The 72,089-nt window shown below is 32.3% G+C and overlaps 1 protein-coding gene across 1 annotated transcript; it reads right to left on the bottom strand.

Moving 5' to 3' along the window:
- Positions 1–14,227: 14,227 nt before the first annotated feature.
- Positions 14,228–67,809, bottom strand: LOC114124492 (zinc metalloproteinase nas-14-like). The gene is made up of 5 exons (XM_027987751.2): positions 66,846–67,809; positions 35,130–35,169; positions 24,534–24,672; positions 18,857–18,963; positions 14,228–17,535 (listed from the first exon to the last, which is right to left on the bottom strand). Exons 1-5 carry the CDS (start codon positions 66,866–66,868, stop codon positions 16,990–16,992), a joined length of 855 nt encoding a protein of 284 aa, XP_027843552.2. The 5' UTR covers positions 66,869–67,809; the 3' UTR covers positions 14,228–16,989.
- Positions 67,810–72,089: the final 4,280 nt, after the last annotated feature.

Raw genomic sequence — 72,089 nt, 5'->3', positions numbered from 1 at the left:
TACATTTGAATATTTGTTTTAACTGTAAGTATACACAATGCGAAAGATTAATGTTTAGATATTAGGTAGGTATATAACAAACAAAAGTTATAGTATATTATATTCATGGTTTCAAAATCAATATGTTTGATAATCGTAATCTATATATACATATTTAGAAATTGATAATACAACAATATATTTTCTTTTTAAACTAAATAATATAAAGTATAAAAGTATGCTTCTATAACACTTAAATGAGCTAAATTATTTTATTTAAACACTTATAATTTTATTTTTTTTTTCAATAAATTGGGACAAGTTCATAATACCGAGAACAATATTTTGAAATTAAAAAATGATAATTATAAAAAAATTAACATATTCACTGAACCGTGAAAAATACAGTATAATCCGAATTTAGTACATTTTTTCGATTGATTTTTCTTTGGCCTACCATTATTTACTTTTTACAATTATTAAATAAATTATTATAGGAAATGTATTTCTTTTACCATCAGAAAATAAATAAATAAGTAATGTTATTTATGAATAAAGATTTGAATGCTTTTGAAGAAGAAAATTAAACACATTTGTAAAATCACTGTAAGTATGAAAATACTAATAATTTTTATGTTTTATTAGTGCAGTGTCACCAAAGTCTTGTGTTTAACTTATTCTGCATTATTAATTCTATAATAATAAACTAGTGTTATAATATTATTTCTACTGTATGTACTCGTATAATAATTTGAATATCAGACGAACGGTTTTGTATTGGATTCTAAAAAATTAAATACAAATTATAAGCTATAGAGACAGATAATAATAAATTATTACATTACCATAATATTCGTATATTCGTAACGACAAAATAATATATAATATATATGTATATATAAATGCGAATCTATAAATATATTTGTGCTTAAATATTAACGCTAAAAACATGGGTTATACTATATATTAAAATATTATTATCAATATATATTATGACGATACTCTATAGGTATGCAGTCACATATTATATGACTATGTGTTTGACTTCGCCACTTCGGTGTACTAAGTTAGATAATATAATATAGTCGAACGATAAGTAACTGCAGATTATTTTTATTAGTATTGTTAATGTCACTTGCGCAGTGCGTGGCTGTATAATGTTTAGGGTAGAGTTCTCATGTAATATATGAACGCCACATGATGTGGCGCACACCAAGGGGAAAGAGAGATTATATCGAAAACGGCATTTAGTCGGTGATTATAAAACGCGGTTTACAGATAAAAAGTGAATGCTTTCTATTGGTTCTTTGGAAATAAATCGGAAAAAAAAACAATGCACGAAATATATAACTACACATGCGCATGTACGTTTTATCTCGCAGTTCAGAAGAATTTGTCTGAAGATTTGCTTATATAATTATACAATATACATTTAGGGTGGTTATTGCAGCAGGTTACGCTATTATAATTGAAACGAGACACTATACACATTTTACTAGGATAGGTATATAAACGTAAATATAATTCATCCTACGTCCGAAACGGAGGGATATCATACCCTCATCACACACGAGCTTGTATCCAGTTTCCCGTGTAAAGTATCAAATTGAAAATTATTTTTTTTTTGTAAATAATTAAATTTGTATATGTAATGAATGAACGAAAAAATGATAAAAATCGATACCTTAGCTGTGATTGTTATATAGCATTATGTTGTATTTCCGCATAGGTTCTAGGGCTATCTAGGCCGCGGATGACGTTCGCGGATCGCTTGCGCCCTCCCACTTCGGCACCACCCGAATTTGGCATGGCCGGAACGGCGTTCTACAGGTGTCCTGGTCACCGTGGTACGATATAATAATATCATATATACATGTATAGGTATTATTATTATTACGAATCACCTGCAGCAGAAAACCGACATCACGACGTATACAATCTTATGGCGATCGCGTATGCTCGACGTACAAAATAAAAATATTACGTACACCAGATATATAATAATAATATAATTGTGTAAAACGTGGAATCCATAAAAAAAAAAACTCACACACTAATAATAAAGAATATAATATTATTATATACGATAAACACGTTCGCGTCAACCCTCCTCGGCGGCGCGGCGGCGGCGGAGGGTCGTGTTTTCCAGCGCCTGCGTTTTCTTCCGAGAACTCGGGATCCCGTTCGTTATAGCTGGTGACGCGACCGACCGTCTTTTATATTATTCGTGTCGGCTGCACGCGCGTTATAAATTATTCGCGTCCTCCTCCCCACACAAACCGTCAACGGGTCGGCGTTTCGTACGACACGACACGGGGCAATACGGCGTACACCACCTTATAATACGTATTATTACGTACGTAAGTATTATAGGTATGACCGGACCCCGCGACGTAACTCGCCGCTGTCGACTCGCGTCGTATCGGATTCTACGATCTTGGCGACAGTCTGAAACGTTTATATATCGTATTTTATTTTATTATATTGCTTATTATTATTATTATTTTTTTTTCGTTTGCTGCCATCCGCCACGATATAATATTATACGTGATAATATATTAACGTGTACCTACACACAGCCGTCGAGGAGGCGGCGGCGCGGTTGCCGTCTCGATAATTACTACGTCGTCGTTTGTTTTTCGTCTTGTTTTATTTTCTCTCTCATTTCATTTATTTATCCGTTATCGCTTTTTTATTGTCATCGCTTATATTATTATTATTATTATATATTATACACACTTAATCCTCGGACGCCGTCGTCGCCTTTTTGTGCCCGTCAAACCCGCAACGAACGACTCTATAATGCACGCGCGCACTGCAGCGACAGTGTAATATACATATATACATATACCTGTACATAAATATCGTAAAATCGTTATCCGTAAATCGCGTGTGTTCGATCTTTCGTCCATCCGTCCTGCTGCCAACAACTCTGCCACAGTGTAGGTATACATACGTAATATGTTGCATTATTTTATACACACACACACACATATATATATATATATATATATAGACGTAATATGGAGTTAATTGTTGGAGAGGAGAGGAGCAGACTGTAGAAAAACTAAAAAACCTATTAAGTATGTAAAAGAGGGGGTTTTAGCCCCCTTAATAGACAAGATTAAAACAAAAAGTATATAAAAATCCAAGTAACAAAAATTTACAGATTTAACGAAAAAAGAATACATAAAACGATAATACACAGTAATAAATAAATAATATATATAATATATATATCGCATTGTTTATTTTAATGTTGAAATAAATTTAATTTTTAACTTTTATAACAGGGTGGGGGGCAAAATGACACTTTTGCTTACCTAGTCAAATAACTGAAGGGGAATAGTTGCTCCCTGCTATGCAGCGTATATGGAATTAAACGTCTACAGTCATTAACCAGCAAAACGTAGGTGTACATTTTTAAAAATGTACATATAATAATATTATACTATATCGTCACTAGAATTCAGGTCCACAGCGTCTCGAAAGTTAATATTTTTTTATAGAAGGGAATTGAGCAATACGACTGCAGAGATCGATATAATCATTACGCTAGTTGGATATTAATTTTCCAACGTGACTGTAGTCTTATGATTTTGAAATCGGGGCCCTGCAGTACTGGGTCGACAAAACTTGGAGATTTTAATTTAATTTTCTATTCGGGAATCATCTGAAAACTATTTTTACTCGTTCCAATGAGTTGAAAATATCAATTATTAGTGTTTGCGCTCAAAGATGGGCGCAAACAATTAGTTTTCTCGTCTCGGTCGCGGTATGTGCAATGCGATCTAGATTCAAGCTATCTTATTAAACAGCGATAAAGACTTTATCGCGGTAACACATCTCTATTATATATTATATTATACTATGACGTTTAAAAGATCGTCTAGCCGATAGTTGTTGATGGATTCAAATATTTTAAATACATTCCTACAGTATAGGCTGATAACGACAATTCGATTTCCGATATTTTTGTAATAATTAGTTTTAAGGATTAAAATAAAAACTCGATTATCGTTTACATTTTTTTCTTCTTGTCTTACATAGGATATATACACTTGAATTGATTAATATCTAATATACTATGCTTGAAAAATCAAAACAATTAAAATTTGAGTTATGTTCTAAGCCGATTAAGCAACGACCTCGATTATGAGGCCTATTATTAATATAAATTGTTAAAAAAAACTTTCACGATTTCTTAACTGAATGACTAAAAATTAGTCATGTTGCTCAATTAAATGAAAACACGGCGTATAAATTAAGTGACATATAAATAATCGAAAGAAAAAATAATCGGACATATTCATATTAATTTATGATCATAATGTCAAAAAATATAATATATAATATACTTATATTTATTCTTTTTACATAGTAAATGTTGACATTTTTGTTTTGCAACTACAGTAGCCTCACGCAATGCTGAACGTAGTCACCTACGAGTAGTGCACGGATAAGCTCCTGCTGCGTATAAACGAAAGGTGAAAATGTCTGAAAACTGTAAAATACATCCTAAACACGATATATATATAATATATATAATAGAATTTGGACATTTTTGTGAACGTCTATCAGGTTATCTATGTACCTAATGCACGCTTGGAAACTTATAGTGTGATACCTACCAAAAAGTATTTACTATAATATCTTGTGTTCAGTTTTATTTTACCCATATAGCTTATATTGAACTTGAATAATAAATATAACTAATGGCTTTTCACTTTTTCAGAGTCTAACAGAGTAGATTTTACTACAAAAATAAAATTAGTAAATATACGATATATGTGTACCGGATTTATGAATCAGTGTATTATTTTTTAATTCGTGATTTGTGTGATTAAAATAAGTGTTTTGGCTAAATTAATACAGTTTAAACTTTTAGATTGCATACTCAATCGTCTAGATCGACATCAAATCACGGTAGAAATTGAATAAGAACAGACATATTAGTTAAAGTATACTCAGTTGTTCTCGTCAACAATAATTTGAAACTTAAAAATCCAAATTGAAAAAAAATATCAACTAAGTCTAAATGTACCCAATATCACTAACAATGTAATAATAACTATGTGTTAGTGGTGTTACTGTTTGAAAGTCATAACTGATTTTATTACAATAGAATAAGGATAAATTTAAATAGTCAATGAGTAAGCAATGTCAAATAGCTGAGTATTTGGAAAAAATCTAAATTATTTAATTGACTATACTCACTATAGAGATTAATTGACGAATTTACATTATTAAAATAAACATACTGTAAGACGTTACATAACAATTTTAAATTATTAATGAGCCAATGAGCGTACGTCCTCTACGTTGGAGACCATATGGTTGTTTTTGATGATAATTAGTCATTTAAGATATTATTATATCTAAGAACACCGCTTGATAAATTTAATTGTCATAGTATAACTTATAATTAAAGCATTATGCTTGTTATTGTGAAAGCTTATATTATGTAGTCTTAATTGTGTAAAATAATAGATGGGTATACCTTATAATTTAATACGCATACATATTTTATGATCGTTTGTCATGACACAAAACTCTTGAATTTCCATAAAAATAATAATTCATATGGTTGATTAAAATAATAATTAATACACTAACCCTATTAACGAAGAACTCAATTTTCATTATTATAATCTATCCGGGACATATCATATAAGATGAAGAGTAAATTAATTTTTACTCCTTTTGTTTTTACGTATAATTAATTAATATTTAGTTATAAATACGTAAAAATAGAGGAAACCAATATCATAAAAGTATTAATTATACATAAGCAAAGCAATCGATGTACAATTTATATTTATATTAATTTAATCGCATAATAATATTTATAATATTGTCGATTAAAGGTTGAACTAGAAATACGATAAAATAATGTTTTTCAATTACACGCGTTTTCTGGCACTATAAATGATATATTATTACTTTCCAAAAGAAAGTCAGAACTCAAGTGCAGTTTATCAAATTAGTGCAAAATGGTGTAAAACGCATTAACGGTATGAATACAATACATTTTTATTTATTATAATTTTAAATTTATAGTTCAACGTTCAAAATTTTTTTTTTATCAATAACACAATACATAATAATATAATATTGTATATTAAAGACTATTGGGATAATTTTTTATCAACTTTTCTCTGTAAAGATAATATCTAATTAAATAATGTGATATAATTAATTATTTTATATTAATTGATAATTAATAATTTATTGAAAAAAGTAACTAAAATTAACAATTATAATTGATTAAATGTATAACTTATTTATCAAAGTTGATTTTAAAAGAGCGTTTACATAATATTTATATCATATTCTAAAAACGAAAGAACGTGTAAAATTATGACGACGATTCGATTAAATCTAATTTAAGTGTATAGAACATAGGAACACAGTAAAAATATTATTTTTTCGACAATTATTATAGTCTTTTTAATATCTTATACGATAATTAAGAATTATGTTTAATTTTAAATATTATACCTAATAAAGTATACAGCACTGTACTCATATCAACCAGAATTTTACTTAATTCTATATTCAGACTTAAATACTACAGACTACAGTCATACTCAAAGTTTGAGTTTAAAACGACAAAGAAAAAATACGCATTAATTACGTTATAGATCTAAGACATAAATTGATTATTAATTTTCATAACAAAATCGTCTTTTTATTAACCAAATAATATAATAAACAGACCACAAGCTTCCATTGAAACGATTGGAATTCACTCAAAAATATCTCACGGTTTTGCAAACACTAAATAATAATAATAATAATATCGACAAAGACCAATATCCGAATCATCACTTGAAAGTGTAATAAAATCACAAGATCGGACCCGGGTCCAAGTAATATGGTTATTTTTATTGACATACCAAAGAGAGAGAAGGTGAAAGAAACGAATGAGACAAGTAAACACTAGAGTAACCATTGTTGTTGAACTACAAACGACTGAAATCCATAACATTATTGCCCACGAGCAGGTGTGTACAGCTATTGAAGTGTAATTTTGAAGTAATGTTAACGCTACGGCTACGTCGTTCTTGCACGACTCAGGTAAAAACCGCCCAAAAACAATCCCTTACACGTTTTATAACATTGTTACTGTTATAATTTGTACTCTAGTGACTGAAATTTTTGTTGTTCTTTACATTTTTGACTTAAAATTGTACCACAGAGACACAGACGTCACTCAAATAAACTATACCACCTTTCTTAGTCGGATATTTATGGATGTTTATGGATTGCAAAGTCACGTATATTTGTAGAGAATTTGTTAACTGAAATATGCCGATGAGGCAGAATAAAATAAACTATATATTATTAGAAAGAGTTTTGGGCCATGAAAAGAATATTATTATACATAGTATAAGTATATAGTATATAGCAATAAATTTACTACAGTGGATGATTCACCAAGCATATTCGTCCATTTATTTTTCAATAATTCAACTACTTAATATTTGACTTTCAAACATACTTATACAGACCGTATTTTTAAATCCTCGTGAATTGTTATACTACTTATTAAGGAGTGTTCTTTTAAACAAACTACACTTTTTAAAATTACAATCTCCTTTTCCTATACCGTAAATAATTTAGTGGATCATGTTTTGAAAATGTTGACGTATTAAAATCAAAATCCCGAACAAGTAGTTTTTAGTTTGGTTAACTTTGATGTACTAGAGACTAGACATATTATATAAATATTTAAAAACGCCGGACGTTCTCAACGGATTAAAAACGATAGTCGAGGGAATGATTAATTAATATAAATTAAACTTATAAATTATTTTAACGAGATAATTAAAATTTAAAATGTTTGTATCAAAATAATTAGAAAAGTAAACTTTAAGTACAAACTAACTGCATGCTATATGAGTCTTAAGACTGGTAATGAGAATTCGCAGAGATGTGGCCGTGACTAACATTAATCCTACAATGATTAAATAATAATTCTATAACTACTATAATTATCTATTGAGAATACTATGTGTTCTATTTTGTACTTATATGAGTCCTTGCAATGACGTATGGCGTGATGAAGTTTTTAGACTATTTATAATATTGGCATATTATTTTAATATTAAGTAAAGTTTTGCTGATAATTAATATTTTGTACCTATCGACGGAAACGATATATTGTAACCTTTAATACTAATTGATATTAGAAAAATATTCAATTTATATGTAAACCATATGCTAATTAAAATAATGTAATTATATATTGAAATAATATTATAACGCCGTATTTGGGTTAGCTGCAAAGATCAAATACATATTTATTTATTAATTTTATTTATAATTTCCCACTATTTGCTATAAAACAACAATGCTTTGAAAGTGTTTTTCTGAAAATAAGTCTGAGCTAGAAAGATAATAAAGAGTTAAGTCTTGATAAACTAATTAAAAAAAAAAAAAACAAATCAGACAATTTTCTTCTAATTATAATGATTTGGAAGCGGTACAAAGAAATAAGGATATACACACGTGACACGTTTCTTAATTGAAGTTCCGAACTATTCACTGCAGATGTAAGTACATACAATTAATACATATAATTCTACAACATTTTTATAAATAAGTGGTTTTATCCTGACTTTTTATTAGAAAAAACTTATAATATAATACATTCAGGTGGTGTATATTTAGTTTAATAATCTCCAACAAATAACACTTGGGCGATAAACCTGAACCTTCCCATTAATATTTTAATGCATAATTGTATCATCAAAACATACATCACAATATCACATATAGCTGTATGTTTTGATTCAAATTTCGACAGAATAATAAATATAATACCTTATAAGAATAATAATTCGATATCAGTGAAATATAATTTGATTTAACTTGTTTTTCGCGTATTTTAATTATTATAATATTTTATATTATTATTTAATATGTTTATTAATGGGTATTTATTATAATATTTTGTTATTATTTTACGTTATTAACAATATTTATAGTATAATATATATAAACACAAACATTTGATAATAATAATTCCTAATGTCGTCGTAGTACTGCGCTGAAAAAAGTTATGTTGACTATAGTCTCCTACCATCTAATAACAATTTTGTTCTACTGACGAATACGCATAACCAAAAATGGACAGTCACAAGAATAATATAAACATTGGGAAAAACAATAGAGAGAGAGTCATAACAATATAATTGTTTTGTCTGTAGACATAGACTGCTGCAAATCTACGAGCACTCATAAGACGGGAAAAAAACCATTTCGTGTTAATAATAACATAAACTTTTAAATTTTAATAGAAATTACCGGTAAAATAAAATACCTATTTTAAAAAAATCAATTTCAAACCGAACTCCGAACTCATCAGTATATTAAAAGTAAAGTGATTGTCGTTTTATGTAAATTTCCGATGCTTGGAAAAAAAAAACTGCTTATAGTGCTATTTATAACAAATGTTGAAAATTTAAAAAATAAATAGGTATATCTAGAATTCTAGAGTATGCGTGGTGTAAGTATACAAATATATAATAATGAATTTATATGCACTACTGTTAACATAAGTCATAACATTAAAATGTTATGTTTTTGGTTATTAGAATATGATCAGATAGCTGTATAAATATATTCATTTAGTATAAAATATGTATAATACATCATATTGTGTAGTGTATAATGTTGTGTATGTTATGTTGTAATACTCGAATCCTTGTGAAAATACACAATTATAATTTAAAATTATTTAGAAATACGATAGACTGATAGAGTAAAAAAAAATGTATAAAAATGTTTTTGTTAGCAAATCGTGTAACTTTTTTCAAAACTTCTCTTTCTGGATAAAAACATGTATTGTTTAACGTTTAACTAATATAAATATTGAAACACTTGTTTGTATACTTAATTAATTTGTATGTTTAATTTTGAATTTTATTTCAGGTATAAAGTATTATTAATAATAATAATAGGAAAAACTCATTTATGCACAGTGCACACAACTGCATATAATAAAAACGCTACCAGTCAAGTTATTATTTTTAATTTTGCGATTCAATTAGTGAAAAAAAAAAAATCTCATCCAAAATAACTTTCATTTGTCCCGACTAAGATATTATAGGCTCTTTAGTGTATATTTCCAGACCATTATTTACGTATTCAGTGTTTTTTTTTTCAAATGAAAAACAGCGATTAAAAATAAATAATACAATTTGGTAGGTACATCACGCAATAATATACCAAACATGTTATTCGATGGGTTCAAAAATCGGTGAAAGCGATTTGTTCAACATCGCAGCTGACAATCGACCCTCTTCATACTGTACCTTAAAAAAAAATTATATTAATATAATATGCGGACCGTTTAAACAGTTGCTTTGCTTTAAACGATTTATATGAAGATATGAAGAGGTATCCATTAGGAACAATTCAATTTTCGTTAATTTCTCAATTATGGTATACGACAGGTGCAATCGTCAGGCCACCGTCAATCTCCGCGCTCGAAAACTGTATAATATAATACATATATTTACTTCATCTTCGTGCGCGTATACCTTACCTTTTATATTATACGCAGATTCTTATCCCTGACCATCTGCACAAAACGTGGGACGGACACGCAAGTAATACAATATATACGATCGGATTGTAATTCTTGTTCAGACTTTTTGCCAACAAACGTCTATCAGTGGAACCGTGTGCCCAACGTAAATGCTTTAAGTTCACGTACACCACACATTTACAAAATTCCCATTTCTAGATCGTTTAAGAGCTCCAAGAGACCAGATCGCCGGACGTACTTATGTCTAATAATACAGCTCTCACCGCTGCCGATCGAATTCCGTCTTCATTTCGACTGGTGTGTATGAAATATAAATTACTACGATTTTCTGCAGCACAGAACTTTATGATTACAAAATCGATCGATTGCACCACGGTCGGAATTTATCAAGTTAGACGCAGTGACCTATTGCAGCGTTCAACGACGATCGTCAGACAGTTGTATAGGTATTCAAATCAAATACGTTTTACATATTATATACTTAGTATAATTAATTATACCTATCTTCTGATATTATACATATTGATGTAGACACGTGTATAGCTCGCTCCAAACGAGAAATCATTTGGACGTTTTTGACATGGAATTCACGAAGGCGTATGCACTTCTATACGGCTAGGTAGTTAATATAAAAGAAGTCCGAATAGTATATTTTATAAAAATGTTGGCCTCTGTGGCCTTAAGCAATAAATTACCAAATAAAAAATTGTTGATAACCAACCGGGAACTATAATCGAGCGTACACCTATAACATACTTAAATACGTTTTAAAAATTATTTAATATAATGACATTTTAATACTATCATTTTTTATTTTGTACATAAAGTTTTATGTTATATGACATGGTTAATAGTATCAATTATGAGTGTGCCATTTTTTTTTAATGAGTTAGTGAAGTAGGACGATAGGCCGATGGTTTGATCGTGTATACAGGCGAATAAAAACCTTATGCACAGTTCCTATCTAAAAAGTATTTTTCAAAGTTATTTCTAAACCAAATGACTCATATGACTAATTTAAAATAATAATGCTGGTTATGATTAAACAATAAAAATAAAATTATATTACCCATCTAATTTTTTTTTAAATTTAAACTAGATAAAGATAATAAAGATTTATTAGACTTATACCGTTGTGATTGTTTTATTTTCAAATGGGCTATTAAACTAATAGTTAGTACCTACTGATTATTAAAGTATATTTGTCAGTTGACACCAACAATTTATTGCCACACACATACCGAATCATAAACTTTTAGCAAGATATACTTGTAAATTTTAGTTTATTTAGCATATTATTTTAAAAATATTCACTGCGACAAACTAACTTTTTATTCATCCCGTTAGCAGTTAATTGTATGCTATTGATAAAATTATAGACATAATAAGACACGAGTATATTCTAAAATAAATTAAATTTTACTCACTGTTACGAGGGTATGAAAACCAAAACCAAAAATGAAAAATGTAACGTATTATTCAGCGTTGACTAAGATAACAGTATATCACACGAAATTTAAATTCTTCGCGTTTTATAGCTAATTTATAAACACAATCATTCTAGTTTCTAAAAATTCCTAACACTGTAGGTAACCTATAATAGTAATTACTTATTTATATCCTACGTTTAGTTTTTTTTTTCAATAAAATTTTCGTACATTAAAAAGATCCTTTTTTCTCGATCATAGTTTATCATAACAAAAATTATTAACTTCATAACGTAGGTACCTAATACAATATACTTACCTACCTATAATAAATTATCATTATAATCGTTACGTTATATTTTCTTAATTCAATTATGTAATTTTTTTCTACCAACAAATGTTATGCCACGTAAAATATGCATTGAGCTTTGTCCACTTGTCAACTGTAATAATTGCGTCTGATGTTAATACTCTAAAAGTATATATTTTACTAACGATTAAATTTTGTTAAAATGCGATGCGAAAAGTTTTCGAGATTTCTTCGTTTTAAAAACGTTCTAACCGGACGAATTTATAATAAATATAACTCGATTCGTGGTGTTAACCCATAAAATATATCCGTTATTTATTTTTCCGTTTCCAGTCCAAAAGGAAAGAACAGACGAACAAATACGTAGGTATACGGAATTGTATAAATCGCGCCTAACGTGCGACGATTAAATTATTCAACCATTCCGAATCTCTTCGTCGGCGATCGCAATCGTTAAATTTTTATCATCAGACACCTATAGTCTAATTGATTATTGTTGCGTATTACGAGTATTACGACTGTTCGAGTCTACATTTCGTCACAATACGTTTGTTCAATGTTTCTGTACAAATACCTATGCGATGAGCTTACACCACGACAAATATGTCGTATTTCACGATCACGTGTACGTTTATATAAGCCGGATCCGCATCATCGGCGGGTTATTTCAAAAACCTTTACTGAACATTATATGGCGCCGTACATTGCGTACACAATAATAATAATAATAATATATAATAACATTATTAAACACGTAGGTATTATTTTATTTGTACAGCACACGCCACTCGCAAAAACAAATACCTCGGAATCGGATTTAAAAACACCATACGCGCTATATGTATTGAAAACGAGATATTACCTATATACTTACCGATCGGTCGTGGAACACTGCATATAATAATAAATCGCGTAAATTACCTATTGGGCACGTATAACTATTCAAACTTGTCAGCGGAATTAATCGAATAATAATGTTATTTACCGCCGTAGAGCGACCGGATACGCGATCGTCCACGCGCGGTCATTCCGCAATAATATATAATATTACATACTATTTGTATAGGTAAAGCTCGCAAGCATATTATCATACCGTACGCCGTATAGATGGTACCTATTTATACGTAGGTATATACCGTGTACATAACTATTATTATATTGCAGGTATACACTCGTCCTGAGCAGTATACATTATCATATATTATAAAGTATTATGTGTTTAACATCGCTCGCGTGTACTAATAGCAGTCGACAGAGTAGCCATCGGTGATCATTATCATCATCATCACTATACCATTATAATAATATTATTATGTGTGCACAATAATATGTACGTATATAATATTGTATTGAGTATGCATTTTTCTTAAGTGATTTGTTTTTATTGTTGAAAATAATGGTTAAGACATATTTTGTTTATTATTACAAAGCTTAATACATAAGGTTTTTTTTTATTTTGATTACTAAAAGTAGTAGTAGTAATAGTAGTAGTAGTAGTAGTAGTAGTAATAGTAGTAGCAGTAATAGTAATAATAGTAGTTGTGGTAGTAATAGTAGTACATTATATTATTAAATTGCATCGCATTATGGCGAAACAACGAACACACACACATGCACTCTCTCTTACACACACACACAAATATACATGTCTATCACACGACCGGCCATCTATACTAGTGCGGGCAGTGCTTGAATTGAGGGAAACGGAGTCCCTCTCCTTTTTAAAAAATATTTATGCGTACTTCTTCTAATTATATCTTATATCTAGATATTAGTGATATTACTTAGGTACGCACATTTTTTTATTTTTTTTACACTCTTGCATCACCTCTCTAATTTTTTCCCAATTCAAGCACTGATTGCGAGTATACATATTAAAAAATATAATATGGTATGTATGAGGAAAGTGATGGGACAATAGTTGGGACGTGCAATAAGCGTACAATGATCGAATAGCCGGTGCGAAGTTTTTTTTTTTTGAAAAAAAAAATAATACATGTTAGCGAGCAGCGATTTGCTCAGATACCTAATTATAATAATAATAATAATAATAATAATAATTATAATAATATGTTTTGTTTTTGTAATAATAATAACACGACGACGGTTGTTACCATATAGTATGATGTGCCTGGTGGGGAGAGGTAATAATAGAGTTCCAATTGGAAAAAAAAAATATTAATATAAATCGCTTGTATTGTACATGTTTTGTACAACACGTTGTACACATTAATAGAAAAAAAAACAATAATAATAATTGTAACAATAATGATGTTAAAAGTTAGTGTCTATGTATACTTATATGTATATATAATATATATATATATGCATATATTATAAAGTTACAAATAAAATAAAAATACATTTGTGGGTGTCGGGACAGGGATCGGGATAATGGAAATAAAAACACAAAATTACTGTGGATTTTTAAAAAAAAATGTATATATATATATATACATACATATATATATATATACATACATGAATATATTATTTATATTGTATGGCACCGGTTAACGCGACGAGCGTTTTAGAACATTACAAAAAACATGCACGTGTGACATGACCAACACGCTCATCTAAATACAGTTAAATTATATACAACGTTATTTTTAATACTGCTAAATATTTCGGATAAAGACATATCGTTATAGACTTGTGTTATTATAATAATAATATTGGGGCAGGTATTGTAGGTGGAAACTGTAGTAATACGGTGTTCGGTGACGTCAAAGAGTCAGAACATAAAAACATAAAATTATTTCGTGTAATAGGGATGGAGTCACAATTATATATTATATTATATTAAATGTACGAAAAGGAAAAAAAATTATAAAATAAATAAATAAATAAAAAGGGTGGTAAGGAATTTGGGGGGCGGGGAGAGGAGGCAACTAAAATGGTACAGTTCCGTGTATGTACATAGTGATTATGTATAGACAATATTTACAAGAGAGAGAGAGAGAGAGAGACAAAAAAAATAAAAATAAAAATAAAAACGTTCATCTCATAGAGATTTATCGATACTTATTCGATATATATATATTTTTTTTTTTTTACTTACGTTAAACAATATATCATCCGAACGCGGTCGGTTCTCCTAATTCAGGTTTGTTAATTATTATTTGTATATGCTGATGAAATTTATACTGTATGGGTATATTATATCGTACAGTAGAAATCGTTTATAAAGACACCGTGGTTGTATAATATTGTCATAATATTGTCGGGTCCCGTGCGAACTAAAATATTGGAGTGTCCGAGACTCCGGGCAATATTGCTGTACGCATGTCATTCGGTTGTACGGTGATTTGTTATGACCTACATAATATTTTACTACTGGTCCCTCGAACGTCATTATAAACGATTTGCACTGCATTACACAGATATTATGTATTCAATATCGTCATCTTCTATATTATTCTCGTGTTTCCAGAACAATTATCATCACAATTATTATTGTTACTATATTACACACGAACACATTATTTATATTATACTTATACGCTTAAGTTCGGCAATCTGTGGTTTGATCAAAACGAGACGTTACAGAACGGAAATATATGTTTATAACCTAAACTGACACTCGTGACTAAAGAATTATTGTTTAAACGCTACAAATACTTTATTTTCTTCCCATAGCCTTTTATAAATGGTTTTGTTTTATGAATTAAAAATATTAATACTATTCGGTATTGAGAACGTTTTGTTCGTTATATTTTATAATATAGGCTCTAGGTACGCAAAACAATATAATATATATTTCATAACACTATATAGTTCAATATTCTACTATCACGTTTTTTACTACGTATTTTATTTATAATGCGTGAAATTACTACACAACGTTACGTCATTCTACACTTTTGTTTTATATTTTGATGTTCTGGATTATATAAGTGTTTATAATGGAAAGGAAATATTGACTAGATTTATCATACTAAACAATATCACTAAACATGTTTTCCGTGACAATTCAAATAATAGCATCGGACTCTTTCATTTTAACTTTATATTATAATTTTGATGGCTACAACATGGTAACATAACATGCGAGCGATATTATATCATGGCATATGGAATGGATCATCCGATTTCGTACGAATATAAAACTATTATACATCGCCTTTAATTGTACTGGACCGTTTGACTATTTTTGGAAAACGCGACGGAAAAATCCACAGTCGATACGCGCGAGCACAGATTTTTCACCTCTCTCCGGGCAACTAGTGAATCGCACGTATTAAATTATTATGACGAGCACACGGTGTCGTCGATTGCAGCAACACGGTTTACTGAGATACGTTTGAAAATCAAACAATAAGAAACGACGTTTAAATAAAACGATAAAAATTATTTAAAGAAAAATAGTCCCCGAGTAGGGTTTTGAGTGCGTGTACCTACGTGTAAATCCCTCAAACGCCACGGCGATGGTTAACCTATATATAATATTATCTACACATAAATCGTAGCAACATCGTCGAGTGTTTGTAGATAAAAAATAAAAAACTACGACCCATATGTCGATGATCGGGAATTTCGTTCCGTTATAAATTAATAATAATAATTGTGATGATAACTGTTGTGTTTTTTACGAGTCTGGAGGTTCGAGGATACTATAAAGATGACGATGACGATTATAATAATGATAATAATAATAGTAATAGTCATAATAATAATAATAATAATAATAATAGTAATAATATAATACTATTCTAGTCTTGATCTAACGATTGAAGGGCTTCGGGACGGTGTCTGTTGCGTCGGTTGTGTCGGAACCGAATTCGACTGTGCTTGACTGGTGGTTTAGAAGAAGGATGTGTTGACGGTGATGGTGGTGAAGGTGGTGGTGGTGGTGGTGTTGTAGTGGTCGTTGTGGTGGTGGTGGTGGTGGTAGTTGTCGTCGTGGTCGTCGTCGTGGAGGTGGTCGTAGGCGATTTTCTGTTATAACCGCCACCGGACGACGCAATCGGTTTCTTGGACGAACCGTTGCGCTTGCCTCCACTGCCGCCGACCGCGATGGTCTTGCCCGACGAAGCGGCCACTTTGCGGTTGTGGTCGCCGATGTCAAACTTGGTGTCCAGCTTGAGGAAGTTCAGGCACCGGTTTAGCGGGTCCGTGTGGAACACGTGCCGCCTCATTGGACGGCCCCGCCGGTTGAAACCTATGTACCGCGACTTGTCGACCACCGACTTGTACCGTGTGTACCCAGTGGAAAGCATCTCCTCGTAGAACAGACACTTGGGGCCGCGGAAATGTTTCTGAAAGGAAAAACAAATCAAATGAATATGTGGTGTTTACAGTGTGCATGATGGTATACGTAGTGTAAAGTCGTAATATGTCGTGTGCCACGAACGCATGTTTGCTACGATGCAGTTCCATAAGTCGAAGAGAGCAAAACCGCAAATACATGAGAGATTGTGTCATTGAAAAGTTTATATAAGTAATATGATCATACGTGAGCGTGAGTACTGATCGTTTGAAACGATTGGGTGCAAAATGATCGTAAGTTTTACACCGTCGTTGTATAAATTTTAATACAAATTACCTATAATTTATTAAAATAATAATAGCTTAAAATAAATATACGTATTAGGGATATAGCTTGTTATATTTAAATACTTAGATGTCCTTGATATTTTGTATATAGAAAAGCAAACTATTGTACACTGATGTGTAATGATTGTTAAAATCATAACTTAACCTTTATCCCTCACCAAAACTAACCAAAAATAATGGTATTAGATTATTATTGAATTTAATCATTTCGATTTGTCAGATTATCAAAAAAAAAAAAAAAAACGAAATTATTTAAGACTTTTAAAAACTGTATTATGTATTATGTATATGTGTCAAATTGTATACCTACATAACAGTTTAAACGTAATCACATTACACAAATATTTAATTGTTCTTAATTCTTATACTGCAGGCATATTATAAATATAATATTCTATATTGTTTGCTATTTCGTACGTTATATTATTATATAAGTAATAATAATAAGTGGCTGAAAAGATTGTGACTAAACCACACTAAACATTATATTTCTATACAGCTCGTATATGTTTAATACAAATACATTACATTACAAAGGTAGAGACATGCGCATATAACAATTGATGTACGTATGATATACCTAATATTGTAAAGTAATAGTAATAGTGTCGACATTTATTTAAGACGGCCGAGTGAAAAATGTGTTTTTTTTTTCGAACATTCTTTTCGTGTATTTACTCAACGCACGCAGACGATAAAAAATAATATTCGAGTGTGCTAGATTGTGAAATTCATCTTTTAATGTACGTTAAAACAATGTGCAGGAGATACGCAGCAGTCATATCGGTTTATTGTACATCGTAAAAAAAAAAAAGGAATTCGTTATGTGAAGGGTGAGATGCGCTCTTCGAGGACCTTGTTATTCAATATTCTTATAAATATATATATATATTATTTAATACAATATATATATATATATATAAAATAAATACTACATGTAATTGTGTGTAGTTGTTGACTTTATAACTGTTAGATATATGTGCGAGTATAAATATAATATTATATAATAGAGAAATCACTTACCGAACCAACAAGGGACCATTTGTTGTTGAAACACAAATACCGATGCGACTCCTCAGCGAATATCGACAGTCGAATACTGAAGTCCAGGGATTTGACAGTCAGGTTTTCTGTTGATAAAAACAAAAACAAAATTAAAACGTTAAATTAATTGTGCATTATGAGTATGCTTATGATCGCACAGTTTTGTATAAATTCAATATTTTATTTTATGCACGTCATCATCCGTCGTTAAAAAGTGGGACTTAGGGTGATAATAATAGTAAATACGACTTTTTGTAATATTATTGTGAATCGTTTATTTTAATTCTAGCAATTCAGTTTTCGTACATTCAATCAAAACGCAATAGTTTTTTATATATATATATACGTAACTTTTGACGATTAACGTTTTTAAATGTTCATTTCATTAAAGTTTTTACGAGCTTTAAGTTTAATTTTGTATTTTTCGTCGGCTGTTATTGATTAATGATAACATACGTCACAAACAAATTCACAAATGTTTTCAAACACAAGCTTTACGATACGTCGTTTTTAGCCCTAAAATAACGTTTTCATATAGAGCCTACCGAGCTCCTGACAGGGCGCTGACAACGTGTTAATTACAATTTATTACATAACACATCGTATACTATATAATATATTGTACAGGAATTCTGCGTAGGGGTCGGCTGATTTAATAGTTCACCAGTAACGCGTGTATACATAATGCGTATATTACCCGAAACAATACGATTATATTCATAAAATAGGGTCCGAGTCGTCATAAAAATCATAATAATATACCGACGAGATGGTTATTTCTATATGTGCGACGTGCGTGTTAAAAGTTAAAATCGGATAGTTACCCGAACAATTCGGTGATCAATCAACGGCCGCACTATACCTATATATTAATGTGTTAGTGAGTTGTTAGATCATTTGGGATGTACAATATATAATAGGTATACATATAATATAGGATGAGTACGCGTCCGGGACGAGTTACCTACATAAAACATTTCATCGGACGTACCGTAATAATAATACATTATGCCGCGGTTGTACGTGGTATAAAAAGTGCATTAATTGTTAATTTATTGTGTTATAATATAAATTATAATACGACGCTATGGACTTGCGATATATAGTGATTCGGCGTTTTGGTTATGGGCTCCGCTTTTCGATATTGTTACACACGCAACCCGCACGTAAGCGCCACAACATAAATACACCACGCCATATACGCACCATACGGACATCGTTTGCCGCCGCCGCCGCCGCTTCATTTCATTTCGTATTATATAATAATATTGTCAAACGCATAATAGGAACCAGTACTTCAAATTTCTAGTCACGATCGGCCGTGGAATGTAAGAGAGCGTTTCGTATTAACTGATTTAAATAATAATAATAAATAAATAAAACAAACATATATACAAGCACATCATCACTCGGTGTATATATATATTATGTACATACAGAAAATATAACGTTTTATGTCTTGTGTGTTTATAATCCCGCTGCCGCTGTGGCGGTTTTAGAGAATAGTAGGTACCTATATAGGCAGGACCGAATACGTCAAACACGCTTTGGAAAAAAAACACAAATTTTACAACGATTTTCCATTAAAAAAGAAATCCGCCCGTTCGTAGAGGTTATATACCAGCTATATATTGCTTGACGATAGTTAACCAATTTTGTTACGCGCCTCGTCGTCGTCGCACTTCCTTTATATATGTTGTAGCTCTATCTAAGTGTAAAAGCACTATAATATAATTTTTTAAAGTACCTCACTTTGTACAAAACATTGTCTTAATGAAATATTGTAGCGCCGTAGCGGTATCTTAAATCAAACATTCTAAGGTCGACGTGATGTGAATAATATAGTACCGGGCGTAAAGTGTTAGGTCGAATCCGCCGAAAATACTGTTAGGGCGAATACGTACGAATAGATTATAGATGTAAAGGTAAATTTATATAGGTTTAAATCTATACTACACATCATATCGATGTATATATTCAATACAAAAAAATCAAAATAAAATCACTTATAAATTATAATATATATATATATTTCATTGCTATTAACTAATATTAACTATAATATTGTAAAATAGTAATATTAAGTTAAAAATTAATAAAATAAAACCACATGCGCATCGTCAAAATGCATATCACTCGAGCGGATTTAAACAATTTCACTCGCCCGAACGACGACCACCTATTATGACAATATGGTAAATTATATTGATTATAATTATACATTGATTTGTCTGCGAAGAAAATAGCTTAAAAACAATACTCTCACTAGTCGTTGAGTACGTTGGCTAAAGTGTTAATTTTCCCGAAATAATGTTTTTTAAAGACACCGATTTGAAAAGAATGTCATCCGAGGTAGGGGTAACTGCAAACATGCACGGCGGAATAAAATCGGAGCGAAGCGTAAAATTTACTCTCACGTTAAACAACTATTGGGTTTAGTTGTTTAGTTCAGCGTGTTCGCGGATATACCACCTAAGTGTAGGCTCCAGGGCTCGGAATAACGATCTCGATAGCACACGCGCATTCGGAATTTAGTTTTGTGTGCAAGATTTTCGGGGCATTGGACATTGCGAGGTGCTCGTTTGATGTCATGCATATTATACGACATTTAAAAATGTTAACCCCAAGATTACAGTATAATGGCGGGGCGGTGAAAATATTTTTGTAACCGACACGTCGAGTTGGGCGAGAGTTCGTTACCCTCCGCGCTACCTGTTGCACAGCCGCGGCGGCGGCGGCACACGCGCGCGGTTAGCTATATTATTACACCATATACCACGTATATATAACGCGGTATACTATACGAATGTACGATATACTTAAATGTTTATCGCGTCTCTGCTGTCATTGTTCTCGGTCGACGAAAAACTACGTTATCGACATATCAAATAAGTGCGTGCGCGCCCGTGTAAACGTCGTACCTATACGTATATTATACACGGGTTCATATATAAAAGATACTTTCGAAACGGCGGCGGCATGAGCACTATACACGCGACGTCGTCGTACACCGCCGCCGACGCCAGAAACACCGATAATAATATTATTATAACGATCCGTGTCGATTCGTAAACACAAAACTGATATTATTCGTGTTTGGCGGCGGCGGCGGCGGTGGAATCCATTAATATTCAAAGAACATAAACTATAATATTCGTGTGCACGCGCGTATTCTCATATAGGCACATACGTCATATACATTATTCGTTTACTATTATAATATAGTATAATATATTTTATATACATTTATAAACGCGTGTGCGTGTGCGTACCTATCGGATGACGCGACGGCGACGACGACTGCGACTACGACGATGACGCCGCCGCCGCCGCCTTCGTTCGTTTAAATGTCCATTTTTCGTTCCCGAAAAACGAATAATAATATTTTGATATACACCGCGGACCAGGAGATGAGTCGGCACGCACCGCCCGCGTATTATAAAATAATATTATATTATCTAGTCTCGTGCATAATGATATTATACGTACACAATATGATGTATACGCGTACATAATACTAGTATCGTAAATACTATTTAATATAATAATAATATGCGTGCATGATATATACGTCGGGTGTATAATATTAAATGACGTACCGCGGCTTCGGCGTGTGGCGGCGGAGGGCCGCGCACTGCACGCGCCCGACGCGCGATGAGGAAAAGACGAAAATAAAATATAAAACCGTATAATATCGTGTTATGCGTACCTGCACTACGATGATAATATTATGCATAGTATGTATATACTCTACTGTGGTATATAGGCCCACGACTAACCACGGTACTATATATAATATGTATAATATACGTCATAGATCGATGTCGAAACGAGTGGAGGCGGACGGACAAATTTTAAAAGAATTTCATTCGAGACGTTATACCAAGTGGCAGACTGGTCAGGGGAGTTGGGGAAATTTATCTTCCTAGGCCGATGAAAATTATAAGATTATGGGCTGGCCTAGGCCCAAGGGAATGCGACGCTAGAGATCCAATATGAATCATATTATATTATAAAAATGTTTAATTGTTATTTTGTTACATAAAAAATAAACGAATTAATAAATATGCATAATATTAATAGTATTACTATTAGTAAGTATTAACTACTATACAGTATCGACAATCGTATTTAATATTTATTTACCACACAAATTAGATATTGTTTGAGATTAAGAGTATAGTATTAATTAGTTGTTTGAGGCAAATTTGATGAAGTTTGTCTACTAAAATAATATACCTGGGCCGATCTGTTTCCAGAACCCCTCTGGTTATATCTATACACTATTAATTACGTATTACATATGTATATACGAATTCATAGCGATAAAATATTTTGTCAAAACTGTAGTATTATAAATACGTATATTTATTGTGCATACACCGCCGCACACAGGTTAAAATCATTAAAGGAAAGATTCGGTTTGGCACTGGAGCATAGATGCAAATGTATATTATGTTAGACTCTAATGAATTTAAAAAAAAAATCGAAAACGTTCAGTTTAAATTTAAATTTAAAGTTCACTTTAATTAACTTGAGCTTAACATAATTTTTAACGTTTCCAATACGAGTATGCCTTTAAGATATTAGATTGTTTATAGCTTCTTCGTCTTAATGTCAAAATATAAATACAAAATATAAGTAACCTACCAAGTTAATAGCTATTTAAATACTATTAGTCAACTATCCCAATTACACTAAAAAATAAAAGTTAAGTTGAATTAATATTTTTTCTATTCGAATTGAAGTGTTAAAAATTTGTAAATAAACTCAATTTTTTCTTATAATATTAACCATGTCGACGGGTTACAAAAACGTGTAAATACCTTGTCCATACCAATTATATATTTATATAAGGAGATGTATACAATATAATGTTCTATACTTACGTTCGATTTGAAAATATAGTATCGTCGGAATAAACGTATAAATTATTATGATGCGTAATATGTATAAATTATCGTCGAGGAACACGCCACCGCTCTCGGAGGAAACCTGCTGTAGTGTGCGGGAGTAAGTATATTATATAGGCGTTACACGCAAGGAGCGTAAAATATTATATATTTGCATATATGCGTACAATAGGACGTGTATGTAATAATATTATCATAACAATGTCAACGGGATAAAAAAAATCGGTGAGATTTACATTCCTACACCATTTATATAATATTATTATAATCATCTCCCTCCCGTCCGCGTCCGCGCCGCAGTCGGGGCACGACAAATCAAACGGGCCGTGGTCGGAGGCGGAGAATTCGCCGTTCGGAATGAACAATCATAATCGTGAGCTCGGCAGTTATCGTCGGAATAATATACAATAATATGCCTATGGATATACGTGTGAAGTGTGTGTTAAAACGCTCACGAGTATGGCGTTTTCACCACTATACGATTATCCCCGCCGGTACCCCACCCCCGTGATCGAAACATTGTTCAAATATTTTCTCGTCACACAAATACGTGTATAAATTATATTATACTTGTCGACCTTTAGTTTTATCGTTCGTTATTCCGATGTCGCAATCGATCCCGTGAGTGGCGTTCATTACGCTATAAACAATACATTTAATGGACGACTGCATTGACGATGACGTGTAAATAAAAATATGAGTGTAACATATTATAATATGTTTTTATTATATTGTATACTTACGAAATGGATTCGAAGTCTCGTCGTCGGCGAGAACTCGTCCCCGGTAGTCAACCCTGACATTTCGACTACTGCAATCGTTGTATAGTCGGACCCCAAATCCATAGCCAGGGCCGCACCTCCAAATGTCGCACAACACCACCTGTAAACACAAATCGTAAACGTTACTACACCGGTATTAGATAAGAAAAAATAATAATAACGATAACAACTGCAATCGCGAAGTTACGTCGTAACTGTTTTTTTATATGACCGCCCAGCGTTTATATATTTAGATAAAATTATATTACTAATGCAGAACTATTTATTTGTATCAGTTTTTCGTTTAACAGTTTCTATACTTCTATATTTTAGTGTACGATATGAAATTCACCGGTAAATTAAGCATGTAGTCGTAATAACGTTCAAATTTTCCAAAAAGCATTTATAAAAATTCTTCCTCTCCACCACCGCAAGATCGACTGATCAAAAGTGTGCGGTATACAAATTCTATTAAAAACACCTGTACTGTTGTGTGTACGCTTTAATATATACATATAATAGAACGTAAACACCAGCTACTATACGTAGTTATTTAATGTAATATTTTATATCAGTGACGTTAATTTGACGAATTACAACACGACTACACCACCCTTGAAAAACGTCATTTACGCGTGTTCGGAAACGAAAAAAGTAGGAGGCAGTAATAACAGTCACATCGGCCATGAAAAGCTCGGAGACGTCCGCCTCCCGAACGCCCCTTTCTCAAACGCCGTCAGTGCAGAGGTTTATATCGTTATATACTATAATACGACGGGAAAATATTATTATCAGAATTATTACACTGGCTATATTGTTATATATTATATAAAGTTGACGTGTGGAAATTTCAATAATGTAAGAATATTATATTTTAAAAAACTAAGGAAAAAACTCTTGCCTATACGTTTAATTCTGTTATTATAATTATAATATATGATTGAACGCGATGACGCCTAGCAATAAGCGCCCGTATTGAATATATTATATTATTATATACCTACATCAATCGCAGTAACGCGGTAATGTTATACCACGGTATGCCGGTACACCTCGTTAAAAAAATGTGTTTATTAAAAAACGTAATTTTGTCGAAAACCAAGCACATCTACGTAGGTACGTACTTAATACGCGCACACAGCGCGCGCGTGCACTGGTCGTATAATATTCGTTTTCGGGTCGGACGGGTTAATTACTATATATTATTATATAACAGTGCCGCGAGATAGGTAGGTCAATATGATATACCTAGTACGAACGGAATTTCGGTCCCGACAAACGGACACCTCCTCGGTGCGAACGCGCGCGCGTGCAAACGATAAACAGCGGCGGCGGCGGCGGATGCTGCGGCAAAGAGAGATTGCGGCGGGTGTGATATACGATCCGATCCGGACGACGAGGGCGTGAGACGCGGGAACGACGGTGGGAGGGGTAGGCGTTTCGAAAATTTTCTCGTAATTAAAACAACGGATTTTCACTTTGGAAAAAAAACTCGATTTAAATTGGGTACAGTTTTTTCTCTCTCTCCGTCTCACTCTCGCTATATTATAGTTTTTTTCGCTGCCTCGTTTGTGTCCGGGATGCGTATCGTTTCGTTTTTCGTCTTCACGTGCTCGGCGGCGTCGCGACGTACTAATAATTACTTTTCAACATCGTCGTCGTCTCCATATCGGACGCTATTACATGTATAACAACGTGTAATATATAACCGCGTGGCGCATATCCATGTATACATCGTGTAAAGTATAATAATATTATGACGTGGGGCACAGATTTATATTTCTCGACAAGCGCGATAATCCACACCCGACTGCGGCAACATAACAGTATGCATTACGTGATAAATCGTGATCCCGTACGTGATACGGATTATGGTTATTATTCTGTACAGTTTTTAAAGTGCAGCTCGGTGGGTTTTGTGGAAATGAAACGCGTCATAAGAACGGACGGAAATGCAATTCCATTTCCCGCGAACGTTGTTACGACACATTCCGTTTATAATATATAAATATATATTAACTATAGTTTATAACATCGGTAATAACTCATCAATAACAGATTACGACATTGTATGCTTCTCCACTCCTCGACTTTGTGGTAAACGAAATCAATATTCTGCTATTACTCACGTCGACAGACATAAAATAATACCAACGAGATGTGTATGGTACCTTTGAAATTTAATATCAACATTATTGTAAAGATTAAAGACTAATTGTTGTATAGACAAGATTTATGTAAAAAGTTGGGATAAAAATACTAAACGAAAATTTTAGACACAATAATTATTTATAGAATATCATTGTACCTACTACTTATAAATTATATAAGTATAGTATGCATATATTATATTTCGCGGCTTATTTATAAAAAAACTAAAATCACGAATATATCGACTGATAGAAAAATCATAATAATATTACTCCTTATGACTTTATACATGCGATAATATTATATATTTCATTATTTTTTTATATTAAGGGATTTTAAAGGGTTTAAATCGGTAAAAATAAGTTTTAGTTTTTTTTTTGCGATGGAAATTTTTGTGAATCAATTGTGTCCGATTATTATTTAATTTATTGAGTATTAATTTTATTGTTTTCATTATCATTATTATTAATTCATCCTCGTAATATACTATAATAACAATCATCGCGTTCACATACTCGTATTATCATATGCACTTAAGTATAATACATGTATGGTGTATAGCTATATATAATATATATATGTGTGTGTGTGTGTGTGTGATATCCCGATGGGGAGTCGTGAGTGTTATTAAAATAATATATACACCTTTATAATATTATTAATAATAAGAATAGTACGAAAGTATGTTTGTTTCTATCTTAACAAGGCGAACGAACCTTGAGGTAGAGAAATAATTCACTCGGAATAAACTCGAAAACACAATGAAACAATGCAACTGGTGTGCTACACGTTTTCAATTACAAACAATATTTATTCGCGTTTGTAGTGTTTAAATCTCCAAACGACTAAAAATCCTATACTACTATTATTATATTTTCCTATTGCGCAACTTCACAATTGTTGAAGAAGTATTTAAATATAATAAAACGGTGAGCAAAAAAACGCGAAGAAGAAAAATTTTTGAAAAAAAATCCTGATAATGTGTGCAAGTCGCTCGTTGCTTATATCTTAGACCGATCGAGAGGAGACGTCGATATAATACTGTTGTAGGTATTATGAACAATAAATTATAATTCTTATACGATACCGTTCCAAGAAATCAGTAGAACGTTCTGTTCATGAACGCTGGAATATTCGGTACTGAGCGCAGCTAGTAAAAATTATGTTTAAAAATTGATTTACTGTCACGGGTGATACCCGATTGAGCACGATAAAAAAAATATATATTGTGTACAACGTTGTCAGATTTTGGTTAATCATATGTTATGCTAGGTGAGCACAACATTTGTTTCATGACATAAAACTTTTTATTATAACTATTAATAACTTCTATTATAACTTTTTTAATGCATTTTTTTGAAAAATTTTGATATTTTTCTATTTTAAGGGCTTATTTTAATATAATTAATTGCATAGAAATCCGCGCTCTAATAATAGATATATTATCTATATTCGTTACAATATACTAACATAAACACAATACTAACATTATGCAGGTTACTACCTACTTATTATTTATAATTTGTTTTATAAGTTGTCGGCGAGCATGAATTTATCACTGTAGTGATAAATCGAATAGTGAAGATCGAGTTTGGTTAAATGCATGATCAAAGTATTTCAAAATTCTGAAATACATTTTTTAATAAAATTATAATAATTGCAATCGAACATTTTGCGTCCTTGCCACATAATCATAATATATTTGCGTTATCCGTTTGATGTGGTGACATACATGCGGTGTGGGGAAAATATAATGTCGTACCGTTTATCGAGAATCCTGAAATACCACTCATATTTATAAAGATAATGATGATAATAATCTTTGACAATAAAACACACCTGGGATTATAATAATAATATCTAATATATATATATATATATATATGGGCGTGTAAATGCAGTGTGGTGTAGAAACAATGCACGTTGCAGTCGTAAACATAATTATGCATAGTCGGTATGGAAGAAATAGGTGTGCATATCTAAATCCGACTTACTATATTATAATTGATTATATTTGTTCGAAAAACATTTATCTCGTGAAACCACGTTCTAAGTCGTATATCATATGGGTTATACACGATAGTCAAATGGAAAAAACTCATTTTGTCTTTTTCCCCATAAGTATATTATAATACGTCAGATATACATATTATTATAAAAAAATTAACATCTGACCTTTCTGAATAGTAAAATTATAGTTTCCGGTATTGTCGATCTTCTGGTCCGGATTCGTTTCTAATAGGTGAATATTATACAAAACATTAATGGTGGTTTTTTTTAGCGGGAGGAGAGGAGACCGGATTTTTCGATAGATCGATTTCCAAAATGCTAATTTTGACTTTTAAACAATTTGATGTATGTTTTAAAACGAAGAAAAAACCAATAAAACATTATTTTCACAATAATTAAATGCAAAAAAAAAAAAAACATTAAAACTATTATTTTAAAAATCATAATGCTGTAGAATATATATATATATAAAACCACATATGTCCACATAATAATCCATATATATATTATATACACATAAAAATGTAAATCATTACACGTATTTTATATATTTTTTAAATTATATAATTAATATATGTACGCACCGTGCAATATGTATTTATATTTTATATAAATAATAATAATATGTATATAAAGTAATTGATACATAATCAGCAGTAATTGTATAGTAATTAAACGAATATTGAGTTGAAGGCGTACGTGAAGGTTTTTTCTAATTGGATTTGAGTATTAATTTGATAAAACGTAGTATATACGGTATTGTTGTTTTAAACGACATAATGTTTAATCAATTGTAATAGAACGTATAACATATAAACGCCATTCGAAATTGATTGACATAATAAATTGTGTATAGAAATTATTGTCGATTGTTATTCGATACATTATTATATTAACGGGCACAATGATAGACCTCGATTTTTTTTTTTTAAGGCCGCCTATAAAGAATTGATTGAATATTTATAGGCGTCGATTCTATAATAACAATTACGTTTATTATCAAAAATATAGCCGATCACTAGCCGCACGTGGTTCGAACCACAACGGCATTCTAATATAATATTAATATTAATTTAATGTACATTCGTAATAAAGACGATGGTAATCGGAAAGAGAATATACGTATTACAATAATATTAATAAACGCGTACCTATCGATTTCCAGGGCGCCAGAGCTAGATTTTTGTGGCCGATTAACACTTAAATGTTTCAAAACACGATGATATTACATTTGATTCGACGACTTATTATCAAGAACACGTTGCGGTACACGTGTACGCCTCGTAATAAATATTACGGAAAACATACCTCCAAATATGAGTTTTTCCTCAACAGATTTCCTGTTAAGTTGACGGAATTTCGTCGTCCCGCAAACACCGTTGTTCGGAACAGAAACGCCGCTGTACCAGCAGTCCAATAGGCCTAAATCGTATCCTTCACAGAGCGAGCACGATTGGCGATAGGATTTATTAATTACTTATTAATAATATAACAGTACGATTGAAATCTATTAAAAGAAATTTTTTTAGGGACTTTTAAACCGAAGGGGGGGGGGGTCAGGTTAAGTTGTTTAGGTCGTCTACGTTAAGTACGGTATAATATAATGACTCTATAAAAGTCACCGAAGACAACTTTCTAGTACAAACTGTACGCGAGTCGTAAAACCGAGCGATTCATTTGAAACTTTGAAAACGGCTCATTACGTTTTCATCGTTTCGGCAGTCGTGGCGTACACGACGTGTGATGGTGCGAAACCGCCCGCCGGATAATACATCATATAATATACCTCTTCGAGTAGACGACCACCGCGCAATAATGATAAATGATAATATATATTAATATTTATTACACTATGAAGTACAACGCATCACCGACCCAATATAGTAACTATCGTAAAAACGCGAGTTTTTAGAGAACCATTAACGAAAGACATGCCTACCTATACACAATATACGGCGGGTAATAGGTATTAAAAATAAATAAATAAATAAATAAAACGAGTGTTTATTGATTGCTTATATTGCGCGCCGAGAAAGAAGCGTCTGGCGGCTTCCAACATAGGATTTCTTTTTTTCTCGCAGAGTTCTCCGTTCTCACACCTATAAAGCGCGGCAGTGAGGGCGGTCTGCAACACCTAAACGTGGCCTGTCGCAATAGTGTTCGCATTTATTACCCGATAATGAGGTCCCGTCAAGATGATTTTTTTTTTTTTTTTTATTATTTTGCTTTCCATTCTCGTTATTTCTCCAAATGTTTATTATCTATTTACTTTTATGACGACGTCGGCGGGGCGCTTAACTGGACGCGCGTGCGTCCGATTTTTCGGCGTATAAAAAATTCACACGGCGGGAAAATTATCGTTCAATATATTACTCATCGGGTTTACCGGCCATTTAAGTGTAGATATACATCATATTATACGCTTATACTGTATCGTGTTAGTCGCACGTTACGTCGTTTTTACTTCTTCGAAACTCCGCTTTTTACGATTATTTACATAATTTTATTATTTTTCTATACACATTATATTATTGTATATTATCGTGATGCGGATAAACAAAGTGCGGCCCGTCGTAATAGCGACCGGACGTATTAACGTGAATTATCGATCGCCACCACGTCACTATATTATGTATTATAATATTTTTTATCGACATTGTATGCGCAACCGAATAAGATTTTTTTTTACTATATGCATGGGGGCCGATATCAACGATGACGTCCTGTAGAGTGCGTATAATGTATGACGCTATGTCGTAAAAATGTTTTTTTTTTCGGAACCATCAGACGTTTTCTAGCACTCGAAAATATGTCTAAACGCTTGTCCGATGTTTAATAGTAATATATTATATTATATAGTGTGTAAATTTACACGATATACTTGAAATTCTTCGTGTTCGTTTAATTTAGAAAAGATTATAGGTTCCGAAAGTGTAGAAAAAAAACTACATAAAACTACATGGTAGTTTAACTAGTGGCACTAATAATGGTATAAATATGATCAAATGTGTGAACTCGGCCAATCGGCACCGATATTAAACTGGTTTTTGAAATGAATCTCTATATATCTACACGCATTGAATTCGTTTCGGCCCAGTCTATAATAAAAACGGTTTTCTAGTCATCCAAACTGTACGATAACAATTTTTAGAAAAAAAAAATAATAATTTAACGCCCGACACCATTAATAACGATTTATGTTTGTTTTTACGACTGTGTATACACGCAGAAAGTACTTATTCGAGAATATTTCCGATCGGATAAACAAACATTTAATTATTATTGGACCATAGCGACAGTCGCGATTTATTGTAATGTATACTATATTTCCGGTTCGTTTTAATTATTTTAACCGATAAAATATATAATAACATAATAGATGCGTGTCGTTCATTTGCATAGACTCCGTGGCAGGTATAAGATAATATGTATAATATATAGTATACAATTGTAGGTGTCGGCTATTTTTATTGCCGTGCGCTTGATAAAAAAAAAAATAATAAAAAATAAAACTGCTAATGGGTATCGTATTTCAAATGTCAATAATATATTTTAGAAACCAGAAAACATATGCACAGTATTGACAGATTAAATTTGAGAAGTCGTCTGGCGCATATAACATATACATATTGTGTATCTACACGGCTATACATATGCTCAACAGGTTGATTATCAAAACATTAAAATAATAATAAGTATTCAAAATTGTCAATCAAGCTATTGACGACATAAAGCGGATGGCCGTTGATCAGTTTCTACTGTCAGGTACTTTAATAAATAATAATATCTGGTCGGTGAAAACTTACGGCTGATATACTACCCATCGTTTGACATTTGGCCGCAGTTAAAAAGCATTCTTCATCAATCGATACTAATTTACGTTAATCGAAATTATGTCCGTCAATTGAACGCGACAACTACGTAATAGCTACAACGTAACTACAATATAATGATATGTCGTCTTGGTTTTAATATATATTTTACCATACAAAGCGTACGTGCATTATTAGTGCATGTAAATTGTACTATCATGTACCTACTCGAGTTCCAGAAATATTATAAACAACGATATTATAGAAAAACAACATCGACGTGATTTCTTTTTGTATGTATGTAAATAGATACTATTAATGTAGATGATGCATCACAACAATAATGTTACTATTAATAGATGGAATGAAGTTCAATCAAAATTTGTTGTAACTGCGATTAGAGCAAATACTAACAAAATGTGCATTATAATTTATTTTTCACGTTACCCATTATTTTATAATTTTTTTTTTAATTATTCTTATGGTTTATCATTTAATAATTTATTATTGTTTTTTTTGTTGGAAAATGTCTAGTGGTTGTGATTACTTTTAGCTCAATGAGTATTTTTTCCAATAAATGTTGATTTTTAATATTTAAGTGAATGATATTTGATATTTTTTCTAGAAATAAATTATTATAATATCATTGTTATCTATAGTACTATTAATTAAAATACCAATAGAAAAAAAGCATAAGTCTGTGTGGGGACAGACGGAGGATAAATCTTTATGTATTTTTGACAGGTATATGTCTTATGGCTGGGGGTCATTCTGTTAATTTGTGCGACACCGAGAATGTTACCAGTCGAGACGGTGATTGTTAATAGCAACTGGTTGTTATAGCAACCGGTTGCTATGTCAAAATGTATAAAAAAAATAATAACAAAAAAAAAAATATATTATATTCGTGTTGCGCCTTAGTGACGGCAGAAAATTTTATGTCGGTCGGATTCTTGCCATTTCACACCTCTGGTTTACGTTTTAGTACTGTAGAGATATAGTACTCTATACAATATTAATAAAAATAAATATAAAGATTTATCAATAATATTACATATTGTTTTTATTGATTTAAATAGAACACTATTTAAGTATGTATTAAATCAATATATATATATTATATAATTATATTATAACTATATAATATAGTTATATAATATTATTATAGTCATCTAGCTGACCCCGTGCACTTCGTTGCCCGTTAAAAATGCAAATTCTATATAATATGATTCGAATTTTGATTAATTTGTTATTTACTATTCGGTTTAACGGTGTTCAAAACTTAGACATTTTCATTGACTGTTTTGATTCTCAAAAATCTTGTGAAAGCACCACTTTAATATACAAATTTTGTAAAATGCTTTCTTATTACACACTAAATTTGTGATACGATTTTACGAATGTACCGTGTAAATTGTAAGCATCGATCTATCATTGTTCAGGCTCTACGTTTATCAGTCAGTGAGTTACTCAAGTCATAATATTATAGTCATTCTGCTTACCGTTGCCGTGAGACTCTTATGATTATGAGAGCAGTATAATATCATGTAGGCAATCCACACGTAGTGGATTGCGGACCCCGCGAGATGTGTATAAGAAGTTTATAATTTCTAACACTTAAGTTTCAAAGTTATGTCATTTTTTTTTTACTACAGTGGGTAAAATACAATAATGTGCCATCTCGTGGTTTTTGTATTGTTGCCTGTTGGTAAAACAATAAAACTTAGTATAACTTGTTATGTTAGTCTATTGCTGTGAATTTGAAATTTACTGTGACAACGAATCATCAGTTCCAGAATATTATCGGCGCTCGCCACATATTATTAATAATAAATATTGAAAAAAAAACTATTCTATTTTTTAAGTTGGACCATATTATTAAATGGTTACCAAATTTTATCAAAATCCGTAATCATTATATTAATTTTATATATTACCATAGCAACCACAAATAATAAATATTATTCTCAAATCTTATAACCCCCATAGCAACCATTTATAAACAAAAATTTCTATCGTAAATCTCAATATTCCTGTTTGAGCACATATTATTAATAATAAATATTGAAAAAAAAACTATCCTATCTTTTAAGTTGGACCAAATTACACGCGTTGTAAAAAATTTCATCAAAATCGGTTAAGTGGTTTAGGAGTCCATTGAGGACAAACATTGTGACACGAGATTTATATATATTAAGATATATATATAATAACGAATAATTAAAAAGTTTATTATTCGTAGTAGTATTATTGAATATTAATATATTTTAAATTGTATCTAGAAAATATATAGGTATATTCTTACAAATGTTTTGGTTCTTAATTTATATTTTTACAAATTTTAATACATACGTAATAAACGTGTGCATATTGAACAGTTTTATGGTGTATAAGTGTATTAAACAGTAGATCAAGTTAATCCAATGCCTAACCCAATACTTGACTAACGTCAAATACCCGTAATTAGTTTTCTAATTTAATTTTGACGTAATAATAAATTGTTATATCACGTCATAGGATTATTAACTATTATATGAATATATATACTTATACATATTATAACGATGTAACTACGATAAAAAAAAACAAAACGTGCGCTACTCACCATTAATAGAACGAAAGCACTCTGGATTATTTTTGTTAACCTGAAACGAAAAATAAAACTAATTAATAAAACGTCAGTGGTTGATACTTGATAGTGGATCGTGATGTACGTATATTATACAAGTATTACACAATACCTTATAACAACATTAAAAAAATATTAAATATTATTATTGATTTTGTATTAAATCATATAATCGTTATCAATTATATACATTTCGATGCGAAATCGATCGAAATCCCTTGGTACAGTTCCGTATAGACGCACCAACAATTTCGCCGGCGTTTCGTTTAGGCAAAACATGCACCATAAACGACTTGATGTGAATTCATTTGGCATGCGTTTAGACTTTAGGCGAATACGGGGAGGAAATTTCTTTACCTATTCTTTTTTTTTTTTTTTTTTAATCACGTTTTTATTATATTCGACGCACACGTACACCCATCAGTTCTTTACTGGATTCGATTGTAGTAGTAGTAGTAGGAGTAAAATTTATTATTCAATTATTATTCCGCAATATATTTTAATGCTTCGGATGTGCTGCCTGTATTACCTACCAATATAATACTATCGAATCGTTGTGTTCAATAGAGACTAGTTCTCCGCGATTAACTAAAAATATGTTCATCCTTCCGCTCAGAATCTAAAATATAGCCACGAGAAAATAACAAAATCGCCACGACGCGTTGCTTATTACCGCGTGACAAAAATTTAGAATAGAAACCGGTTGTTATTTAATAACTCATTATACGCAAACAGTTTTAATGAAATAAATCATCATGAAATTTATGTAAAAGTGAAAATATTAAAACATATGAATAATACGTCACTTGATTTATTAAAATCACTTGTCACTTAATGACCATAGGTGTACAAACGGGTTTACTACCTTATAAAATAATCAGTACACAATATGTAGTATATTATACTATAATTACGTATAAAATGTTTAGGTAATAAAATGTGTTCGCGAGGCGGTTTTAACGTTGGATATAATATTATAATAATACGTATGACGAGTAAGATAATGCTTCTTCACAATACGATTATTCGTATTGCTTTTATTCGGTAGGCACTAAACGGTCGGTGCTACTAATAAAAAAAACCTCTTTCTATATACTGTTGCAGTCTTTTTTTTTTAGTGATTTTCCTCGTCTAGATATTGATATTGTATAGAAGTCGACCATGTGCGATGTGTATAATACAAACGTATTATTATATATTTATAATGAATTAGGCACGAAAAATAAATATACTGCAGACAACTACAGCTGGTACGCGATGTTATTTATAATGAACGTCGTCGTAGAAATCGATTAAAATATTCGATAGCCGAAAGCTCGAGGCCGTTTTAGGTTTTTACATATTATAATACACACATACCGGCGCGAATAGGATAAACGCGTGTGGGATTCGAAATATTTTTTACTCGCGCAAACGGTTGTCGTACGTATTATATTATTATTATGGGCGTAATACGTTTATATGTATATATATATATTAATACAATACGCGCATTGTGTTATTATACACACTCACACACACATCAGAATATAATAATATTATACGCGTAAACGGCACCTATGTGACCTATGTATGTGTGTGTGTGAGTGTAATGCTAACGCCGTTCGAACAATCGAATAATACGTATACATATAGTCTCACGGGGGACATATGGCGAAAAGAAACAAAAAATCTAAGAGAAAAAAAACCACCTGATTTATCGTTTGAGTTTCGTTTTTCGGCAGCCGAGACTTCCCACGGCGGTCTCTGGTACAATATAATATTATATATTATTATTATTATGTTCACCGACGGACACCTCGACACCCATTCCACTCTGTCCGTCAAGTGCGTTTTTCGGCCCGGATGGCGCCAGCGTTTAGCATAATTTTTATTACTATTGTATTGGGTTTTTTAACCCACAATTCATTGAGAATTAATAGATATACCGTTTTTTGACTATTCAGCTATAATACTAACTTAATAATAATACCTAATCTATCATCTAAATTCCGCATACGATGGACGACACAGAATTAACTACACTCCATCAAACCAATCGTCGCAGACTCATTAACTATATTTGTAATACCTACAACGTAGTTATTTTAACAGTCTAGAAATTACAAAAACTTAATACGTTTAAAGACTATAAAAATAGGGAGTAGGGACCAGATCTAGGACATTAATATCATCAAAATGTTTCGCATCTTGATGCACTTACACAAAAACTAGATCATTATAATATCGTCTATTGTAATAGACGAAATCATTTTTCTCAATTGAAACATTTTTGATTTTCTTACTAAATTGTTCACTTATTAATTATTATACAAAGTTAATACAAAAACACCCTAAAATTAGTTTAAACATTTAAATTAAATTAAATTTAAAGTTTTTAAATTCGATCACAATGTCAGATAAAATATAAACATTTTATAATACGCTGTATAGAACGTCTGTAAAAATAGAATAATTACATCAATAAAACGTTGAAATCGTATGAAATATTTACGTATAATATAATAACTATTGGTGTCTAACGCTTAACACGATACACCGGAAGACACAATAAAAAACCCAAAAACTATTCGTTTACAAATAAATAATAATTTATTGAGCTCGCGTGTCTTCTCGTCCTAATTAAGCGATTACATGCGTGTTTATCGACGGTAAATTAGCGTTTTCACGTGGTTTGATTGTAACCTCACATCCATATAAATTATAAAAGTCCACGTGTACATACCTACAACTATGTAATGCGCCGCCTTGAAATGATATTTTTTTTCGATACGTTTTTATGTTGTGATAGATAAATTCATTACTACAGTTGCAGCATAATTATATGTCGCAGAAAACAACAAAAAATGTAAAAAATATTCGGTCTGTGTACGTATATTAGGTTATTTAGGTGCTATGCTGGTTTTAATTCTATTTAAATTACAATAAATTATTCGTGTGTATTCCCCGACGTATATATTTATATATATATATATATATAATAATACCATATTATATATACATTAAAAAACTATTAATATTTTGAAACGCAGCCAATGTGTAGGAAAATAATAATATTATATATACTGATAGAACCGTAAAAAATCGTTACAAATATTGCAGTGGCCAAACAGAATAAATAATGAATAAAATATCAAAGTGATCAACCAGTACCGCTTGTGGTGCGCAATGACTTCCTCATTGAAAAAAAAATACAACGATACAAATATCTATAAAAAATAATCACGAAAACAAAAAATAAATTACGATGTTTTTGCGAACCCCATTCCCGTCATTTACTCTATGTATTGTGATGAGAGATAATAAAATATTATTATATCTAAAGCCGCGGCCAAATATCTAGTTAATAAAATAATAAATGCTAATCTAAATTTATTAGTATTATTAAAACTACATAATATATAACATTATTAAAAAAAAACTTGTAAGTACATAACTTATAGCTGTATAGCTTATATGCATCCAACGTTTATTTCAGACCAATAAAATAAATTAAATAATTAATTCACAGTTAAAAATTATATTATTTATGATAGATATTATTGTTATTTTTATTTTTTTATAAATTATCCTGATAGACATTATGAAATACCTTGCAATATTTAAAAAAAACTACCTATAGGCATCTTTTATGTTCATTTTAATCGTTATTATAATATTATATTTACCTAATATTAAATGTTGTGAAATAGCTGGTCAATTGTTATAGAATACAGAATACTGTAATTGCATGAGTCGAAAATATTTTTCTAAAAAGTATTGAAATCAATATTTCTGAATCATAAATGAAATACGTAGGTACAACACTTTACATAAATTATGTGGGGGGGGGCATTTATGAACACGGCTCTACGGTTATAGTATTGTATGTACGTGTAAGTGTTGTACGTCGATATCAGATATTATAATATTATCGTCCGTTCGGGTGGTCGTTGTTATGATTTAGTCCGCGAAAGACTAGCATAAACCTAAATCTACACACACACAATCACGTACGTATTTCATAATCGAAAACAAGGAGCGCACGCCGCGAGCGTAAATCGTTTTTACGGTCTGAAACTACCGAGTAAAAATTATAATCGTGTGCGGTATAGTAATAGGATGCATGTGTGAGGCCGATTAAGAAAATATAACAAATCAAAAAAAAAAAAAAAAAATGACGAAGCCAAGCGGATCACGTGCAGGCGACTGCCACTGAACCGCGAAAATAATATGCTTCACGCTTGTTAGCAAATTCCCGATAACCACACGAACAACGAGCTGACGTTTCGCGCACAGCCATTTCCACGTATTACGTGTATCATATGTTACCGCCAAATCGGTACACGTAAGAAACTTTTCAACTTTTTCATAGTATACTTAAACTAGTTAAACTATGAAATCAGATCGTATTTTCAAACACTGATCAAGTGCGGTCTGCTTTAACCAACCATATAGGATGTGACTAATCGAAAAGCATGAACCTTTTAATTTGTATTGGGGCCTTATACGTATAAATGTACTTAAAGGGGCGCATTGAAAACTGTTGTGCAAGAAGTCCGATCGATCACGGGCCACTGCGAAACTGGTTTTTGTTATGTAGTAGCACTACAGCAGATAAAATTATTGGTAATTTATTAATTATTACGTTATTGTAATATATGTTATATAGGTACTTGATTCGACTACAATACGAGTAACCCGGGTCCGCGGAAACGGCTAACGCCTGCACCACAATTTATTACGTTAGGTACTGCTGTTTGGATTTGCAATCTCTGGACACCGACACACCATGTGTACACAATTTCGCCCGAAAATTCGACATGCGGTCGATTGCGATAGCGTAATAATATTTTACATTAGGCATACGCTCGTTATGTAGGTAGTTGTCGTCCGGGTACCTATATAGCTACGTTTCCCTGTCAGAATTATCACGCCGCGGCTCGCATTCCTCTCGACGCGCACATAACATTATAATAATAATATTATATTAGGTGTATTATACCTATACCACGTGAATTTATGACACAAACATAATTAATATCGGTTCAACGGGTTCCCCCGCGGGTCGCCGCCACGTACCCCCTGACCCGGCACCGTCGCCGTAAACCGTTCGGAGTGTGTCGATAATGAAAACTACCTGTACTAAATGAAAAAATATATATATATATATAAACGTTTAAAAAAATCGATATACCAAACGGGGGATCGGAAGAGGAGAAGAAGAACAAGACGACGAAGGAGATGTGAACGTAGACGGAGAAGGAACCGCGGTGCTCGAGAGATTATGGGAATCGATAAAGAACTGCGGCGGCGGCGCTACAACAGGTTTTTAATCTACTCTGATAGATCCATTATAAAATGCTTTAACACGGTGTGAAATGAAAGCTTGTCGTCGAGTTAATAATACAGCAGCGCTCTTACGGGCCGGCGCGATTCGAATTCGTATACATATTATTATAACGTATACTACACAGGTATAATGTGTAATGCGTGCTCGTGTCGTATCCATACACGCGTATATATTATAATGTGTTATGACTTATATTACGGTATACTTACAAGGTATAAACGACGCGCGAGCACATGCGCCAGCCACGTGCACTGCAGCGAGCCGGTCAAAAGTGTAATAATATTTTTTTTTTTTTTTTTAACGCGCATGTATCTTACCCGTATCGTACAAGACGTTTATTACGTGTACGTATTATAATGTATTGTGTTTTGGATTTTGGACGGTCGTCGTCGTCGTTGTCGTCGTTTTTTTCTCCTCTTCTTTCCGTTTTTTTTTTCGAACCGCGGCCGAGAGCGGCGAGCCTGCCGGAGAGCGAAAGAGATAATGATCGGTTCGCGTTCGTCGGATTAATAACGTATCGATGAAAACGAGTCTGTCAACCGCGGACGGCCGATGGCGGCGGCGGCGGCGGACCAGATGAGAGAGGCAGTGAGAGAGAGAGAGAGAGAGAGATAGAGAGCGAGAGACGGAGAGAAAAAATACCGAAACATGTGTTTATAATAATAATAACCTATTACGGTGTCTTAATGATTTTCAATTATTATTGCCGCGAACCGTACGGGCTAATAAATCGTGATCAATCAAACTATATATTATTATGCACGCGCGTGCGCGCGCTCCCGCTCCCGATCTTTTCGACCGACACCGAACACAGCTCTCGTGTCTTCGTGTGCAACACGGTCTTCGAAACGGCTACGATACACCTCCCGTATAAACGTTATAATAATAATAGTAATAACAACCGTGAACGTATAAATAATATTATTATTTTCGATTCCGTGCACGCGATACCTGAGCACTGCAGCAGCAGTCGACCACGCCGCCGCGTATTATTGTAATAATATAACAATAATATATAAATATATTTATAATAATAAAGTCGACTACCGTTTTCACGTCGTCCAATATGGCGTTTTGCTTTTTTTTGTTGTGTTTTCCACCTTTCCGAACGGCACTCGCTCCGCACGACTCGTGATTGTGTTCTATACCGCCGACGCAATATTTACGGACAATGGACCGAATTTCGTATGATAATAATACATAATATAATATAAGAGTGTACATAAATAATTATATATTCCGAATAAAGTGTCCCTGTCCGTGTCGACCTCACCCTCCCCACCAAGCCGGTCACAATTCCCTTACCGCCGTTACCGCCGCGACATCGTCGTCACGGTCGGACGCCTATAAGAGTTGTGTGATGTCCGTCGATTGCCGCTGCTGGATATAATATGGTCGCCGAGCTGCGAGTGTCCTTATTTTGTTTTTGGAATTCGTGTGTTGCACCTGCACCGCAATTTTTTTCACTCGTACTCCTTTGCTCCCGACTTTATTCACGCCACTATTTTTTTTCTCGCAATAATTTATGTCGATTTACACACGGAATGCGAGCACAATATATGTATTATATGATATTAGATTTAAGGCCACTGGTCGCCACACAATACGATATTGTGATACGACTCGTGTATGAATGTTGACGATAATATTATTGTGGCGATCGGAGAAAGGAAAAAATGTGCATTCATATCGATAAATTAACAGTCGTCGCGGGACTTCATAACCGGACGGCGCGTTGCATATCCCGTGGGTGCGCATTATATTATTTTGTGGTGGTCACTCGGTATTTCTATAATTATTATATATCATATAGATACTTCACGCACCATAGATTTAAGCCGATATATGAATCTCTCAGGACACGACGATGATAATAATATTATTTTATACATTATACGGCAAACTACGTCAAATGTATATATTATACGTGTTCTAGTGGCCGTTAATTTCCCAATGGACTACTGCTTTTATGTCTGTGGACCGTGAACTCGATTGTACAAACATAATTCGGCAGTGGCCCATAGATATTATACTAATAATCCTTTGAAGGGGAAATAGCTGTTTGTCCCCGCATACGTGCGGAGGTCAGGTATCGACAACGTATGTGAACGGATTTAGTTCGTAGTCCCGGACATAATAATAATATAGCGCATCGGATTACATTTTTAATTAAAAAAAAAAAAAATAATAATAATATTAATACGAGTATCATATAGGTACTGTTTGAGAGTCTTCCCGTCACATGACGTTAAAATCTGTTATTTATAGTGTAATGTCATTAATGTATTATACGCACCACATTCAAAGTTTCGGTATCGAAAGGGTGTGCTGCAGGTTAAGTGAACCGTGTTTATTTCTGGGCTGCAAATTAATTATAACCGGTTTGGAGTAATGGAAATTTAAATTAACGTTTTTTTTCATAATCATTATTTTAGTTTGAATAGAACAAAAAACACAGTTTTTTGACTTGTTTACATGAAATACCACTTGACTAGGTACAAAAAAAAAATAAAAAATAAAAAAAATAAATAAATAAATAAAAATAAGAATAACGACAAAATATACAAAACGAACAATATGGTGAGTAATTATCATAATTATTATCATCCATTGTTGAAACGAACCAGCATGTCTAAGAGAAACGCCTTTGAATGGGATTGGCGAGAGCGTTTAGCGATTTCGTTGTGAACTGTTCGTGTATTAAATATATATTGTTAAAACCAGACGGACGTTTATAACTGGAAGTATAGTTATTTTTCATACTTTCGAATTAAGTATTTTGTAAACAACAACAAAAAAAAAAAATCCAAGTCACACCTATGCGACATATGTGACGAACGCTGGTCGCTGAATCAAAAATCAACTATCCGTGGTCAACAAGAGACCTCCTAGTCTTTATACATATTATAGAAAACCTATTACACCTACCAATAAAGTTATAAAGAATAAATACAGTTTTTCAGCTGTGGACGGTGAAAGAGAGTGAAGTCATGTGAATGAATATATTATATATATTATAAAATACTTGAATACGATAAGTATATTATATTATATTATATGTAGATTATCGAACGTCCGACACACCGACGCCGAGCTGTCGATCATCAACGTACCCGGGTAAACTCGCGTATCTTAATATACGATTATTGTCGTCGCCACTAAATTACGGTATTTTTGTCATTAACACCGCTGTATTACAATAATATTATATTTTTATTATAGTCGTTATCTGCCGATTGTTGTTGATTCTTTACTTTTGACGCGGGCGCGTGCGAGTTTACGACGGTTTATATTATCATACAGTAACACTATAATCATGATGATATTATATTATATTGTATAGAGGCACCCACGAGTGCGCATAAAAATTAACTTAACACATAATAATAATAATAATATGTATTACTATTGTTAACAGCTGCAGTTCACCGGGCCGACAGCCGGAAAAATATACCTTGTATGGATTACTTCGTTTGAGCTCCGTTTTCTTCTAGACAGTGCGATTGTTATGCGGATCGGACAGTTTTGTTGTCATTTTCTTGTATTAATTAAAATTTTTTCATTAACATAAGAACTTAACCAGCTGAATTACTTTTATTTTAATGGTTTTATACTTTTATTACGCGTACTTATACCTACATAGTTTTAAATAAAAATAATCTAAAACTATAATTTATGTAATGTTTATTGATAATATATAATTTTATATATCTATAGATTTTTTTGTGTGTTATCCGCGTTCTAATAAAAAAAAAAAAAAAATGATTGACATCTTTTGAACGAGTGAAGTCAATTATATATTTTTTCATATTAACTTTAAAATATCATAACTATTAACTAATTAAATTGATGGAACTTTTAACTTAATGAATGTATTGAATTCATCAACTAATATTAGTTATTATCGTTAACTTCCTAATCTTTGAATGTACCCGCGCGCATGTTTAGATTCATCAATATAATACTGCTATATTTCGATCGAATGGTAAAAAACGCGTACGAAATAATAATACGATTTTTTTTTACACGTCAGGTCCAATAAATTATGTAGTTCAATACGCGTTATCCCACAAAAGTTATCAAAGGCTGTTTTATACAACGACCATCATATTATCGTTATATCTTTACGATTATTATGACACGTTATAAAAATTAAAGATATAGTATATTGTATACCTGCAGTATGCGTTTGATTTTTTTTTTTTTTAATGTAAATAAGGAGATAATACGATTTGTGTGTGTGTGTGCGATAATTGCGTGGTCGGACATCGCACGCGGACGTCACCGCCGCGAGAGTCGTCGAGCGGGGCACGGCTGGCGCCACCGTCCCGTGGCCGGCGATAGCCGCCGCCGCGGAGTTTATTGCCTGGAAAACCTACACGCGCGGGAGAGAGACGACCGCGAAGACGATGTGACGGGAGTAATATAATAATAATATATGATATACGCCCCGCGCATAGACACAAAATATTATACACTCGTTCGTTATGTGCGCGCGTATATATTATTAAATTGTTTTTTTTCTTATTCTTTTGCAAGTTCGTTTTTCTTCCACCATACACGCGCACAATAGACACTTAAAAACACGATAGATCATTATAACGATATGTCGCACAACTGTACAAGTCGACTTGGCGATGTTTAACGTTTGGCGGCGGTGTGTAAGACCACCGCAAATATATTATGGTCTTTAGAATCTAAAGGGCTTGAAACCGATTGAAATAATTTCGGTTTCGATTTCGATTTTCAATACCGGTCATAAGAAATTTCGGTTTTGGTTTCGATTTTGAATTTAATACCGGTATCCAATTTTTTCCGATTTCGTTTTTGATTATGGTTTCGGTTTCGATTTTAAAACGGTTTATACCGGTTTTTGAGATCGGTTTTGAAACCGTTTTCAAGCCCTGCTTTAGATTTACACGGATCTGTCCCGTATGTGTTTCAAATCGTCGGTCGAGAAATATTATATAAAAACCACGGTATAAAACAGAAAAATGGGTTTAGAAATCAGTCGTTGGAAAATTTTGGACGAACTTCATACACTGAGGGTTAACCTAATCTACGTATAAGTAATAATTATTTAAGACATAGTTACCCCCTTTTTATGAGTTTATTACACCCTCCCCGACGTGTTTATTTGTAAATCGACCTGCGATGTCTAAGAAAATAATTATTCCTATATGCACAATAAGCATAGTATAAATAAAACGAAAAAATGTGTACGCGATAGTTGTACAAATTATCATACAAGTACAATATATAAATATAGGTATAATATTCTGTTTTATATTGTAACTTTTATAACACACTTGAAACGTGTCGGCGAAACCGAAGTCCCGACCAACGGCGTACGAGCATTACACAACGATATAATATAAACGGTACATCATATAGTTCAGTATAATAATTACCGTTTAGAAACAACGTAGACTTATGTATAATATGCAGTAACGGTGTAATAAGTATATAGTAGGAAGGTACACATAATATTATTATATATTATACCATCACATTGTGTGCGGGTGTAGAGACATGATAATAATATTATTATGTAGGTAAGGCAGATATTCGAGTAAGACGATAGTCGATATGACAAGTGTGTGTCCGAATTAAGGCGATTACGTTTATTATTATTATTATTTTTTTACCGAAGCCTTTTTATAAACTTGTCGCAAAAATGCTATCACTGCTAGTAACGATCGTTTGCGGTCATAAGACATATTATATAGTGAGCTCGAAATTGTTTTCCACATTCGAATTTAAATTTTCTGGAAAATTATAGAAAACTATATAAAGTATAAATACGTGCATAACAGTTTGTAGTATTATTATAGTATCCGCTGACATACTATTTTTGTTAATAACGATTTATAACCCCTCGTACGAATATTATTTTATTCTACGTAGACTTTGATAGTTTAAAATTTTTATTAATATACCTATTTTTAATATTTAAAAAGAATATTTATAATATTTATATAATATTTTAGCGATTAGCGACCGCTGTCGATCCGACGTCTTTGGTGTGTATTGGCTTCCGTCTTACAGACGTACGATATAACAAATGCATATTGAGAAATTCGATTTGGTAGAGTCAATTCATTGACCTAATATCAAACTTAAAGATAATAATAATATTATCTATGTTTTCATTTGGATTTTGTACGATATTTTAATTTTGTAGCAAGTTACGAGTAATATATAATATTAAAATTTAAAAATAATAAAATATCGTAAAAAACTCTAGTAAAAACACAGATAATATTTTTACCTCAAAGTATGTTATGATAATAGGTTAATACACTGTTATTAAAGGTTATACTATTACACTAAATAGGAACTGCCGAAAATAAATTTGCTGTGTAGTTCGTTTATAATATCGATACATCCAACGAAAAAATTATATGAGATGAAGACCACAACATAATATGCGGGTGTGGCGTTCTTTTAATATTATACTAGTTTTAAGTTTATATAGGCAGTGAATTCGTTGTTTTCAGCTCCCGGCTATGTATTGTTATTATGCGCCAGTAATTTAAATAACCTTCGGCTTTGAATGATCGTCAATCTCCGCCTTACGGCAGATATTTACGAAGAGCACATACTTCTATGTACGAGTAGATATTTACAAAACCCATAATCAACCGATATAGTATATACATATATTTATAATAATATATTATGTAACGTATTATGATACTATTATAGACATGGGATTTGTATCTATATTATACTTTTAATATTTATGCATACCGCGACGCCTAATCAGACCCATTGCATAAATACTTTTATAGCACTTTTTAACGTGACTCGTTTGTGACACCTCCACTAAACGATGTCCGTATATACCTACAGGTACTATATAGGTACCTGAAACAACAGTACCTATATAATATAATATGTTAGATAGATAATAACAATATTTATTTAAACAAATAACAGGCACATTTTTTTCTTCCGGCACTTCAACGAACGCCCCGAGTGGCACGATTCTAATATTGTTTTCAGAAACGAACGTATAATTTTATAGCAGAGATACCTAATCGTTACATTAATTATCCGAGGGCAAATGGTTTTTTTTTTCATTTAATCGCGTCCGTGCCGACACGAGTTTAATACTGTATAGGTACCTAGCGTATCCCACGCGTACGGCGCGAAGTTTAAACAAAACACGGTAATTAAATCTGTTCGATCAATATTTAAATCATCGAACACAATTATTTTTTCTATTATTACGACTGTTGTAGTGTTGTGTACTTGGTTAATTTTTTTTTTTTTTTTAATCGATACACTGTGATGTCCGTTCGGGTTTTTTGTGCTTCTACAGTTCTATACTATGAATATATTATTATATCGAAAAAAACTTACAATATTTTACGTATATAGTGTCGTTTTATAATAATATCAGCGCGTGCTGTCTGGTCGCAGTGAAATTACGCTTTCGATATAATATATTTAATATTTATTCGTCCACCAAATTCTAAACGACCCATTCGTACGGACAACAATGTCGAAGCAGGAAATACTACTGCCGCCGGACAAACCGTTTCGGAGACACTAACGTATTATATTATTTTTTTATTGAAAACCAAACAAAGTACAAAAACCGTCTATAAAATAATATCACTCGTATGTGTGTGTGCGCGTAGGCATTAATAAAACCTTCGAATGTAATCATATATGAGCCGAATACTTGTCGTTGCATTTTATTGGCTTTTGCCCCGGATTATGTGTTACGCGACGTTGGACATTTCTACGACTTCGATCGATTGTGTGTACAACCTACATATAAATACACACATATAATATGTATAATAATAATAAATTAGTATTATTATATCGGACGACAAACGGCGCGATGACGATAAATACCGAGACGATCGAACGCATATTATACCATATTTACATCACGCAACCACACTAGACTCGCGCACACACACACACATAAGTGTAAAGATATAATATTCTATATTATTTTATTCAAAACCGTTTCCACTCTTTAAAAGGAGTTTTAGATATTATTATTATTATTATCATACGACGAGTGGCAGTGTAATTCGAGAATCAATCACGACGATAAGGTGGCCACAGTCGAGTGTCGCCGTGGCCTGTTTGTCTCATAATTCGATTTATTGTTATTATATTGATATATTATAATATTATTATTATTCGTTTCGTAAATCGTTTTGCGTTTATTGACGCAACTGTCTCGTATCAACTATATCCAAGACCATATCTCGGAACGCGTATAATACGGTAGATTATAATATTCATGGTATCGTACTACGCTTTAGGACTTTCCAATGTGCGTATTATTGACACGCGGCGGGGAAATATCGAAGTACTACTAGGAAATTGTTTTTTTTGAAGTATACCTCGCCTACACCCGAACATCGTAATGGTAATCGAAGGTTTGAACTATGAAAATATTACTCGGAATCGTGTATTTTGAACATATTTTATACGATCGTTTAACGTTTGACGTCTACGACGGTATAACACAACTACCGAGGGCCGAGACACCGAGCTGTATAATAATAATACAGTAAATACGTATAACTATAAATCGTTTGTATAATAATATATACTTTGAATTTTGATAAAGTAACTTTGATAGAAATTGATGGAATTAAAATGCAGACGCGAATTCGATTGGGTTTTTCGCAGAATTCAGACACGAAAATGGCACTATTTTTCAGAAAAAAAAATATTTTTATCTGTACACTGCCGTCGGACGTGCTATACGTCGCGCTACCGGGAGAAGTGTTCGACGGCATTGCACTCAGGTGTCGTTATGAAAATATTCGTATCGTATTCATAATTTATGTGTAAACGTTTATTATAGCGTAGACGAAATAAAAGTCGTTATCATTATATTGTTATTAATTATTATGATTATATCAACAAGTGCGCTTATCGGTTTTGACCGCGAAACGTGTGCGTATATAACCTATTATATTGTGTATTGTACAACCACGTTACCTATAGTAAGAGTGACGATATATGTAGGTACATTTTAATGTCCTCGCAATATATAGGGCAAAATCGTTACAAAACAATCTCGAGTGCACCGAGTATTACCTAATGCATATTATTAAGTTAAATAGGTACCTATATATCATAATTTATATATAGTTGCGTGTAACGTTTTGAGCACATCGACCCTGCCGCGGATGGCAATCGTACAAATTGTATGTACAATATTGGTGTTTCGATTTCGTACAAATTTAGACGAGGTAAAACCTAAAACTTAACCTAACCCAACGCGTCATTTCCGTCAGAACTCTGTAAACAATTAACAAATATACCTCTATAGGTATTGAAGTCGAGATGAATTTTCGTAAAAATCGTGAGTGGTTATACACATTGTAATCGTACGAAAGCAGGGTGATTTCGATTTGAACGGTCCTCGACGATCGGCAGCCGTTTGCTCCTCGACGATGATTCCGACATCATTTTCCGCACGAAATCCACGAGAAACGCGCGGTGGTACCGACGTGAAATCGCACGACCGTTTGTGAGTCATCGCAAAACCCCCCAGCCCCGAGTCGTTGTTTCGCACACATCGATCGTTTTTTTCTCAACGCCAATCGGGCGTATACGCGCGACATACCACTCGTGGTATATAAACCTATTAATCGGTATAATGTACGGATCGCGGATGTCGCCGGGAAACTCGTAGACCTTCCGATAGGGACGCGATGCGTTAAAACCGGTCGCCCCGCTGGTTGGGCGTTATGGCTGAATCGCTCGGCACGTCCATTGGTGGTGGTCTTTGGTGACTGTCCGTTACGCGTACATAAAACGTAATATAATTATATACACAATATATACTTTTACCAAGTCGGCGTGTGTGTGTCTCGTAGATACGCAGTGCGATAGCCCGGAGGCGGAATTAAGTTTTTCCGGCGACCGTGAGATACGAACCTAAATGGTATATAGTATCGCGCGCACGGCAGCCGGTTCGGCGAGTCAAACGAGCGGCCGCGTCGTTATTATTACTATTATTTTAATTAAGTTATACACGTGTGTTTGCATTACATTGGAAATGACACACCGCCGCGGATTCATTTTGTTTTTATTTTTTCCCGATCGACTTGTGTAATTGTTTCTGCCAAATTAACATAAATTAATATAAATCACTACACGCGTCGATACAACCATTATAACACGCGTTTACATATTATTATATTATGTATCTCGTGAAAAGTGTAATGGTCGTGTAGGTACCTACATACAATTTATACTTTTTCTGTGTTTGGTATCGTTCTCTTTTTTACCTGCAGACGCTATATAGGTATACACACCGGGTTAGGTTACAGACACTTTTAAAATCGTCATTTTTGTTTGTTATTAGAAAAATGTTAACCGAAATTTACAAAATAATAATATCGATGTTGTACGATTAGTTTCCTAAACGAGTTGACGAATGATTTAAGCTCGAGGTATAGAAAATTGATAATAAAACATATCTTTTGTCGACTTGTGTCACATCAATAATTTTCAAAGCGTAATTTTTGCTTATACAGCTATACGCGGGACTATTCACGAGAGATCAATGATAAATCGATTGGGGCTGTCAACAGATTAATTAAAAAAGATAAAAAATATAATTCAAAATAAAAACCTTTCATTCAATATTTATAATATTTTTTTCTATGTCCAAGAAATATTGTCCCACCTCGCGTATTTATGTATAAACGACGATATTCAAACGCGCGGAGTGGACGTTTACATTAAATTAAATCATATTGAACTAAAAAAAAAAAAAAAACAAAGGCAGTACCTACGTCAAGTTAAAAAGTTAAAATTAAATATAGTACTTTCAGACGTCAACATCCGGTCCGCGTACGTCTAAAATATACCTAAGTGATAATTATACGATAATGTTATGCCAAATAATTTCTACGTGTAAACAACGTTTAAATTTGTTTTGTTTGTGACAGTTTTACTCGCGTTTGCGTAAGTACCTTTGTTATGTGTATCGTGTTCTCAATACGGCATTACAATGCATAATATAATATCCAATATTTATATTATATTGTCGTGTTTTATAATAATGTATAAAGCATTCCGCATAATCTATTGGGAACGGACGTCACATATAATTAGACAGTCGGTCGATATTCTAACAACAGCGAAACACAATAGTAGTATTACTATACCCACCGCGAACACCTATGTAAATAAATATAGGTATAATATACATGCCGTAATCCGCAATACATGCATGATTGCTCGAACACAAGCAGTGTAATACGTTTGTCGTAGATCCGTCGACGACGTCTACCGTGGTCGTTAAATGTGACATATTATTATTATTATTATTATTATTGTCACTATTACCATAATATAATAAATACGTATTATTATCTATTTATTGACTAATTGGGCGATTGTTGGAAAATCGTAAAAATATGGACAGGTCGTGTTATAATAACTGATACCAGCTGTCGAATAATATAATATATTGTATCTATACATACGCATCGTGTTAGATTATGATTTGGATAAAAGGTTTTTTTTATTTTGAAAAACGATTACGTCGAGAGTTGTTATTAATCTATTGAGCTTACAACGATTATACGCAATATAACGGAATCCGTATTAATACAATTTAAGCGTGTAACACATAAACGCGGCATTAAAAAATGCGTACAATCAAATGGTATAAAATGTACATGGGTAATAGCGTTATTTGAGTGTTCTTATTTTATTATGATGAACTGACGAGATGATAAAAATCAGATTCTAATCGAATAGTAATAATCAGAAGAAGAGAGTGAACACCGTGTCGTTAAAACAGTTATCCATCGTCGGATTTTAAATTTTAATGTTTAAAAAACTAAAAGCCGTTTAAGAAGTGAGCAGTGTTTTGATAACACCGCTATACGTGTAAATCGAACATAAAAAAAAATATATACGATACGATGGTTATAAATTATGACGGTAAGACGCGCGTGTATAGTCATTCGATGTGCCTCGAGCGAAAAATGTTTAATAAAAGTTTAAACACAGTGACTATAATATAGGTAATAACAATAAAATAATCAATAATTATACCGACTGTTAACAAAACGTTTGACATCTCAAGTAAATCTCAACGACGATATTATAATATAAAACGCAGATGAGTTACGACCGAGATTGGCGCGTGAATATAATAAAATGCTTTATCGGAACGTCGGTCAGACCGAGGCGGCGGCGAGTGTCAATAATAATATATATTATATATTTAATAGTATAGTGTGCAGCGCGTGTTTGTGTGTGACGCCGCATTTTCCGACTTCTAAAATACGTATTATTGCAGTAAAAACAATATATTTAATCGTCGAAACGCGTTAAATATAATAACAATACGGTAAGAACGATAACAGCTAACCACTCTATTATTCGACGTGTTATAAGACTAAATAATATTTTATAACATTTTATGATAATGTGCAATCTCGGAGAGATCTCATACGACGAGTGTGTGTGTGTGTCGGTACGCCGCGTACATGATCTAACCGTGTAATACGCCAAGACGCGCTTTAGCACGGATTCAATTATCCCGACATAATATTATTACCGTGTATTGTTACCTATATATAATATATATATGTATAGATGTACGGAGGCAAGTCGGACGACGATTATCGACACCGCGGAGGAGGTCTAAGTCGTCTCTAGAAAACTATACGTCGTATATTGTTCCCCCATATTCGTATATTATTATTATTATAGATGTAAATTTTTATAAATTCATTGTATAGGTATAATGTTATATATTATCATACGACGGCAGTTGGCCGAGCGGATGAAAAGCACATCGCACGATTTAATATGATATATCGTTTTTAGCCAAGTCGCGATAGCACGCCGCACTACACGACTATCTATATAGTAATAATCGTAATATCATTTTGGCAATAAAAATCTAAACTATATAATCGTTAACGGTCTACAAAATAGGCATCGTTGTAGAATACATATTCAACGGACGACAGTTTGGCTGGTTGCTTTTATCACATACATATATAATATATATATAATAATATTACAGACTCGCGGACGCGGGACGACGCACTATATAGTATAATATGGATTCGTCGATGTCGGTAATAACACGACGAATGGTTAAGACGGAGTATTTGTGAGAAATTTGCAGTCTGCATCGCGTCGATAACCTAATCGCCCTAGACTAGAAAATAATAACTTTTGTGCGGTGTTCGAAATAACTTTACGCTTTCCGAGCCATCTCGATATTATATTTTATGAACGATTTATAATTTACATCCGTGAGAGTACGTCAGATAAAAACTTTTGACTTCTCGAAATTCACCGCTCGACGTCTTTTGCAGACCATTCTTTGGTAAGTAATCTATAAGTATTGTAAGCACAAAATCAAAATATCGATATGTAGTGTATTTGATGGTGATAATATAACTGATGTCATGTATTCGCGTTAAATTTTCAGGGCGATCCCCATAAAGACGTATATTTTTGGTGTACGCACATTTCGTATAATTAGACGAGCATTTGTTTAGATCATAATAATTTGTGTTGTTTATCACAAAAAAGTGCTATGTATAATAATATAATTTATAGAGTTATAAAATTTGCCGTTTACTCGATAGATGTATAATCATGATGTATTATAATAAAATTAATTTAAAATATCATAATACTTAAATATTACATTAACAATCGTTAACGAGGGTGAATGCTGATCTCGGCACCACAGAAATACGTATGAATCTTAATATTGTCTCTCTATACAAATTATAAATGTACTTACACATAGATATTATATAACATGTACTATATTTATGCATCCTAACAAATCGTACACATATTATGACGGCTTTATATAATATTATTTCCAATTTTTTCATACAAAAGTTTTGACGAGACAAACACACACACACGAACGCTATAAACAATTTGTTCAGAAGTAATCTTATCCTATGGCATCATAGATTTTCGCCATTTGATTCACTGCGACGATTTTGCAAGTGGACCGTCTGGGGTTGCAATAAAGAACCAGTCGCCACTATACCGATGCCGACACCGGTTTACGTACGTTATTATTATAATGAATCGAGATGGTCGAGCCGAGATTATCCGTTTGTGTTTAGTTTATTTTTTTATGGGACTACTTCTTCTCCCCTCAACCCCACTATTGGATTGCGATCCGGATAAACAATAAAAATGTAATAATAACACCGCCACCCGCGAATGTGGACAGTGCAGGCGATTTATATTGTCGTATTTAGGTTCGCGCGCTCGGGGGATTAATGGTTAGAATGGTTAGATAATATATATTAATAATAATAGTATGAAACGGTTTTCAAAAACGCATTGTATAGAAACTCAAAATCTAAAGGACAGACGCTTATTGCGACACACGCGCGCTAGTGCGCGACCCGTATACAGTGGTCGTGTAGGTATAATAATATAATAGTTGTATATAGTTTTCTGTGTTTCTGTCGTGTCTTTTGTGCGATGCGTTTGAATTTGCGTTTTTTTTTTTCAAAACGCGAAGGATCGTTTTTCACCGGATGGTGAAAGGGTTGCCCGCGACGGCCAATTTAAATTGTAAATCGGCCGGTACGACAATAAAGAGGGAGAGGCGAAAACTGTACACACACACACACACACACACATAAATATATATATATAATATACTACAGCAGGAGTCGCTGTGCACCTTCGTTTTGGGGTGTGCGCGGTTTGGACGGGTAGCCGAAAGGTGGAATTATACATTATTATATTATTAATATTATTACTTTTCAACGCACGTCGAAAACCGATGCGCGCACGTACATTATGATATTATATTGTGTTTTAACGAATGCGTAAATCACACCACCGCGTGCTGATGTATTGTATGCTCGTAAAGGGTTGAAATGTATACATATTATATTATAATATCGTTTGGACGACGGACGCATTTTTTTCAGAGAGGTGGAGGGTAACTCGCGTGCTCGGGAGAACACCAAAGGGGCATTCTAATTCGAATATCGTATTGCCCGTCGCGTACACCACGAAACCGTTTTTTTTTATATATACATATATATTATATCATAAAGGTAACCTGATTTGGCCACCGACATTTTTTTTTAAACGCGTTGTGATTTTTGTAATTTGAAAGGACTTAAAGTATTACGACGGACGTTTGAAACGCTGTAAATGTCCCGTTAATGATTCATTACCCTGCAACGTATCCGCTCCCGTGTCGGTCCAGCCGAAGCAGTAAATCGATGAGGGAAAGATTTCGAAGACTTATAAATAACATTTAAAGAAGCAGCATGGTGCATTTAAGAATTTTATGGGATATTTAGTCATTTTTTTTGTACAATCTTGCTGTAAACTATACAGCAGCAACGTACTCGTTTTATCGGCGATCTGGCGATTCGGTGGCGAAGGTACTATATATTATATGGCGTAACCCGAAAAATAAATTTTAAGTTAACAAAAATTAGTTAGCATATAATATACGTATAAAATATAAAATAATAAATTATATTGTAATTTGTATTTATTTATGTTTTTTCTACGTATCTCACGCGTTCGAAGAGACCGAGAAAAATAATAATAAAAGAAAAAACAATGGGTCCGTCGCGTTTTACCCGCTACGTGCATATACGTATATAATAAATACCTATTGCAGGTACCTACGCTTATATTCTCATCGACATCCGGACGCAAGCACATTCGCCACCGATAGTTTCTGTTCACGCGAATACATCATTGGTTCCGCACGGAATTATTGCAGCAAAAATCTCTATAGCCTATACATCTGCAATCTGCATACAAACGCATTATCATATTAATATGATACGCGCAATCAACAATGTACGATATATAACGATAACCGACAATAATCTGGTATTTCAATATCATAATAATAATAAAATATTATTATATTGTCGTCTAGACCTGTATCCATATGGATAATTCCTATATTATACATATATATATAATGCAGCCGCAGGATCCGTTGCCAAGGGTCACTGCACACACATACACACACATAAGCACTCATACATATTACACGCAATCATATTATACACCGAGCGAACATACATACATTTATGTATGTACATACACACATATGTACTCGTATATAGGCGTTTTATTGTCCACCTCGACACCTCCGTAAAGTTGTTGGTTTTTTTTTTTATGAACACTTAAAAAACGCACTCAAACGCGCGGACGGTATAATGCACCGGTAATTATTGTTCAGCCACGCTGCTGCAGGCCGTGCAGTGCCTAACTACGTATAGGTATGAATGAATTATGTACAATATATTTTATATTATCATGGTCTTTCTATCGTATAAACTGCAACACACCGGTACAGCTGCACTCTTCGGCGCGACCGACTCCGCGAGAGAGCAGTTGTCAGATTATTATTATTATTATTATTAGGTACTGTATAGTTGTTGTGCAAACTATCGTACGGTGGTGTTAAAAACTGTATGCGCGAACCGCCTGCAGCTTGTTTACACCGCAGCGTCGAGTAAATATTATAATAATATGTTCAAAGCGAAAACTACCTATTCTCATTAACACGTCGTCGTGCAAGCGAAAACCGTGTTTCTAAACGCGGTGTTTAGATTGAAAAATAATACACATTATGGAGGTACACACGTGCCGATAGAAACCGAAGTATGTATACAAACATAATATTATAATAGACGTCTGCGTTTTTAAATAGTGTGCTGCGGACGTGTATAGTATTTAGGTGCACGCGGTTGACCTCATCTGTCCATCGTCGGCCGTTTACAAACCGAGTAAATAATATTTCAATATCTACCTATACGAATTTCCTATGTACATTTATAAACGAAATAATAATATTATGATAATTTAATCTCTGTTAACATATTGTATTATCATATTTTAGTGAAATATTGTCCTTAGGAAGTTTCGACCAAGTAAAATGTCTCTTTAAATCGAAATTTTGTGAAATAGTGTGCGCGTAAATTGAAAATAAAATAGTTTTCAATGTTGTTATACTATATTATTATTTGTTACTATAACAATCAGTATTGGTATGCCAATAATATATTAACGACTATTGCATCGCACACTATTTATTGATTGATAGATTAACATTTTAATGCAACCGACCGGAAAAAAAAGGAAATAAATAATGATTATTAATAAGTAATAACATCATGTCGGTCAAAAGTCGTATAATGATTTCGTAAACAACTGCAGAAATCACGTAAAAATCCGTTTAATAAATAATACGTATAACATTGTAGTAATACCTGTGTACAACGTAAAAGCACGTGTGTTTAATTCAAAACACTTACTAAATCGAATAGTCGGCTGTTGCCGGAAAACTTTATTATCGTTTTAGAACGGGAAGAAAAACAAACGTGACAAATCTTTAACTTTTATTCTGATTTATGATTCATATATTTATAGCTCCTTAACTCGAAAAAGAAAATTACCGTTTATTTTCCCCGTGAAATGGTGTTTGTCAAACAGTGTTGATTTATATGGCGTCTTTAGTTTAATTTTTTAAAATCCGATCGGTCCATCGACCACTACGGTTATCTAGTAAGACTAAAATATAGTATGGGTAATGGGTATACATAACTTCTCGTTAAAAATAATAACAAATATGTTATTAAATAATATTATTGTTGCAATTTAGCGACGAGATTAACGTTTAAATTAAATTGTCCGCTATACTCGTAATGTAATTAACAGTCACAAAAACACTAAATAACTATATAACTATAATATAACTCTTCGTGCGTACAATATATATTCAAATATAATATATATACTACTTAACTATGACCACGACTGTGACATGTAGTAACGACGATACTATAAAACAATAATTTAGATTGCATATACAGCTGATACAGCATGACATTCGTGTAGGTATATTATTATTATTTTGTGGGACGTCGCCGCGGTTATACACCCCTCGAATCGGCGTTTCGCAACCGACGGGTTGTTGAAGTAAAAAAAAAAAAAAATAATAATAATAAAAATCGGTTAATCGGTTCGGAAACAAAGCGGTGTGGATTTTTTTTTTAACGACTTCTACGTGACGGGTAGTACGTGATGCTGGGCGCAACGCTCCGTCTCGTCGCGCTGCGGTACACGTACACATGATGCGTTTATAATACTTACACCATACACTGGTTGATCCACGACCGTGCATAGATTATAATATGCGGATGACGTCCGTGTCTCGGTGGACAAAAACGCGCGCGGTCAGCGAATCCGAGACCGTTCGTACGCATACTATTCGTTTAATATATTCGTGTCGCGTATAAATATTATAATATTATTATAATAGCGCGTCATTGCGTATTCTTTTAATATTATATGGGCGGGTAGGTATATAGGTACGACAAAATAAAAATCGAACGGACCGATGTGTTCAATTGCACGATTACATGGCAAGTCCACATCGAAATGTGAATCATTTTTTTTTTTTACATTTTGAATCAAAAAATGTCTGGTGTCGAAATTGGAAGAATACTCTTATTCTAAAAGAATTATAGGTATATTAATATTATTATAAAATAAAGTACCTCTATAGGTAAGTATGAAAGTCGAATATAGGATTTACGATACGTAGTTATTTTATAGTATTTTAGAAGGAAAAATGTAATCGATGAAATCACAGAATACGAAAGCAAAGCAAAACATTTTTTATTTTTGTTTACGACGTAGGTAGGTACCTGGTACCTATTATTAATTTTGAAAAAAAAATGTTTTTCTGTGTCATTTTAAACCGATTATATATCTAATAATATGTAAGTGAAAAATGAAAATAATATTGCATGGTCGAGATTGTAAAGTACCCGAGAAAAAAAAATATTCAAATAAAAACTTGACAATCCTAAAATCGAGAGATATAAAGAATTTTAGTTATATCTTTTGAAACGATTTGTATTATACATCAACCCGTATTTTACTATAAGGTAGTTGAAATAAAATTTTCAACTTGAGCAGTCGAAAAATTTTTTTAAAAGCTTCGATGACAACATGCATTTTCCGTTTGGTATCTACATCACTATTATCTGAACCGATTAACCACGAAAAAAAATCAAAATGAGGCTTTTGAACTTTAAGTGACTTCTTTGGCCGATTTTACAACTTTTAATCTAAGCGACCTTTTCCCTCACACACACACTTACAATAGGTTGAATATTATAACATGCACTGTTGCGAGTTAAAAACGTGATTGAAAAAGTCAAAAGTTATAAATTAGGGAGTTATATGTATACGCACAGCGGCGATCGTTTTCGAACGTGCGCGTCCAATCAATTCATTAATCGATATTTTTAGTCACTAATTCCTAATTACTATTACCATAAACCATGACGTCAAAGTATACCAAGGAAACGCAATTTAATAATATCTATACATTCTTTTGAGTTTCTTATCTTCGTGTGTGTATTATGTTGAATATTCTATAACCCGCGACTATAAGGCACAACCTTGATTGTTACAATACATAATATTATGTTATAATATGCATATATACATACATATTTCAAACTCGTTTGCGTTTATATTTCTTGTTTTGTATTTGTAAAATCACAAAGTATATTACAGTACTTGAATGCACTACATGCTTACTGCTTATTGCCTACACTATATAGTACCTACGACTGATAACGAACGGGACGAAATACGATTACTTTATGCACACGTGCAGTAGTGTCTGCATATGGTTGCGTACAACATAACGTATTAATTTATACGAATACGATCACCACAACTATAAAACGTACGATTTAAACGTCAATAGAGCACGTATAGCATTTTTTATGAGTTTATGTGTTCTCGATATCAAAAGGGTCGATTGCATAGCCTAGAGTTTTTTCTTCGGCTATTTCGCGGTCTAGCCGTGTATGAGATAGGATGAGGTATGAATCATATGCACGGTTATGGTTACGGTTAGTTATCCTTAGGTGGTACAAATTACAATTTACGATTCCAGCAGACTGGTAGGAAGCGATTATTCCATCGCAATTCTCGATGCATAGAATAACGGGCGACACACGTTTAGAGTTTAATACAAGAATTTTGATAAAACAAAAAAACATAATGAAATACGTCTAGCAAGTTGTTACATAATAATATATGAGTATCGCACTGAATCTATTAGACTCAGTCAGTGAACAATCAACGTTAAATATCGTCGACCCGTGTGACCTGCAGTAAAAAACAAATAAATGAATAAACGATCATAAAAATAAGTTGTAAACCATTATCATCCGCGGCTTGATTCAGAGTGTGTACTATACAGCCGCATTAGTCATTTCATTTCGATGTATTACTATGAGTTTGATTGCCATTTCTACGATTTGGACCCCCCAAAAAAAATTCCAATAATCGAATTGCGGTACATGATATCAATTTTAATTAATGTCGCAGTAGACTCGGACCTAGTCAACGATGATTGGGAATACACCTCCACCGACAGTGTACAAGGAATATTATGTCGGATAGATACGTCATTCTTATATTTTTTTATTTTTTGATTGCTAGCCAAGGGAAATTCGTTTAAAACTATCTACGTCATTGAGACATACCCGTGTACAGGTAATGTGCAGACATTACTTATAGCCGCGTACATTTTAAAATAAATTTTATTGATTGAAAAAAAAATAAAACCCATTATAATATTATACGCTACTATCACTTCTCAGACTCAGAGCACCTCGTGACCGATCCAAGGAGGACTAGTTTCAATATATACCTTCATCGCTCCCATATTAGCCAATATTACTTATTTTTATCTATAGTTATTCGTTAATTTGTGCTTGTTTCCTATGTTTAATCTCACCCGAGTGGTCTGTATTTTTCGAACGGCTTTGAGATTCCGAACATGCGGCCGATCGATAAACATTAGATGATAATTGTCTCGATGATGGACGTGACGGGCTCACCATCACGAGTATCTTATAAAATGTATAACTATTGGTGTTTTATAATTACAATTGCTTAAGACACTTGCAACAGCAGTGAACAAAATAGTAAATGACATACTTATATAGTCATTAGTCACTACACTATGTAAGTATATATATTTTTTTTCAAATGAAAATATAAAACGAACATTATAATATATTGTTTTCTAGAAAAGTTAAAAGGATTTCGATATATAGAAGTCTATAAAGTGGTCATTCGACTTAAAATATGACCAAATACTCTCACCGGAACTCAATAAACGAAACATCATTTTACTAATCCGTATAAAAAAATATATGAGAAATTATATACTGTACAAACATTTACGAAAAACACATATACGAGTAAAACTCATGAAATATCTTTTAGGGTTTTCATTTTTTTTTTATAATTTGTCAACTAAAAATAACACATTATTATATTAGTATAGGAAATATTATAAACAGTAACATTTTGTAAATTTCACATTCCAGGTTATAATTTTGTAACGATCAAATTTGTGGATAAAGTAAAACATAAATGTACAGAAACTAGAAATATAATCTAGAATAATAGAATATATAATCTTTTTTTAATTAAATCTGTAATATAATTATCCAACTATCTATCGACTAGTTGCAATTACAATATTCTACTGATGTGTAGAAAATAAAGAATATTATAGAGAAAGAGCACAAATTAATAAGAGAAGGTGTAATAGAACGAGAAAGAAGTGATGTATGTCTATAGTTTTTGGTTAATTGATGACTCTCATATTGACCGTGAAGCACTTTCATGACAATGAGAATAAGCCTAATCGCATTAGTGTCTCCGATGAAAAAAAGTTGACTGGCTATATTGTTAACAGCAACCGGTGAGATTGACCCGCGAGGGCAAGTGTTCAATTGTGGGATCTCACCTTTGATCTACCCTCTTACTCAGTGCTTGATCACGTCAATGTCGGAAAGATATTGACTGATAAAATTGACGAGCATTCTAGATTGACACCAAATAATCGAATATTTAGAAGCCGAAAATAATTGAAAACTAAATTATAATAAACATATGAGACTAACATTTTCATACTTAATCAGGATTGACTCATACTGAACAAAATCGTTAAAAATTAAAAGGTATTATTGTTGTTACTTTAAGCATGTTAAAACGATGATTTATATATAAAAAAAAATAACAAACTAGGTATTCATCGTCGTATTAACTAATAATATTCCATTCGACCGACATTCCAGAGATTGGCAAATAAAATAATAATGTTGCGCTTCTAATATTGCTCAATAACTGTATTTTGCTGTAATTTTTTTAATTTTATGACCAAATAACAAATATCCAATAACAACCAGTGTTCAATCAATACGCAGTTTTTACTTACCACGTACTTAAATATTATTATTTATATTCATAGTAATACGTTATTTATAAACATTTGTTTCCACATTAAATTAACATACAGTATACACAAAGCGATTTACGATCTAAAATCTGAGTTTCCTTTAAAATATCTCTAAAATGCATAAGGATTGTTAAAAATAAAAATATGTAACATTTGAAACCAATAATAAGCCATATACTTACCTAATTTTAATAGATAACAATATTAATATAGTCTAATAAGCTTATAAAAAGTAGCTTCTATACATAATATATATATATATATTAATTTCATACACTTATAAATGTTTAATAATAATAAATAACTATTACATAGTTATGTAAATACATTTTTTATCTTATAAAAAATATACCTAATTTTTATCAACTATACTTTACTCATAATTAAAAATAGTGTTATAAAAATATTAAATCATACATATTAATTTAAAGATGAATATATAAACTTTGTAAAATAATTTGTTGTCTAAATACTTTTTATGTTCGCTGTAATAATATTTAAATTTTGTCGATACATTCTAAACTTTCAAAAATTTTGATTTTGATTTTTATGAATCCTATCGTCAATGATAGAGGGAAATTCAATAAATGTCTATAGGTTGTCGAGCATGAAATTTAGCTCTAGATAATTTTAATCTGAGGCTCTTTACTTAATGGTTTTACGCGTTATGAAGAAACTAGAAATTCTAATTTCCACGTGTTACCACCTTTGTATATTATTATATTTCTTTTTTCCCAGTTCAAGGTTTTAAACTACGACGGTGTATGTGACAAGACAATAATATAATGATTATTATAAGCATAACGCGACTCGTGTAAACAAGAAGAAGCGGGTAATGGAGCATCCGGAGCCTTATCTTCGAGTCCCCACATTATATATTATATTATATTATATACTCAATACTGGATTGCGTCCTAAGTGAAAAACGAAAGAAACGTACCTCCTTATGCAGTACCAGGTAGGTTCTATTAATAACGGATATGTATGTATGTGTGTGTATTCTCCTGTTAGATATTCCGTAAGTAAACACACACTCACACTAGCACACACATAAAACGACAAACCCTGGTTAATTGCCTACAGTTTACTTAATAATCACTAGGTTCCTCTTCCCTTCACCATTCGTCTAGCTTATTACACAGCGTGATGCGCGTAGCCACCTAAGAGACTGCAGAGAAGGGAAAAGTTTGGAATGTTCTCATAATAATATTATAATACCTATATTATATGCAGTGTATACTTATCGGCCTATAGCAATTTGATGGATTTTCAAAAGGAATTCATTAATATATTGTCGTTAACGTGGCCACTTAGACCACGCGCGTGCTCGTATTCTATATCTCGGCGACGAACAGATTACTATGTAATATTTTTTTACTATCATACTATCATACAGCTATAATACAGTCAGTTGAACTCTTTTGGTCAGTTGATCCGTACGGGCGCGAGATTGGGGCACCGCGTACAGGCTAAATTACAGAGTTCAACAAAACTCGAATCTCTTTTTCAAGATGGTTATTTACTTACTATTATTATTATTATTATTATTATTATAACTATTACTATTATTGTTATTATTTTTGTCATTCTGGTGGGAAAATTGTCGACTATGACCCACAAAACATAATATAGGGAGTGTTGATAAACAGAAATAAACGATCGTGCGCACGCGTGCACTTACGTGTGTGTTAACGAGTGTTGTAATTATAGTGAAAGTGAATTAAACAATAGTTCGTAATTCAAGAGTTTCAAAAGTTTCCTATTATCAAATATTTAAATTATTCAATCATTATATTATATTATAATTTAAAGGACATCCGTATTATTATTGATATTATATATTATACTATACATAGAGAATGTCGTGTATACCAAATAATTGCTATTCACACCAATAAAATTTCAATAATTTAAAAATATATATAAGCATAATACCTACTTAACTTTAATATAGTAATTTGTTTTTAATTTACGTCAATATTTTACTAAACATACACGATTAGTCGTTTTCAAAATACGATTTATCTATGTATAGTTATAGTAATAAAAACATAGTTTTTGTGTTTTAATATTCTATAATTATTTTTTAAGTTTTATATATTTTATTATTGCGAATTAAATTATGTTGAAGAAAATCGTATTAAATGAAAAAATTATGGTTACTGTTTTTTTTCTAATGTTTAGAGTACTGAATAAGTACTTACCTATAATAAATTATATAGAAATGTAATATTTAGGACAAGTTTTAATACTTGATAAAAAGCTTTTAAGAATCATTGGATTTTGAAAAAAATATATAATTCAAACTTCTATAAGTTAATATAGTTAAATACATTAATGTATTTATAATTTAAAATGTATACTTTAGATTTAGAGCTGAACAATTAAACGATAAAACGGTCACAGAAAACGATTTTATCATCTGTTGTCGAAATTAAATTAATTTTCATTTGCGGAAATTGATTACTCGCAATTAATTTATACAAGTTTTAAAGTTTTAAAAGAACAACCTGCAGATAAAATTAATTAGTTTTTAGACGTTTTACTGAATAAAAAAAAAATAATTATTATTATAATAACAACATTTTCTCGACCGTTAATCATATGTAAGTGTTTTTTTTTTCGTTCACTTGGCCGGTTGGCGCCTTAATTAACGCATAACAATTTTGTATTATCTTGTGTTTTAATTACAAACCAGCCCCCTAGACGGTTTTTAATCACCGGTCAGTGTGCGTACACACCCACCCTCTTCGAATACTAATAAATTGACCGACAATCGACCTCGACAGGTTTACATGACGGGTCATTTTATATGAAAATTGAAAAATTAAAAACATTGTAATTTTTCTTTTGATTATCGCCACCATCGAATCACTTTTTCCTCATCACTTTATACTTTACTCCAGTTACATCCCTTAAAAATCCCGGGATTTACCATTTTATCATTGAAAAAGATGGAGTAATAAGAATAGAAAAAAAATATGGGTTAGGTACTTATTATATTTTTTACTTTATATAATAATTATGGTTTCCTGTTCACTTGCTTGAAAAAAAATATTAGTTATGTCTTATATATCCATGTTTAAATACATTTTTGTATTCAAACAATGTGCCGTAAAATATTACTTAGTTGATCGAATAATGTAATTGTTTTTATATATTTATATTAGGTAGACATATTATATTATACATATACATATATCATTTTGAAAAAAACAATTTAAATACCGAAAAATTTGAATACACTACTGGCGGCGCCTCGGATGACTAACGTACGGAATTAATATATTGTTAGATTTAATCATCGTGACTAGATAAAAATATTACAGTGAACAAAATACGTGTGAAAAATGCGTGTGTGAATGTATTTCTAACTTAGATTTACACATTTTTTTTTTTTTATTATTATATGTAAATTAGATAAAAAAACGCCTACTGCGGGCGATTTGTATACGCGATTGGAACTGTTGCCGAATTATTTATTCATCCGAATAAGGCAACGACGGGTCGTTTTCACACGTTTTTGTCCAAAGATTTTAAATTTCAAAAAATACAAATATAAATAATAACAATAATAATAATAAGTATAAATAAAAAGTTATAATATTTTATGTAGGTACCTAATAGATATAGGTATTAACTTACTAACTTTTCACTATAAAGAAAACGCACAGATGATCGATTGACCACACTCACGACGATCGTAATAATTATAATAATTGATTATAAAAATAATAATAATAATAATAATAACAATAACAATTAAAATAACCTAAATAATAATATTGCCTGTTGTTACGGTAGATACGCGTTTTGCATACTAGGTATATGGGGTAACAAGCATGGCGGGAAAATCGTGAACACGAAAAACTGAAAAGCCAAAACGGTCAAAAGACTTGACGAACGGACGAAATTCGCGTACAACGTAAGTACACGTACATTTGCTACTATATTATAATATTTAGGTAATAATAAATAATAATACGATGACAGTAAATATTAAATACATATCGTATATACTCACGTAAGTGGTTGAACGCGACTCATGCAGCAGGTGAGGATTCAGGTGCGTAGCGGCGGCGTCGTCGTCGTCGGCCACACACCATGTCTGCACGGATAGACCTGCCGTCGACCTTTGGCCGGATTTCCCTCCGTCCGTGCCAGCGGCGGCGGTGGGCTTCTACCGAGCTTTTCTCGTACACGCGAGATTTCCAGACGATCACACTGCTGTTCGCCTCCGATGGGCGGTGTACAGTAATAATATGTTATAATTATCGTTTTTGCCGGTTGTATGTCGCGGACTTGCGATTATAATATTAAAATCTCTGACGATCTGCAGGAGATCGGACGCGGAAAACGTTTCGCGCGATAAATACACACGGATCGAGCGAACGAATAAAAACAAAACTATAAACAATTATAATAATAATAAAAAAAAATTATCTATATTATACGAGTGCAGATATATGTGTATAATATAAAACACGATTGTCAGTAGCGGCGGATCGCGACGGTAATTTCCGCGGCAGTGTTAATTATTATTACTATAATAATACATACGATAATAAAATTATTGCCGATTTATCGTTTGGTCCGGACGACCGGCGCGCACCGTTTCGCCGGTCGGTCGAGCGACAGCGTCGGCGACGGCGACGGAACGATCATAGTGCGACCCGTCGGACTTCGCGCGATCGTTTTGGCCGCGTGGGCGGAATCGAGAATTTTTTTTTCCGAAAACTACATGTATAGTAAACAAACGATTGAAACAATAATATTAAAAAAAAAAAAAAAAAATTAAAATTGAAAAAAAAAAAAAATTCGCAAAACGGTTTTCGACTCGGCGGCGCCAAACTGACGAGTGCGGCTGACGGAGTTTTTCCGCGGCGCGGACCCGGATCGGGGGAGCGATCGAGCGGGATCGACGAGACGTGGTCGGGAGAGCTCTGCGTATGAACGACGGCCGAACGCAGACTGATCAAATCCAACGGTCGCGTCGCGGACCCGGCACACCGCGCGCGCCACACACACACACACGCGCGCGCCACACACACACACGCGTACGCGTACGCGCACACACACGCGCGTACACACGTACACACACGCGCGAGCGCGCGCACATCGCCGCCGCGGCCGCCGCCAGCCCGTCAGCTCGCCCGCCCGCCGGTCCGTCGGTGCGAGTGCGCGCGCGCCCGCCCGCCCGCCCGTCCGCTCGTGTGTGCGTTACCCGACGCGCCGGCGGCGGCGGCTCGTCCGTTTTCTTTTTTCCGTTTGATTTTCGTCTTTGCGTTTTGTTAATTATGCCGCCGCCGCCGCCGCCCGAAGACCCTTCGCAGCGGCGAAACTTTACGCAGCGTCACCGTTACGGTGCGGACGGACGAGCGCCGTGCCGGCCGTCAAACGCCGCCGCCGACCGGCCGACGTACCTCGTTCGCACTTATATTATATTCGGTCTTATCGGACTCGGAAAACGCTAATACGCACGACGTATGTGCCGACGATGGTCATTGTAGTGTTTCCGATCGATTTGCAGCGATCGTTGTTTTTATTCTTAGATTTCTTAGATTTTCAATATACGGTTAACAGTAAAACGTATTACCTATATGGATAATTATTGACAATTTTTTCTTTTTGCAAATCTGTAAAAGGCCCATATTAATTATTATGAGATTATTAAATATTGATACGATTTTGCATAGGTATGTCACATCGACAGCATTCGGTTTTTTGTTTAAATTCCGTGTAATATTGTTAAATATAAAGTTAATTACTAAGGTCTTCGAAGTGAAAATATTGAAGCTTAAGAGATTACGAAATCAGTGTCTTAAAAATGTTCACTATGACATTGTCAAATAAACGTTATAATAATAAAATATAATTATTTAAATTTAAAAACGAAAAATCTGCGTCTTTAAAATTTAAACTGCAGTCTCTGGATAGTTGAGTAAAAATATGCGTTGAGCCGCTAAATACTTTAATCTATAGTTTTGAACTAATTTATAGCTTACTAAACTTCACAATAAATTTAATAAACCGAAAACAAAACGCATGTAAACGCAACAACATTTGAGTTAATCTTAATTACCGTAAACACCACGGGATAAATAATTATGCGCTGCGTCATGACGGAGGCGTCTAAATCGATTTCCGATGTGATTTTTAGTTTTAACCATTACTGTAGCCTATTGATGTTGTGACTTATACTATTATATGACAAACGACTGAAAATTTGTGTACACGTGCGACGTGCACTTTATATCATAATATTATAATGAATATTTTAATATAATGTTAATAAAAAATAACAGCCAAATTTAAAAAACAATAAAATATAAATAAGTTAGTGATGGTTATTGCTGATATTTAGATTTTAAACTCTCATTCAACTATAAACAATTAATTTAAAATTTGAAAAAAAAATGCTTCACGTGTTTTTGACAAATCATTCTCTCTATCGATTTGCGATCCTACATTATTATCTATAGATGTGGTATGTATTTATAAGGGTTCTAAGTTCGTATTAGGTATGTATAGTTAGTACCTACATAATATATATATATATATATATATATTAAGGATAGAACTAGTGCATGCATTAGTATATTTATCTTAAATAAATTGTGATATCGCGTGTATATTGTCTTGTGTTTTATGAAAGGCAACTGGAAATGTAAATCGACTAAAAAGATTAAAATACTACAAAATTAAACTTTTTTTTACAACAAAAAACATTATTAAGGCATATTTTTATACATAAATAATTCATTTTTATCATTTTTATTGTGTTGTTAATTGGTAATTATTTCATGATATATTTGCTATTTAAATATGACTCGATAAAAATATTTTCAAAATTTTGGCGTCTTAATTTTTTAACTCTAAAATATTCGAAATTATAAAGAAAACAAAATAAGAACTCTAAAATAGAAAGTATGTAACCACCTCTTATCAGTATACTCATTAGTATAAACAGGAACTTCTAAAAAAAAAAAAATAATACCAAAATATATATTATAATTTTTATCTGATTGTAACTTTACTTATTTGGAAACTCAAAAACTCTTCATTACTATTTACTATGGAAAGGCACGTGCAAGATAAACTCAATAACGTGTGTGCTTCAGGCTCTCGACTGTGCGTTGTGCATTTTATAGATTCTGTTTGTGTCAAGAAAACTTCTTCACTAGTGGTTATTGAAAAAAAAATATTGCAATGGTGTGAAAAAATTGATAAAACCATCACGTTTGGCTGGGTGTCGAATTCTCAAGGGGCTTCGTGCGAGACATCTGAAGCCTGTGTAAGTGTGTTTCAATAATATTCCAACCATGACTATAGAAATGTTAAAAATGCAAACGTTATTTGGAAAAACTAGTAAAGCTTCAGACGGAAATACGTGAAACTAAAGACTTCGGCGGTTTTGCAGCTAATTCAGTGGTTTATTATGTTCAATCCTTTTAGTAAATGTTTTGTGATAGTTTTGTAGTATAACTTACTATAGGTTATAATTAACGACAGTTAAAGCAAAGTTCGAATTCTTAACATAATATTCCATTTGTTCATAATAACAGTACATTCATATCTTGAATTTTGGTACAATGTTTTTCTACGAATTTCTATAAATAAATATAATTATAATAATTCATAATTATTAATTTTACTCTTATGAATTGTTTACTAATATGATGTTAATTTACCTATATTTTTATGATGGGTATTAATATACTATTATAATATGATAAATTTGTGACGACTAAAAATGTTGATTTCATTATTATTAATATTAAAAATTAATTTAATTTTAAAACATTGTTGTGTAGATATTATATAGATTATAATTCATAGAAGATGTATTTACCATTATTAAAAAAAAAAGAAACATCATTTTACACTTAAACTTAATAATTGCTTATGATTTGTATTAATTAAATTATATTATAAGTGAGGCAATTAGTGTCATATCGTATCAGTACTAAAAAAAGAATAAAAGATAAAAATAGCTGATAAAATACTTCAGAACTAATATATATATTATATTTAAAAAAAATAACTGTTTTTTTTTGTAATAGTGTTAAATTTTTATTTTTTTTATCAATATTGATTCTAAATAGAACAATACTATATGTTACACGTACCTAATACAGTTTAATTAAATTGTGAAATAATTCACTATAGGTATAACAAATATTTATATAAAACATAATAAATTAATTTTTATATCCAATATTATCATACAAAATATTATAAGACAACTATATTTATTTATATTGTTATAATTTTGTAATTATTAACTGCAAAATCACATATCTGTTTAACACTAGAGCACTCCAACACTAGAGCATTTTTATTGTTAAAGTTCTTGATATCAAAATATTATAAACAATTTAATTGAAATAATAAATTATCAATTAACTTTTGAATTTTAATTAATTAGCATTTATTAATAGGAATTTTTTTCTTTTTATCATAGTAACACTCGAAATTATATGAATCTAAATCTAAATATTAATTTATACTCAATATACGAGTAATAATAAATTTATCAAATTTAAAACCGTTTTATTTTGTTACATAACGTTTAGCAGAAATGTATAATTTTTTTAGAGGAAAATTATTCAAAACCACATCTATAGATCAATCTGACAATACAACTGGACACAATTGAAATTCCTAGTCTAAACTCTTAAAATATAATCACGTAATTTATAGTTTTACTAGTTAAATGGTATGGAGGGGAACTTCGTATTAAATTATTATGATTTAATAAGTTGATTACCGCATGATATAGAAAACTCAGATCAATCGTTTTGGTGTGAAAACCAGACACTCGAATCTTACAGAATGCATGCAATCAAGATCATAGCGGTCCAGTTCATGATAAGGCTGAGTAACATTATTATTATTATTTAGAAGCATATGCCGCTGACCCAATACGACGTGAGATTGAATTATTCTGATGAAGGCTCGTAAAAAAAAAGATAAAAATAACGAATCAGATAAAGAAAAAAAATTAATTAATAAAACCGGCTATCATGCACAGAGAGTAGGTACAATGTATACGTTAGTATGTACCTACTGCAAGCAGAAGGTTGCATTAATACCCGATCTGCTTATCAGCGATTAACATTTCTAGCCACCTTAATAGTCAAATGCCCGTCATCAGGTATTATTATAATATTGCATAAATCTTAAATAGCATAATGAGGTTAAATGTGTTCGATTGTTTGACTGATTTTATAAATGTGGGGAATTATCATTTCACTTTTTATTTTAT

This window comes from Aphis gossypii, chromosome X (genome assembly GCF_020184175.1).
Source record: "Aphis gossypii isolate Hap1 chromosome X, ASM2018417v2, whole genome shotgun sequence".
Taxonomy (NCBI): Eukaryota; Metazoa; Arthropoda; class Insecta; order Hemiptera; family Aphididae; genus Aphis; species Aphis gossypii.
The sequence above is the reverse complement of the archived record's forward strand: the minus strand, read 5'-3'. Positions and strand labels throughout refer to the sequence as shown.

Coding starts and splice junctions, on each gene's coding strand:
- LOC114124492 (XM_027987751.2), bottom strand. CDS start 66,868: ATGAGTCGCGTTCAACCACTTAC. Junction 24,673..35,129: donor GTGCTTTCGTTCTATTAATG/GTGAGTAGCGCA, acceptor TTGTGTTTACAG/GTGGTGTTGTGCGACATTTG. Junction 18,964..24,533: donor CGAGACTTCGAATCCATTTC/GTAAGTATACAA, acceptor TTTTATCAACAG/AAAACCTGACTGTCAAATCC.